General features: G+C 39.7%; 2 protein-coding genes and 2 long non-coding RNA genes across 8 annotated transcripts; 3 read left to right on the top strand and 1 right to left on the bottom strand.

The window, feature by feature from the left end:
* Nucleotides 1-15,210: 15,210 nt before the first annotated feature.
* BGAL9 (beta galactosidase 9) lies at nucleotides 15,211-46,330 on the top strand. Of its 2 annotated transcripts, none has more exons than XM_078585458.1 (19): nucleotides 15,211-15,562; nucleotides 15,832-15,927; nucleotides 16,010-16,122; nucleotides 23,622-23,688; nucleotides 24,214-24,306; nucleotides 26,958-27,101; nucleotides 27,243-27,331; nucleotides 31,018-31,123; nucleotides 31,913-32,000; nucleotides 32,131-32,255; nucleotides 38,992-39,186; nucleotides 40,195-40,421; nucleotides 41,897-42,009; nucleotides 42,191-42,288; nucleotides 43,130-43,240; nucleotides 43,427-43,537; nucleotides 44,466-44,674; nucleotides 45,332-45,680; nucleotides 45,849-46,330. In XM_078585458.1, exons 1-19 carry the CDS (start codon nucleotides 15,365-15,367, stop codon nucleotides 45,981-45,983), a joined length of 2,667 nt encoding a protein of 888 aa, XP_078441584.1. In that variant the 5' UTR covers nucleotides 15,211-15,364; the 3' UTR covers nucleotides 45,984-46,330. The 2 variants fall into 2 exon arrangements, with proteins under 2 accessions (XP_078441584.1, XP_078441583.1); XM_078585457.1 differs by having other exon boundaries at nucleotides 15,787-15,927.
* Nucleotides 46,331-48,112: 1,782 nt separating this feature from the next.
* LOC144711449 (uncharacterized) lies at nucleotides 48,113-52,404 on the bottom strand. Of its 3 annotated transcripts, none has more exons than XM_078585459.1 (5): nucleotides 52,204-52,404; nucleotides 52,074-52,105; nucleotides 50,194-50,514; nucleotides 49,202-49,360; nucleotides 48,113-48,298 (listed from the first exon to the last, which is right to left on the bottom strand). In XM_078585459.1, exons 1-5 carry the CDS (start codon nucleotides 52,310-52,312, stop codon nucleotides 48,218-48,220), a joined length of 702 nt encoding a protein of 233 aa, XP_078441585.1. In that variant the 5' UTR covers nucleotides 52,313-52,404; the 3' UTR covers nucleotides 48,113-48,217. The 3 variants fall into 3 exon arrangements, with proteins under 3 accessions (XP_078441585.1, XP_078441586.1, XP_078441587.1); XM_078585460.1 differs by having other exon boundaries at nucleotides 48,113-48,293; nucleotides 52,204-52,402; XM_078585461.1 differs by lacking the exon at nucleotides 52,074-52,105 and having other exon boundaries at nucleotides 52,204-52,402.
* Nucleotides 48,287-50,493, top strand: LOC144711450 (uncharacterized). The gene is made up of 2 exons (XR_013583547.1): nucleotides 48,287-48,354; nucleotides 50,150-50,493. It is a non-coding gene; the product is annotated as an uncharacterized LOC144711450 (long non-coding RNA).
* Nucleotides 52,405-69,067: 16,663 nt separating the features above from the next.
* LOC144711197 (uncharacterized) lies at nucleotides 69,068-69,803 on the top strand. 2 transcript variants are annotated; one of them, XR_013583494.1, is made up of 3 exons: nucleotides 69,068-69,119; nucleotides 69,469-69,545; nucleotides 69,687-69,803. It is a non-coding gene; the product is annotated as an uncharacterized LOC144711197 (long non-coding RNA). The 2 variants fall into 2 exon arrangements; XR_013583493.1 differs by having other exon boundaries at nucleotides 69,069-69,119; nucleotides 69,489-69,545.
* The last annotated feature ends 2,286 nt before the right edge of the window (nucleotides 69,804-72,089 follow it).

The raw sequence follows: 72,089 nt of genomic DNA, 5'->3' as shown, positions 1-72,089 counted from the left end.
GTATGTAATTCAGCAAATCGAGTTATCGCCAGGATCTCTTCTTCACCATGCTAAAGGGCCCCATCTCCTCCATATCACTGTTTGCCCCTCTACCCTCACTTTTATTCTTCATGATTTTAGTAGCTTTGCATTGAGGACAATGCAGGTTTTAATGGGGGGGAGATAGTTCATTTTTAGGTGACAAACTATGGTTCATGCGTTTAATTTTACAGAATTCTACATGAATTGAACCTGTTTTTTTTAACAATCTTCAGCATGCACAGTCATGAATTAATTTTCTTTCCTCCAATGGTTTGGGAAAAAGTGTGGAGAAGCTAGGCTCCTAGAGCGGATCAAGAACATGTTGAGGTGCAACACAAGTGATTTTGGGCGATGTGGATTCACTTTCAAATTGGGAGGGTGTCTAGTAGGTGATTAGAAGATGGAAAGTCAAGGGTAGAAGCTCTATGCTTCAAAGGGAGTGTGAGTGAACTGAGAGCCCCCATTCCATCAACTCTAAAGCCGATCCCACTTATGCATTTCGTCTCCCCATTAGCCTACTTTCATTCCAAAATAGTGAGCACCCCTTCTCCGAGTCCTATGCACGGAATCCACCACTGCATTCACCTTATTTTTCCACACGCACGCCATATCCATCACAACTTGACTCCACCACCTTGCTTCCGCTACCGAGGATATGCTTATCTCCCAAGTCGTCTATCTCACTTTCCACGGTATCACTCTGATACTGCCTCTTTGTATCTTTTCTGTCAATAATTTGCTCTGCATCATCTAAATCTCGTTCTTCTATCTCTTCTCCATAGACCAATGTGATTGTTATGACACTCATGCTGGTTGTGATAAAATATTTAAAAAACCATTCAAGTCATGGAAAGTGTTTCATTTGTTGTTATCCTCTTTGTTTGATATACAAAAAAAAAAAAAAAGGAAAAAAAAAAGAGTTTAAAAAAAAAAAAAAAAAAAAAAAAAAAAAAAAAGGGAAAGAAAAAAAGAAAAAGAGAAAGGGGGGGGTTGAATTGCAACATTTCTGGGTTTGGATTTCAATTTAGGGCAAGATGGTCTTCATTCTCTATATCATCACATTGGTCTCATCTCTTCTATCTCCCTCACTTCCTCTAAAAATCTTGGGAGTAGGTTATCCAAGGTAGCACAACACCCGTTGGACCATAAATCTCTCATTGTTCATGCTCACCCTAATTCTTTCACAAAGTCTCATTCTCCCCCATCACAACTCTATCATATACTCTTCTCGTTGTGTTCAATATTCTGTGCTCAACAGGAGGAGGAAATGGCTTCTTCTATTCTTAGGAAAGAGAAAAGGCTAATGGAGAGGCAAGTACTAGGTGGCCGTCACCCCGGGAGAGAGTGATCTTGCTCGCTAGAGATGTGAGACCAGCTGCACATGAGTGGAGAGAGTTTACCTGAGGAGTATAGCGTTATACCTAGAAACAAGTACACTCCCTTCTCATCCACTTAGGCATCCAAGCCAAGGAGAAAGAAACCCCACATTCCTGAAAAGGTCGGAGCTCAAAATGTCATTTAGTGTTTTAGTTCGGCTTGTGATTGATACACTTAACACTTCCCACACTTGTTGTCTGACTTACAGGATGAAAGAGATGATAATTCAGCAAAGTACTTAGATGTTGCTTAGGGACTAGCAATGTCTAAGTAGAGGGGTATATGATAAAACCCTAATTTCGGTCTTTATTTCATGTTATTAGCATGATTTATGCATTTAAAAGGCTTAAATTTGGGTTGTTATCATATATTTACACAAAAATAATGCTTCCAAGTAATTTCTGATTTTTCCCTAATTTTCTGTTAATTATATGAATTTTTAAGGATTTATTGAAGCTCGAAATAATTATTTTTGGATGAAAATGGCACATTAAAAAGTTTATTTCGACATTTACCAACATGGGAATTAATCAGGGAATTTTCTAGAATTTTATAGAATTTTTTACGAATTTTTAGGAATTTTTTGGGATTTATTTCAATAAGAAATGCATTTATTCTATGAAAAAGGGCATATTTATAGGAGAAAAAATGTATTTATGCAATTTCTAGACTTTTCGGGGCCTTTTTGCAACGTTTCGTTGCAAAAAGACCCTGAAAACAGCTCTCGGTCGCCACGGCAGGCGTAAAGATCCTATTTAAAATCATTCAGGGTTTTATTGCAATTTTTAATATATATTTTTAATATTTTAGGAGAAATCGGAGGAGAGAGAGTGCGCCAGGGGCATATACGCAATTACTTTTGGGCGGCGTCCAAAAGCAATTCCAGGCTTTTTAAGGACTTTTCTGCAAAAAGGAGGATTCAAAATGCGCCAGCCAATGAGAGAGCGACACGTCATTGCGTGTTTAAAAACGAAACTAATAAATAAATCAATTTTAAATCTAATGGATTAAATTGGTTTAAAATTGATTTATTAATAACTTTTGATCCTGAAGTCCGATTGAGATGATTTTTATGGATTTGTTCGTCTTGATCCTCTTTCTATCTGTACGGTTAGATCATTCAGATCTAGCCTACATTGATAGATAAATATTAAAGTACTAAGCGGGGTAAAATGGTGATTTTACCCTATAACCTAAGTATAAAAGCTGAATTTCGAGAGGAGCTCATTCTGGAGGGTGCTTCATCACAGCTGCAAGACAGAGAGGAGTCCCAGCCTGGATCAACAGTTTTGGTATTTTTTCTTTCATTGTATTCAAACTTTTGTGCATTTTGAATGAAATAGGTTAAGTTGTTTGTTTCTTCATCTCCATTCTAGTCTGAACTTCTAAATCGCTTGGCTTGAGCGGCATGTACAAGCCCTGATTAGGATTGAGAGGAGAAATTGAGGAATTTTACCTGGGCATTCAATTGCATTACAAAGAAAATTATAAAAATTTAGTTTTAATTTTTAGAAGTCTCAATTTACCCCATTTTAGTTCTGAATTATCAATCTAAAAAATCAACCCAACTCATTTTAAGAACCCTCTTTCAACCTCTCTAAATGATTTCTTGGATCCTTTAATTAGGATCAAAGAAGGAAATTTAGAGCTCTTAATTCTTCTAATCTTCCCATCTCTCCTACCCCCCTCTCTAAATTCTCACCTAATTAGGGTGACTTGATCCTCATTGAAGATCAAATTCACTCTAATTAGGATCTAAAACACCAAAAATTAAATCAAATTGAAATTCCTACTTGCCTCCCTTGGACGACACTCATACTTATCACTATACATATTAAGTAGAGTTTTATAAATTTTATTGCATAAGCCAAAAATTCACAACGACAAGGGCTAAAAATTTGCGTAATTTTCACCCCTATTTTCGGCTTATCACCTACCCTTAGTCCTGTCGTCCCGCCCTTCCTCGCCTACCCCGTAGTCGTCCTACGTCACAATCACAGATCAGTCCATTCGCCCTTGAGTACATATAGAGTTAGTGTAAGGATTAATGATCCATTGGATGCTCCCCTTTCATACATATTTTCACAAAGTTTGGAACAGGCTAGTATGCCCTAAATAGGGGCTCAACTGGCATGATCTGGCAAAACACGCCTAGATTGGGTCAGCCCACCCAAGAGCCCATGATTAGGATTCACCACCAACTACCATCACCAGCCACCATGGCCATTGCTGATTGCTTGGGAGGTAAAATAGGGTGTTTGATTTATTGATAAATTTAACCAAATATAAATATCCTAAAAAATATGATTATAAATATCTAGATGTTCAAGGCTTCCAAAAAAATATATAATGTTATCATGGAGATTATTTTTTATCACTTTTATGTGTGATAAGATGGAAGAAAATATTAAATTTATAATATGTATTTATAATATCCCTTTTTGAGTACCAAATAAAATTAGAAAGATTATCTATATTATTTTAGTGTTTTTCTTCAAATTATGCTAAAAAATATAACCTATAAATTTATAGAATTCATAAATTTATAAAAATACAAAAAAAATATTGAGTTTACTTTTGAAATCCTTCCTTAGTTTTGGGCTAAAGAAAAATCTGAAGCCTAGGTTCTGCATCCCTCTGAATCAACACCTTACCCTATGCATATTTGAAATGTTGTTTTTAAGTGGAAATATATTTAATATTATCAATTTCTAAATTTTAATAAAGACATTAAACAAAATGTGAGTTTTTTTACTAGCGTTGTGGCCAATAGGCAAGTAAAGTTTTGATTTTTGAGGTTGTTGTAGACTTACAAATTTCATATTGCCTTCTCTACTCTATCTTGGACTCAAGTTTTATTCATGGCATGTATATACTTAAAGTTAAACTATAAGATAGGTAATATACATAATTTTACCTGCAGTTATTCTCTGATCTATTTTTTTGTTTTAGTGTTTTATGCATAGTAGATCTTAGAGCCCACACTTGGTGACCTTGCAGCATGTTATAAAATCTCAGAATTTGTAGTATTTTATGTGGAATTTGAAAACTTGAGTTAAAATATACTTCACTTGAATGAAGCATATAAGCCTGGCGGTAATGGGCCTTGCAACGACCACTAGGTTCTGTGTTCAAAACCCCCTGGTCGCATTCATAAAAATAAAAAAAATTTAGTATTTTATGGGGAATTTGAAAACTAGAGTTAAAATATACTTCATTAAAATGAAGCATATAAGCCTGGTGGTAGTGGGCCTTGCCTACAACCACCAAGTTATGTGTTCAAAACCCCGTGGTTGCATTCATAAAAATAAAAATTTTTGTTTCCCATCAAACGCGGGCCTCGCTGACACCCAGCTTAGCTGGGGCCCTCCATGTGGGTTGTGGGCTGCCCGCCTAGGTGGCGCGGGCCCCGTGGGAGGCCAACCTAGGTGGTGCTCGCCACACGGGCCGCCCTCCTAATTTGGGCCCCCACGCAGGCCGCCCTCCTCGTTGGTGCCCCCCACACGGGCGCCCGCCCAGGTGGCACCCGTCGTGCGGGCCACCTTCCTAGCTGGCGCTCGTCACGCAGGCGCACACGTTTGAATGTGGGGCCCGCCTTTAGTGGACCAGGTCAGACCCGATCCACTAAACACACACCCCGTGAAAGCTGGGCTGGCCTATGGTTTGGGTTAAATCGTTTGTGAGCCCCAGGGCCCACTATGGCCGAACGGCCCCTGTTTAGTTTGAATGGGGCCCCGTTCTGCCCTAAAGAGGCCCTGTGCAGATTGAACAGGGCCTTGTTCCGCCAATGGGTGGCTACGTTCAAGAGGAAGGGGTCACGTTCCGCCATAAGGAGGCTACGGGTCCCGCTCAAGCTGAACGGGGACTTGTTCTGCCCTGGACAGACCACGTTCAACCATTGAATGAGGTATGTTCAAGCTCTAGAGAGCCCAGAATGGAACAAGAGGGGCGTTCGAACGGGAATGAAGAAAACAGGGCGAAAATCAGCTTTTTGCACTCCGCTTTGATAGATTTTGATGTCGTTCTTCATCCAAATCAAGGCAGAACCTAGCTCAGATACCATTGTTGGGTTCTAGAGGCCATGATATGGATGAATAAATTAAAATATTCCGCAATGGAAGACTTGAACAGAATCGAACGACATCATTAAAACTATGTAATGAAGTACCTTTGCAGGGATCGCATCCATGATTTCTTGGATCCCGGAGCGACACGAGTCAAGCTGCTCAAGTGTGCAGCCTCAAACGTATCCACGCAATACTAGGTACATCGAATCTCCTCCTTGTTGACGAGCCCCATTCTTTCTTCGTCGTCGTCGTCACGTCGTCCCGATCGCATTGGGGTTCGAGAGGGGTGTGGGGAGAAGGGAGAAGAAGGGGAAAGGCCCCTGAACAATTCTGGACTGGGTGAATTTCGTTCGGGGCCTTGCCCCGTTTATACTAAGTGGGTATTTTTCATAAAAATAATCAAAAGTTAAGTATATCTTTCGACGTCCAAAAGACCATTTGCTCATGACCCTCTAGGTCTCTGTATTAGTCTAGCTAACCACTCCAGCAGCCCAATAACCTTTATTGGCCTTCCAAATTAATTAATTATATCATCATATAGATTAATTAATGTTACATCAATTTAACCCAATCGATAGGTGGAGTCTCCAACATGTGGGATGCCAAGCTACACCTCATGTTTTAGAAGATACAAAGGAACGTGGATACGACTCATTTCATGGAATCTTTTTGACGTCGATTTCCGTGTATGTATAGTCCCTCATCCACTTGCCAGTCCTTGGAAGACTTACGGTATGGTCCACTATCAAACCCTAATCGGTCATCTGAGTTAGTACTGATGCATTCAGAAATCATTGGAGAACTCTTCTCCGATATTTCACTACCTTGGCCAAGGACTTCATCACATCATCTTCCTTGAGCTGTCACCTCTTATACCGAGGGTGGACAATCCTATCTTGACCACTCAACCATCTTCGAGAACTTCTTGATGTACCCGAACTAAGATCATTTTGAATCTCATGAGTAGAGACTTGTTGGCCATAGTCAAAGTACTACCGTTTGTCCACAAGACGTCTTTGGTGTCTTAATGTGAATCAACCTGAATGACAGTTCAGTATAATACTATTCAGGGATTTGTACGGATCAATTCAGTGAACTCTTTCCACTAAAGAGAACCCACTATCTATTCTTAGTGTTTCCACACTAATGGCTACGGGAACGGCCATACTCATCATATGAGTGAGGCTAGATAGTGCTATTCTACCCGGATACTTCAATGCCCTTCTCGTGTATCCTTCGAATAGGAATGTTTAGAACACATGCTTAAAGACTGATCTCCGTATTATGATCTCATCATAATTCACTAAGTCCGATCATGTATTCATGGACTTCATTATAAGCATCACAAGTGCACAATGATGAATATGTTGTATTAATGAACATGGAACGAGATGTAGAATGTGTGATTGGCTTGCCGGCCACATATATTTCCATCAAAGATGACTTCTTGATTGATGCTCCACGCAGCGGATACAAGGTGGGCGCGATAACGATAGGCCGTCCCTCGCGGAGTGATCTCAACATGGGAACGGCTTCACGTCGTGGGCGATTCCTACGTCCTACTCTAGAAAGCAATAACTACCTCCAAGAGGAGGGCAAAAACCCGAAGAAAACAAGAACTCAACTTTGATTCAAATTTCTCTCTATAAGGCCTTCTTGGGCATGTCATCCCTTCATATAGGAGGGAGGATGCCTAAGGGGGTCGGAATAGAGGAAAATCATTGCGTGAAGAGGTTTCCCCTTAAACGTACATCAAACAACATAAAGAAATAACAATGGATGATGCCTAAACATGGTGACCCAATCCAAATCTTTCAAGGAAATCAAAAGACAAGAAAATTAATTCATAGCTCACAATTGTTTGCTATGCCGAGTACTTGAAGCCGGGGTCACGGATGTTGGCTCGGGCTGCTCGACGACGTTGTTCGTGTATCGAGGTCTAGGTGGCGCGATGGTCCTCCATCATCCTCCTAGGGTGGGAAGAACTCGACTCCGACAAGTTTGTGCCCAGGACGTCTTCAAGTGGTTGCACCAGCTCCGTTCGAAGTCGTAGCAGATCCGCCTTAGTGATCCAAGTGTCATCGGTAGATGGTCATTCCTGCCAATGAACTAAAAACATGCAGTCCAACCATTCCCCTACATCGTGAATTACTTCATGCAGTATTGTTTCTACTTGCTCATGTTGTGGAAAGGTGGGAACATGAAGGGTTAATGTGTGACTCTCACTCTCATTACTATCAAGGTTCAAATGGTTGTGAGGTTCATTGATGGGTGGCATAGGTTGGTAGTGAGCTAAGTCACTAACATTGAAGGTGGGACAGATCCCCCATTCAAGTGCGTTGTTGTTAATCTTTCTGACTCTCGGGAAAGGCCCGGCGCTATGAGCATGAAGCTTGGTAACGATCCCTAGAGAGTGTCTCTCAGGCCTCAACCGGATCATGACAAGTTCACCCTCCGAAAATTTAATGGACCGAAGTCCTAGATCAGCAGATGTCTTGTATTTTTGATTTTGTGATGTGATGCGAGAATGGATATTATGATGAATGTCCCTAGTGTGTTCAGCAAATGCATATCAATCCTCAGAAATTCTGGTGTTTAAATCTAATGGCATGAGATCTAAGGGCTTACGTGGTAGTTGACCATACACTATTTCGAACGATGATCATCCAGTGGTATGGTTCGCGGAAAAATTGAAGGCGAACTCCGCGCATAGTAGTTGATCCCATGTAATGATATTATCTCCTACAATCGAGCGTAATAAGTAGCCAAGGCTTCGGTTGACAACTTCAGTTCAACCATCCATTTGTGGATGGTAAGCGGTAGAGAACTTCAATTTTATTCCCATTAGAATTCAGAGGGTCTTCCAAAAATAACTGGTAAATCGCACGTTGTGATCCAAGACTATAGCCTTTGGTAGTCCATGCAGCTTCATGATATTGTCAAAGAAAAATCAGTCTTTGAACAGGGCACGAAAGGTGCCATGTTGGAAAATTTATCGACTACGACCATTATAGAGTTGTATCGTCGTGAGGTCCTTGGAAGGCCAAGGACGAAGTCAATACTAATGTCATCCCATGGCCTAGTCGGCACTGGGTGAGGCGTGTAAAGTCCCGTGTTATGCTTGGTCAATTTAGCCTTTGAACACATAAGACATCGCGAGACAATTTTTCCAACGTCTCTCTTAACTGAATGCCAAAGAATTGATACTCCAATGCTTGAATAGATTAATAACCCTAAAGTGTCCACTAAGGCCTCCCGCATGTGTCTCCCAAATGAGGGAGTCTCGTAGTGATGTACGTGGAATGCACAATCTCTTCCCGTTGAAATGATATCCTTCGGATAGATAGTAATCATGAATTTTTGGACTTGACCCACTAGTAAGGGTTTGGACAATGTCCCTAAAGTTGGGACACTTTGCATAGTCATCTTTCATCTTATCGAATCCCAGGACTTGGGTCCTCATCATATTCAAAACTAATTGTCTTCTACTTAGAGCGTCGGCCACATCGTTATCTTTACCCTTTTGTGGCGAATGAAGAAAGTGATATCCTGTAAATATGCAATCAATCGAGCATGTCGATCGCTGACCTTCTTTTGGTCATGCAAGTGACAAAAGGCACTATGGTTTGGGTAGAGAACAAACTCCTTAGGCAGGAGATAGTGGTGCCAATGGCGCAATGATTGTACCAAGGCGTAGAACTCCCGATCGTATCATATCTTCTCTGGGTATCATTCAGTTTTTCACTGAAGAATTCGATGGGATGTCCTTCTTGACTAAGGACTCCTCCAATTCGGACATCGGAGGCATCACAAACAACTTCAAATACTTTTGAGAAGTGGGTTAACCTGAGGACTGTAGCTTCGGTCATAAGTCTCTTAATAAGTTCGAAAGGCTTATCAGCCGATGGGGTCCATTCGAACTTATCCTTCCCAATTAGATCAGTAATAGGGGCAGTGACTCCACTAAACCCTGGTATGAACCTTCGGTAGAAGGTTGCTAATTCCATAAAGCTACGGATGTCATGAATGCCCTTTAACTTGGGCCAAGACGTAATGGCTTCTACCTTGGTTGGATTGGTGGTGACTCCTTTGGCCAACAAGATGAACTCGAGGAAGGAGACCTCAGTCGTAAAGAAATTGGATTTCTTAGGGGGAGCATAGAGCTTCTCCCATCGCGATGCAGTACATACATCCCGTAAGTGTTGGAGATGAACCTCACGGATAAGGCTATATATCAAGATGTCGTCGAAGTAGATGACAATGAATATTCCTATGAACGGGCGTAATACCTTGTTCATCAATCTGTGGTCGGTGCTTGGGGCATTGGACAGCCCAAATGGCATAACGTTCCATTCAAAGAGGGCATCTTTTATCTTAAAGGTCAGTTTCCATTCATCACTAGGTCGAATTCTGACTTGATGGTAGCCACTTTGTAAATCTATTTTGGAAAAGATAGTGGCTCCGGCCATCTCATCGAAGAGGTCCTGGACCCTGGGTATCGAAAAATGATATTTTACTTTGATCTTGTTGATGGCTGTAGAATCAGAGCACATGTGCCAAGTTCCATCTTTCTTAGGACTTTGGCTCAATTAAGTAGGACTCTGAAATAGTCCAACCTATCCTATCAAATGTGAAATGCACTAATAATTTTTTTCATGGAATTATTATTGTAGAAACATCTAAAATAATCTACAACTAATCCCAGAATATCATCTAAAAACTTATGGAACTATCAAACCCATGAGAAGCAAATGAAGATTAGACATGTTTAGGTCCAAGATATGTCTATAACTTTTAAGATAAAACAACATAGTCCAATTATTTGTATTTTGGGAAAGTGATCTCAATGACACCATTCTTAAAGGATCCAATAAACAGACTACAATCAATCTAAGATCACCTTGTTACCCAAAAATAATTCATTGCGATCATTTATAATCATCCATTTGTTACATTAAATAAAACATATGAAAATTTTATAATGCAGTAATTCAGATCATTGATTTTCCTGGAAAAAGAACCTTTGATACTGTTGTAAATTCTTCAGAAAACAAATAGCTATAAGTTCATTCTCTTGAGATGCCTTTTACAGAATTCAATGAGAAAATGTTACACTTGAACTTACATGACATCAATAGTATCATGGTATTAATAGGATATTCCATTCGAATTTACTAAAGTCTATATAAAATTCCAAAAAATAAAAAAATATGACTTAGCACTTAACTAAACACACTATTTTCCTATACCAAAAAATAAAAATATATGGAATAAGAAATATGATGCTGATTCAATTTCCAGAAATAAATATAAAATTTATTGACCCCTTTTTTATTCCAGACTATGGGGTTGAAGCGTCCAACCTAGCAACCCGAAAAAAGGGAAACCCTTGTGTGTAATCTCACTAAAAAACAAAATTCCACATAACATTGTCTAAAATGATGGAACAAATAAGGTTTTGATATATCATCAAAAATAATATTACAGTTGTAAGCCGAGTTCGGAAGCCAGAGATTGGAGCACAAATGTGATAAATTATGTAGGACTCGAAAGGAATAGGAGACCAAAACGGATCAAAATTAAAATATTCAATCGTTGGAGTAGATAAAAGCATAATATTATTTCACATCTTAATCAATAAAAGATTAAGGAGAAACTTACTTCAAAATCTTCCCCTGAAGAAAAACAAAATGCGAACAGAATCAAATAATGAGACCTTACAATTCCATCATCAAGTACCAACATTTTAGCATAAGAGCGAGTATAGATAACATTTGGAGATCATTCATGGAGTGGTAGACAATTTTGAGATAGTTTGTAAACTGCAAACATGAGAACCTTAAATAAGTACCTTGGGCTCATTATCAAGTAAGATTTATGACATGGGTTCCACCAAAGCTTTTCCCTTTTCACTAAAGCAACATTCCAATCTCTCTTATTAAAAAAATACCCCAAAGGAACTTTCAGACCTAGAAATATCATCGCCTAGCTTTGGTTTCTTTAGGCAATGTATGGCTTTTAAATAATAATCAGTTTATCATCAAGGCTCAAAACGTATCATTAAATAATTTATATTATACCACAATATCTGATTGTGATAAAGTCACATATTCTACATAACGGAAAGGATCTTCCTAACAATCTGTAGAAGGTTTTGACTATGTTCTCTGTTGAAGGTATTCTAATTAACTATTTAGAATTGCAAAAATCTGGAAGTCCTTTTAATTTCTTACTGTGAAGTGAATTAAAAAACAAATAGAGAAAATAATGCAAACCACCAAGTACAAATCTTGGACTATTTTTTATCCCTCGCTGACTATTCTCTTACAAGAAACATAGGAATATTTTATTTCTTGAAATTCACTTTTGATTAAATAAAATAATATCACATGAAAAAACCAATACAGTCTTCCTCTCCTGGGAAGCAGTTCCTAAGGCGGCGGTCCAAGTCAGAACAGATAAGGTGGGCCCCACCTTTTGAGAAAAAATCCAAGTAATGACATGAAGATAGACAAGGTCGTTCTGTTCCGTTGGTGCGAATTGGTGCGAATTGCGTGTTCTGTTCGGATTTCCGAACAGAACAATGTAGAAAACGAACAGAACTTCGCACAGACGGCTGTGCGGTTCGCTTTGTGCGAATTGCGCGAATTTTTTTAAAGGTTTTTTAGAAAAAAAAAACTGTTTTTCTCTTTCTCAGATTCCCAGACTCCCAGTCTCCCTCCCCCGTTCTCGTTCTCACTAAGTCCCAGTCTGGCAGTCTCCTTCTCGTCTCAGCCTCTCGTTCTCGTTCTATCGCTCTCGCCATCTCTCTCGAGTCTGGACGACGGCCAGTACACAGCTCTTTCTTTCTCTCTCTCCCGTCTCTTCTCTCCTCTGTATTCTCTGATCTCACTCCATCATGGGGAGAATCCCCGATCTTGAAATCATCGGACTTCCTCCAGGCCGATTTTTCACCGGATTCGGACGGGGTGAAAGTGGAGGCGGAAATCGGAGTCAGCATTTGGTATGTTTTTTTTTGAAATTTTTTTAGGTCTGTGTCTTTCTTTGGTTCTCGTTTCTTTCATTCCAAATCTCTGATGCTTTCTTGTTCCCTTCTAACCATCTGATTCTCTCTTAATTTCTCTTTAGTTTTTTCCCAAAAACTCTCTTATTCTCTCTTTCGCTCTCTGATATTCTGTATGTGTCTCTCTTATTCCCTTTTTGACATTTATCTGTCTGTCTCTGAATCTCTTTCCATTTTTCTCTTTGCCTCCCTTGCGCTCTAATTTTATCCTTCCCTCTCTTTCTCTCATTTTCCGAATTCCTCTTTTTCTATGTCGCTCTCTAATTGTCTGATTTTCTCTTGCTCTAAGTCTAATTATCTCTTTTTCTCCCCCTCTCACTAATTCACTATCTCTAATTGTCTCTTTCTACTTATTTCTTTTTCTCTCCATCATTCTGTGGCTTTCTAATTCTCTCTTTCTCTCTCCCTACTAATCATCCTATATCTTACTAGCGTTCTGAGATTGTCTCCTTTTCTAACTCTAATTCAGTTTCTCCCTCTAATTCCCTGAGTCTCTATATCTCTCTCTCTTATTCTCCCTTATTATCTGTCTATCAGTTTCTCTGTTGCTCTGACTTTAATTCACTCTTTCTGTTCGTCTCCCTAAATCTGTCTATCTCAAGATCTCTATTTCCATCTCTCGGTCCTTCTCCCTTCCTCTCTCTCTTTATTCATCTCTCCCTCTCTCGTAATCTATCTCTCATTCTCTCATTGTCTCTCTCTACTTATTTCTTTTTCTCTCCATCGTTCTGTGACTTTCTAATTCTCTCTTTCTCTCTCCCCACTAATCATCCTATATCTTACTAGCGTTCTCTGATTGTCTCCTTTTCTATCTCTAATTCAGTCTCTCCCTCTAATTCCCTGAGTCTCTATCGCTCGCTCTCTCTCTCTCTCATATTCTCCCTTACTATCTGTCTATCAATTTCTCTGTTGCTCTGACTTTAATTCACTCTTTCTATTCGTCTCCCTAAATCTGTCTGTCTCTAGATCTCTATTTTTTTCTCTCTCTACTTCCCCAGTTCTCTTATTTCAATCTTATTTCAGCAGGAAGTCATCGCTGGTAATCTGATCAGTTTATATAGAGGCGTCGAAGAAGGTGAAGTTTGGGGATGCAAGGATAATAGCTTGGAGAGGAGAAGAGGTGTGCGCAAAGATGAAAGAGCTTGTGGAGGAATGGGATGCAACAAGAGAGGTGGGCGCAAAGATGGAAGAGCTTGACCAAGCTGCTACGGTACCTGAGGATGAATTCGGTGTAGAGCTAGAACAATTCATCTATATCGCTTTCCATGTCTCTTTTTGCATTGAACCCCAAATGTCTCTTGTTGAAATTGGATCCTAATCCTTATCCGGATTAGACATTTTTTGGCAAGAATTGTATTCTCTATCCTTGCAATTACCTCCTATTTTCCCATTGGTTGAATTCCAATTTCTGGCACTTCATTTAAAAAATGCTGCCCCTTTATATATGATACATTATTATGCTCGTTTCTTTATCATTTTAGACATTTAAACTCTCAATTTATATTTTTAATTGATTTATCTCTTATTTAAAATTTATAATACCTTTCCTACTAAAATCTCTGTTCATCTTATATTAATTAAAATTTCTCCTCGCTCTTATCATCTTTTGGAATTTGCCAACATCTTAGCAAACTATTTCATCATGATAACAAACACACCCTAATAAACTCTCCATATAAATATATAATAACTTAGACTATTTTTAGTTTATTATACTTTGCTAAATGCAGAATTTTTTTTCCAACTCTGTGCTATTTTATGCAAGTTTATGCAAGTTTTCAATTTATGTGCGAATTTTTGTTCATTTTGTGCGAATTTGTTCGTTTGTTCGAATTTGTTCTGTTGTGCGAATTTGTTATGTTGTGCGAATTTGTTCGGTTTGTGCGGATTTGTTCGGTTTGTGCGAATTTGTTTGGTTTTGAAAATTTGTGCGAATTTTTCGGATTTGTGCGAATTGTTCGGATTTGTGCGAATTGTGCGAAATGTTCGAACATCTGTTCGAATTTTCGCACATAAAACGAACATCACAACGAACAGGCTCCTGTGCGGTTCGTTTGTGCGAATTTTTTGTTCGTTTTAAACGAACAGAACAGAACGACCATGTCTACATGAAGATATGGTACCACTAGGTACAGATGACGATAGACGGGGTTGGACGGAACGGATGACGGGACAGTCCGAAGACTCTTTGAAAACCAAGAGACAAGTGGTCTATTTTTTGAGCAATCGTCCCGTACACAGCCCAGGCCTTTGTGCAATGCAGTTATGGTTTAGTGAGAATTTTCATAAAATAAAATGAAAACTCTAGGGGTACGTCTTTTACCCAGGTTGAAGCTTGATATTACATCGTAACACTAATGACAAATAATAAGCTACCAGTGACGTCGACGGGCACAACGATCGTGAATGGATGACGCAGATAGCAATGTCATGGCAGAGGATTTCCACCCGGAAACTGCAACACACCACAATGGGATTCAGATATGCTCACCCTGCAGTGAAAAGAGAGGACGGATGACGGATACCTAAACGGACGGATGACGGTCGTAATCCGTCCCAGACTTTATGCAGAATGTCTCGGCGGTAATCTGACCGTCGGTGACCGTATGCCCTTAAAGTGGCTGACGTGGCGGGAGTTTGTTATCGCGCTCAAATCTACTATTTAAACTCTTCGCGGGGAAGACGATGAGAAGTATCAGAGTACGCTCATCTCGGGTAGAAATTTGCTCGATAGGGATCGAAGGTGAGGACTGGAGATGAAATTTCTGCGTGAAATTCTTATCATTGCGTGAAGATTCGTGCAAATTTCTCGTCGTCGGCTGTGAAATCGAAGAAAATGATGCGTCGGATGGGGTTTGACGGAGGAACGATGGATTTTTTGTTCTTGATGCTCCTGCTGGTGCTCGTCCGCTCTGCCACTGCAATGTTCTTCCGGCCGTTCAACGTGAGCTACGATCATCGCGCCCTGATCATTGATGGCCAGCGCCGCATGCTGATCTCCGCCGGCATCCACTATCCCCGAGCAACGCCCGAGGTTTATCTCTTCAGAAACCTGATCTTTGTTGGTTTGGATTGGTTTGGAACTGAGGATTTTGATTAATCAGATTCAAGAGTAACGAATTTTGTACGCATATTGACGCTCCTTTCTCTGAACCATGAAATAGCCTAAGCCATATCTTCCGTCATGACTATTTATTCTATCTTATGCCTTAAAATTTATTGAATGATTATCTTAAATTTTACCATCTAATCCACCAGTCGAATTCTGGATGTCTCTCTGCTTTTATCTTCGCCATCTGGCAGATGTGGCCGGGATTGATTGCCAAAAGCAAGGAGGCAGGGGTAGATGTAATACAAACTTACGTCTTCTGGAATGGGCATGAACCTCGCAGGGGCCAGGTATTCAGAAATGTTAGGACTGTGAGATGTCAAGTGATAACTTCCTTATTCATGTGACTTTGAGATGTTTTATTTTTTTCAGTATAATTTCGAAGGAAGATATGATCTTGTAAGGTTTGCACGGTCGGTTGCTTCAACTGGCCTATATCTTCACCTCCGTATTGGCCCGTACGTGTGTGCTGAATGGAATTTCGGGTACTTGTCTTACTTTGGTCATCCTTGCTAGAGCTTGACCGTCTTTGCACATAGGTTTAGACACTATTTTAATATCATCATCTATCATGAAAGCTCTGGGTTTTCACTTTCTATATTTTTTTTCTTATAGTCCTACAAACGTCATACCTGGTCTTTGAGCCCTGTGCTCTGGTTTAAACTCTTCAGATGTTTTTAGGCCTTTCTTGTGTTAAGAATTGAATGGTGTATGAATGAAGAAGATTCATTTGGTATTACACATCTAACGAAAGAACTCTAACCAGTTCCTTTTCCAAAGTATGAAAGTGATCTCATAGTCATGAGAGCTGGTGGGGGATAGACTCAGCTACCATGATTTGAAGTGATATTCTTTATGGGGGGGACATAATTATTTATTTTGTGGTTTTCAGATTTTAAAACAACTAATATTCAATAATGGAGATCTTGATCACATTAGGAATGTATTGCCAAGTACCAAGGCAAAAATTCGGAACATCTTTACCCAATTTTAAGATTATCCATAATATTACCGCCCAAAAGCAGAACAAGAATAATGAATTTTATTGCTAATAAGATATTGTGAGAAGGAAAATGGGTCACTTTATATCAGACACTGGTGGTTGATGTGCTCTCATAAACCTTTTAAATGTAGACCTTATAGGTCTGAAGAATTTTTTATTTGTAATGTCTTTTGACTGCAAGTCGTGATTTTATGTAATATTGTCACTATCGCCCAATCGATTTTTGTGCCATGGGAGTGGCCAGGTAACATTTCTGTGTAGAAGCTATTAGTAATTTTGCATTACTAATGCAGAAAGATATTCTTGTGATTTCCCTCTCTACTCAATCATATGACAGATCAAATGGTGTCAGCGGACACACCATGTGCCCTGTTATTTGTTTCCTTTTCTTTTCTTTCTATGTTTGGCCCAATACAAGGCCTATTATGTATCACCTGTATACCCATATATATAAGGGTATACAGGGACCTTTGGTTGAGTTGTTGGTTGTTTTTTCAAGAAAGCTTTTCTTTCCCTTACGGGAGATCGTTCTCCTCCACCTCCTTCCACCCGTCATCTAGGGTTTGGCTGGAGGTGGAGTCTCACATGGTATCAGAGCGGGATCCGTGAGGACCACGCTCCAGTGTTTGACGTGACTGCTTGTCGTCGGGGGGTCGTCGTCGGGGAATTGTCTTCTCCGCGAAGTCATCATCACTACCATCGCAGAACCGTCATCGTCACGGACTCGTCTTCGCCGCAAAGTTGTCGTCGTTGCAGACTCATCGTCGCTTTATCAGGACGAATCATCGTCTAAAGTTCCTGTGTGAAGGTCGACATCGTCCGAAGTTCTTGTGTGAAGTTCCTGTGTGAAGGTCCGAAGTTCCTATTGTGGTGTGAAGGCCAACCTGTGGAGGTCAACATTGCTGCTGTGGTGTGAAGCTGCTGCAGAAGTTCCCTTGATTCCTCCTGAGTCACAATGTCGTAAGGTGAGGCCATGTCTCATGCTGAGAATCTCCCACATGGAGCCTCTGCAGAAACCCAACACCTGGTGCCATCAGTGATTCCTCCTGTGCCTGAACCACTTCGGTATAACGGTCGGAACTTCGCTCTGTGGGGTCAGATAGTGGAGTTGACTCTTATTGGGCGTGAGTTAGGCAACCACTTAATTGAAGAGATGGATCCATCTGAAAAATTCTACAAACTCTGGAAACGTGACGATGCTAACGTTCATGTGTTCCTGTTGGGCAGTATGACGAAGGATCAGTTGCCAAAGATGTCTTTTCTGAAGACGTCCAAGCAGTTTTGGGATTATGTACGGAAGAATGCGCTCAAGAGGCGTAACCTTTGGCGCACATATGAACTTGTCATCAAAGCATAGAATTTGCGACAAGGTGACAGGACAGTAACGGATTATGGAATGAGCTTCAGGCTATTTGGTTGGAGTTGGACCACTATCGCCAATTCAAAATCCAGATGAATGGGAATATACTCTCAGGGATAGAATGTTTAAATTCCTGATGGGTTTAAATTCAGAGTATGAATGAGTGAGGAGCCAGATCCTTAATCGGGAAAAAATTCTCGACCTTGAGCAGGTAATTAATCTTATACTGGAGGAGGAAGGTCGATTACAGGTAGCTGCCACTGCGTCAAAGGAAGAAAATGGAGCAGGATTGATGGTTAAAGTAAAGAATCCAAAAACGGCTACGTCAGAAAACTCGAAGAAAGCTAGCACTCAAGAAGCCATCGATGTAAACCATAAGAGCTAAGGAGGTAAAGTCTACCGGAATAATGTTGTATGTCACTATTGCAAGCGAAGGGGACATTCCAAGGACCACTGCTGGGATCTACATGGCCAACCTCCAAAGGTGCAAGCTAATTGTGTGCATACAGGAAGTGATCCAGAAGATGGCGAAACCCGCACATATTCTGTTCAGGGAGAATCCAACCTGGGAACGATGAAGCTATGTCAACACCCAACATGGATGAACTAAACAACCTCAAAGGAGAATTTGAGAAGTTAAAGGCCTTGGTCAGCTCTACTTCCATGGCCAGGGCAGTTAGACCAGGTAATTCATCATCTATTGCAAGCCGCATTTATTTAGATTGGATTCTTGACTCTGGGGCCACCGATCATATGACTCCATATGGTGCGAAGTTTTGTACATATACTTCATACGATGGAGGTAGAAGATTTTTTACTGCTGGGGGAGAAGTGCTACCAGTGATGGGTATTGATAATGTTAAGATTGAAGAGTTGGGTATCATCAAAAATGTACTTCATGTACCTAGCTTGAAAGCTCAGTTGATTTCTCCACTGGTTGTTTTGCTTATGACAAGGCAAGGAACCTGAGGATTTCACCCTTTAAGGAATGAAATGGGCTGATCTACGTCAAGGGTGACATGACGGCAGGGATGATGGTGGATGCTCATGTGCTGAAGAAGAGGAACGACAATTCTCAGAGACTTGAAGATCTTAAAATTTTACACTCTTGTCTGGGACATCCAGCCTTTGTTTTGATGGAATGAATGTTTCCTTCTTTTACTAAAGATCTTGAACCTTCTAAGATTGTGTGTGAATCGTGTCAGTGTGCCAAACATAAGAGAGCATCATATGTTGGAAGTGGTGAACGGAGTACAATTCCATTCTCTCTCCTTCATAGTGATGTATGGGGCCTGGCACCCATTAAGTCGCTAACAGGAGTAAGGTGGTTCCTGATCCTAGTTGATGATTGTACACGGTGGAGTTGGGTGCATTTGTTGAAGCATAAGTCAGAAGTGACAAAGGTTGTGCAAGACTCCATCATCCGAGTGCAGAATCAGTTTGGAGTGACTGTGAAGAAATTTCGATCTGATAATGTCAAGGATTTCTTTAATGAAAATTTGTCCTCTTATTTTTTGCGCATGGAATTGTACATGAGTCTTCCTGTGTACATACTCCCCAACAAAATGGAGTTGCGGAGAGGAAAATAGGCCATGTAGTGAATATGGCCAGAACTCTTCTGCTGCATCGAGGTGTTCCAAAGTATTTTTGGGAGAGGCTGTATTGACAGCAGTCCATCTTATTAATAGGCTACAGTCGAAGATATTGAATTACGACAGCCCAATTGATATTGTTTCTGCTTTCTTTCCTGATGTAGAATTAAGAACCAAGCTGAAGCCCAGAATATTTGGCTATGCAGCATTCGTCCATGTCCACTCTCCAATGGACAAATTCAGTCCGAGGGCAATCAAATGTATTTTTGTTGGCTACTCACAAGGGAAGAAAGGATATAAATGTTATGATCCAAAGTCCAGGAAGTTCTATATATCTGCAGATGTTACATTTGCTGAGGATGAATCATATTTCCCACATGACACAGAGACCATAATTCCAGCTGCTTCATCTACAGATAACCATCTGGATGTGTTTTTTGAAGTGGGAGATATGAACCATGCAGATCATGGAACACCATCGGAGCATAGTCAGCAATTCGTTGATGCAGGTCCAAGTGAGATGCCCACAGAAGCAGCCCCGTTGAACCGGGCACTTGATGAAGAACCTGGCGAGCCTGAGGAAGTGACTACTTCACCAAGTGAAGGACTCATTAATCAGGCATCTGATACATCAGATTGTAATGATGACTTACAGTGGCCGATTGCACTGAGGAAGGGAAAAAGGACCTGAGCCCAGGGGTAAAGTGAACAGAAAAGGACCTGAGCCCAGGGAAATTATATCCCCTCTCACATTATGTGTTTATGACAGTCGTCTGTCCTGAGGTTCAGAAAGATTCTTCATGTAGACTGACTATTGTCATGCCTAAAACAGTTAAGGAAGCTTTAGCAGAGAATAAGTGGGTGGAGGCAATGAATGCCGAAATGGAAGCTCGTATGAAAAATGAAACTTTTGAAATAGTTGATCTACCAGAAGGAAAAAAACCAGTTGGGTGCCGATGGGTATACACGGTGAAGTATAAAGCAGATGGATCCGTGGAAAGGTATAAAAGTGGAATGAACTATCCATGAGTTATTGCTCCAAGTGCAGTAAGCTGAATACAGTAAGATCGCTAATTGCACAAGCAGCCATTAGTAAGTAGGATCTTTCATGCATCAGATGGTAATTTGGCATTTCCTACATGGAGAACTGCAAGAAAGAGAGTATAAGAAGCACTAGAAGAGGTTATCTGTGCATGAAAACTCATCATGTGTAATAAGCAAAGTGTGTATTGTATGGCAAGAAATCTCTGTGGATTTAATGCAATCCCCCATTTTCATCTACTCTCATCAGTTCTCTACTCACAAAGTGAGGGTGATCATCAAGGGGAGGGTCAAACCTATTATTCAAACATGCACAAGACTTTTCATGCTCTATTTTTGATGTCGTCTATGTTGATGATGATATCAGGCGAAATTGGGAAAGAAATTGGAAATCTAAACGTCATCTTACCAGCAAACTTTGATATTAAATCTTTAGGTCAACTCACTTATTTTTCTTGGTTGAAGTAGCTTATTCCAGGATCGGCATGTTAAATATCTAATTTCATCCTTTTCTATTTTGACACACATGTAAAAAGGTGGGCCATGAGTTATAAATGGCCCACCTATCTCTCTCCTACTTTCTCTTCCTTTTTCCTTTCTCTTTTCCTTTTTTTTTCTTTCTTTTTTCTATCGCTCCTCAAAGAATGACCTTTTTGCCCCTTAAAATAGTCGTTGGGGCAACGGCTATATGACCGTTGCCCCCAACGGCTATCTTGAGAAAGGACTTAGCCTATAAAGGAAAGTCTTTCCCAACCTGTTTACATGTGAGCTTTTCCCCTTTTCTCTGTATCAAAAAATCTCAATAAACTTCTTCTGCATCTTTCTCATTTGTCTCAAAAAAGCCTCATTTGTCCTATCTGTTCCCAAAGGCAGAATTCTCTGCATTCTTCACAGGTACAAAGCACGACTAGTGGCTAAAGGCTATACACAATGTTATGGAATAGATTACAATGAAACTTTTGCCCCAGTAGCCAAGTTGAACACAGTTCGTATATTGATTGCGGTATCGGCAAGTCTGGGATGGCAATTGCATCAATATGATGTTAAAAATGCCTTCCTGCATGGAGATTTGGATGAAGAGATTTATATGCACTTGCCTCCTGGGTATTATTCAAACATATCTGGTTCTAAGGTGTGCAGGTTGAAGAAGACACTGTATAGTCTCAAACAGTCTTCAAGAGTGTGGTTTGGCAAATTCTCCCAGAATTTAAAAATTTTGGGATATACCCAAAGTCACGGTGATCACACCTTATTCACCAAGCAATCGTCTACAGGGAGAACAGCAGTCCTCCTAGTATATGTGGATGACATCTTTATCACTAGCAATGATGAGGAAGAAATAGCACTGTTAGGTGCTCGTTTGTCTGAGGTTTTTTAAATGAAATCCTTGGGATTACTGAGGTATTTTTTGGGCATTGAGATTGCTTATTCAAGGGAGGGGATCTTTATTTCACATCGTAAGTATATACTGGAGCTATTACATGAAACTGGGATGAGTGGCTGCAAACCAGTAGGAACACCACTTGAGCCTAATGTGAAATTGAATCTGAGTGAAGAATCAACTCCGGTTGATAAGGCGAGATATCAACGCTTGATTGGAAGACTCATCTATCTCAATCACACTAGACCGGATATTGCCTTTGCTGTTGGCCTTCTCAGCCAGTTTATGCACAGCCCCAGAGAGCCTCACATGCAAGCAGCCTATAGAGTGTTGTCGTATCTCAAAGGCACTGCAGGTCATGGACTGTTATATAAAAGGGGACGTGGGGTCAATCTGGAAATTTATACAGACTGATTACGGCAGATCTCTCATTGATCGTTGATCAACAACAGCATATTGTACCTTTCTCGGAGGTAACTTAATTACATGGAAGAGTAAGAAACAGCCGGTAGTTGCTCTATCTAGTGCAGAAGCAGAATTCCGAGCTCTCGCTAAAGGTATTTGTGAAGGCATATGGTTACAAACCATCCTGGAAGACCTCCGAGTGCTGCAGAGTCCGCCCGACTCTGCCATTGTCATATACTGCGATAGTAAATCCGCCATCGATATTGCTCATAATCCTGTACAACATGACAGGACAAAACATGTCGAGATTAATCGGCACTTTGTCAGGGAAAAAATTGATCAGAAGGTGATTCGGCTCCAGTATGTGCCCACTACCAATCAAGTAGCGGATCTCCTCACTGAGAGTGTCTCCAGAAGTATATTTCAGAGGCTACTGTCCAAGCTGGGAGTCAGAAGCATCTACCTACCAGCTTGAGGGAGGGTGTCGGCGGACACACCATGTGCCCCGTTATTTGTTTCCTTTTCTTTTCTTTCTATATTTGGCCCAATACAAGGCCTATCGTGTATCACCTGTATACCCATATATATAAGGGTATACAGGGACCTTTGGTTGAGTTGTTGGTTGTTTTTTCAAGAAAGCTTTTCTTTCCCTCACGGGAGATCGTTCTCCTCCACCTCCTTCCACCCGTCATCTAGGGTTTGGCTGGAGATGGAGTCTCACAAATGGCAATGAAATAAATAGATCTGATGCATGGGGGATGGATACAGGAACATAACAAGGCACTCGTAGAACATACGGGAGAGTCTATTTCGTGGGGGGGGGGGGGGGAGGAAGATGTTCATGACATCGCACTTAAACAGCTGCCATTCCATTGATAAGGCGGTGCTCATTTATGTAGCACCCTATTGTAATTCTTATTTTTGGACATTTTTTAACCTTCTTGAGTCTACCAGAAGCATGCTGGTATTAACATATCATTTTTTTTCTTAAAATTATTTCATCTTTTATAGTTTCTATTTGATGCACCCGCTGCAGCAGACATCCACAACCAATGGCTACATTTATTAAACTGTGGGAAATTTTATTTTTGCTATGTTACGAAATGCAGGCGTAAATGTTCCTCAGTTTTTCCTTCTGATCTGATTCCTTCCATCTAATCCCATCGGATATATGTTTTAGTATTCTTCTTTTTTGGCCATAGGGGATTTCCAGTCTGGTTACGCGACATCCCTGGAATACAATTTCGGACAAACAATGAGCACTTCAAGGTATTATGTGTGGAATTCAATACTCCAATCATAGATAAATATTTTTCTGTAGTTTCTCTGTATGTTAATATGTGCAGTTAATCTTTATCTTTTCTAATGCTGGCTTCAAGTGAAATCAGTTCTGTTGGTGTTCCAAAGTTATTTTTTATGTTTATAGAGCATAAGTGTGGTACTTACCAGTGAGCTGGACTTTATTTATCCTTATCCTTATCTTTTATGTTTATCCATCATCGCATGGTTTTCCTCAGTCTGAACTTTCCCTGATCTCTGGATAATCACTGCAGATAATTTTTAGGTTGTATGAAGGACAGTTCATCTCTTTCATGAATTTTTATTGGGAAATAGGTTTTATGTAAATGTATCTTAATAACTTATGGATACTCGAGAAACTTCCCCAGTTATTTTTAATGGCAGAAATTTTCTAGAAAAATTTCAGGTTAATATCTGAGTACTGTATAAATTATGAGAGAGTTAAAATATCTCTAGTATTACGCCGTCTTTTGCTTGATTATTTTCTTTTTACAGAATGAAATGAAGAGGTTTGTCATGAAGATTGTGGATATGATGAAGCAGGAAATGCTCTTTTCTTGGCAAGGTGGTCCCATTATATTAATGCAGGTTTGGCTACAACCATTTGTGCCTTTCTCATCTCTCTATATACATACCCCTTTCCTTTCAATGAATATATTGAGATTTCAGTTTCCACCTTGGAGACACTGTTGAATTTTGGGAGAAGAGTGGACACTCATGACCGGATTTTAGGGTGGTGCGGAAAACCACCCCCAGTCCTAGATTAAATTTGGGGAAGAAAAGAGATATGTTTCATTAAATTAGCATATTCCATAGAAAACCAATATAGACGATAATGGCATATTCCCCCTCATAAGTAACACATATGACTGAAAAATTCTCTTGAGGCATTATTGGCGTCACATATCACATCAATTTAAGACTTGAGGTCTCAAAAAATTTTCTAACACATTATCATCTCACTTATCACTAGGATGATGATCCTTAGATGTATCACTTATCACTATCTCAAAACCCAGTTGGTTATTCGCATCACTTATCACTAGGATGCTGATTCTGACACTTACCACTGTCCACTTATCCCAAAACTAGTTTTTTATTTGGAAGATTGGCTGGCTTGTGCCATATTGTTTTAGTTATCATGCTAATGGAATATGGCTGTTCACAAAGCACTTTTACTGAATTTTTACTGAATTTTTCAAGGCAAAGTTTTCTATATGGAAACTGTCGTCTTTTATCTTTGTTGGTTTCATGGAGACAGTGTTTGAACATTGTTAATTGCCTCATCTCGTGACCCATAAGGTATGGAACTCTCATTTGGATTTTTCAAATAAAATGGTCATGAGATTCCCGGAATTTTTGAATTGATGAGGACGTGGTGGGAGCATTCAGGAACAAAAACCAGCGTGAACACAGGATTATGCTGAGATATTGATGAGTAAGAACAGGCATAAATGCAGGATTATGGTGAAAAAAATACCTAGTATGCTGGGAGCATTCAGGAGGTTCCATTTACTGGCGCTGAGAGGAAATATTTGGGGAAGAGATACTGATGTAGCCAGAGGCCACCAAGACTGCCAGGAGTTTGATTTCAGTGAAACAAAATATTTAAGGAGAGATAACCTTGAGTTAGAGGAAGATCGGCAAAGATAGAGCTGTTGTCGCCACGAAATCCGTTGGAGTGTGCGACTTACAGAATTGGTAAAAAATGATAAAAAATGCTGTATCGAATTGGTAAAAAATGCTGTAAATGAGGACTTACAGAATAATCTCGCTGTTGCTCCTCGTGTTGCAAGAATATCCCACGTCGTCTTCGAACTTCACTCCTTCAAGCACCCTGGAGAGATCCCACACCGAATGCAGCTCCGATCCTTCCAGACTCCTTGCTCAAGAAAAGCCCAAATACTCCGTGCCCCTTCTGGTTCCCGTCACCTTTATTTATACCTACGATTATTGTCTTCCTAAACTAACAATCAAGAACCAGGTGGTTATTTTGCCAGCTCAGTGCCAGCTGGCCCACTATCTTTCTGGCCTCGTCTCTTTCTTCTTTCATACATTCTTATGGGGATCGTATCAAAAAATACCTAGAATGCTGGGAGCATTCAGGAGGTTCCATTTACTGGCGCTAAGAGGAAATATTTGGGGAAGAGATACTGATGTTGCTAGAGGCCACCAAGACTGCCAGGAGTTTGATTTCAGTGAAACAAAATATTTAAGGAGAGATAACCTTGAGTGGAGGAAGATCGGCAAAGATAGAGCTGTTGTTGCCACGAAATCCGTTGGAGTGTGCGACTTAACAATCTTCATAACAAAAACGGTTTCACACCTTCCTATTGGGGTAGGAAAATTACATGAAGACCCTGCTTCCATCACTTGTGAATCAGGTTCAAGGAGTCAATAATTTTCTTAACTCAAGAAAAGGGTTGGAGGGTCTCCTTAAAGTGTGATCAAGTAGTGAGCTAAATCTAGTTCTCTTGTGCTGTGGCTTCTGATCTTCGCTTGCAGAGTTCATTTGTTGAAAGTTGTTTGTTTTTCTCTTTGGTAATGCGATCATAACTACATTTGAGTTGAGTCATTGTACCCCAATCATTTCGCTAAAATCTTTACCAACTTGAAATTTATATTAAGATGAAATATGGTTCTTAACTTATGCACTCTATTTTTATGTTAAAGTGTTGTCCTATACATAAGAGAAAAATAAATGGACTTGGATTTGTACCAAATTGATAGCAGACTCTAACTTATTAAACCATTTTTTTTATGTTGAGTCGACTGTCCCTGATTCTATTTTGAGACAATCAAGTCATATCATATGGACTCATTTATGTGAAGTCATTCTTAGAATAATTTTCCAAAACATTTGATGATTCAGTAGGTATGCTTAGATGATTCAATATGACCCATCTATGGCAACTACCTATTTGATGTTCATAAATAAGAATATTCCCATTTAATCCAAGTAAACAACCACCAATAATGATAATTCGTACAACATCAAAAGAAGCAAAATTTATCATTCAAAAAAAAAATCAAAAGAAGCAAAATCCTTGGGTCAAAAACGTTCCTTCGGTCACTTTTGCGAGTCTCTTATTGCTTCATCAGATTTTCTCACATATTTTAATCATAATTATTTTCTTTCCACCTAATCTCTATTATTTATGATCGTTGATGCCAAGATATGAGTGTGTTTGTAAATAAAAACACGATTTGACAATGACAGTTGTAAAATATTTGAACAGATTGAGAATGAATATGGGAATATTGAAGGCTCTTATGGTTATGCTGGGAAGCAGTATGTTAAATGGGCTGCCAGCATGGCTCTTGAACTAGGCGTTGGAGTTCCATGGGTCATGTGCAAGCAAACGGATGCTCCAAAACACATTGTAATTCAAAGTTTCTATCATTTATATATATATATATATCTAATGAATGTCTTGTTTTAGAATAGCTCTAGTGGTTGTTCTCCATTTATCTTTTTTTTGTGTGTTTTAAGAGACCTATTAACTAACTGATTTCATTTGCAGATAGATTCCTGTAATGCATTTTATTGTGATGGATTTCGGCCAAACTCTTTTTCAAAGCCAGCACTTTGGACTGAGGATTGGAATGGATGGTAATTTACTGGTGATTATTTATAGTCTCGTTTATTGTTTTATAGGCAAATGCTAAGTAAAATTGACATTATTTCCTGATTGTTTTGTGTGAATTCGAATAAGCAAGAATTACAATAATTTCTTGATGAGTCCTTTTCATGTTCGGTGATTGATGAAAAAGAACAGAATCATGAATCATGATTCTTGAGAAAACAGAATCCACAGTCATAAAGAGAAGAGAAGACGGAATGAAGAGGACAGAAGAGAATATGTTGAGATATGGGTTCATGGATGCTCCTGATTGAGAAAAGAGAGGAAGATGTGTGATTATAGAACTCTAAATTTTTATAAAGGAATCATTTCCAAATATTCAAGAAGATAAAGGAGTAATGCGATGTGGATAGAAGAGTGATGGCACAGTAGACGTCGCCGTGAACTAGAGATGTAGTGGACATTACCTTCTAGTCAAGGGTGAGAGGAGTTGGCGGAACGTAAGTTGGCATGAGGAGGGAAACTGCAGTGGACGTCTCTGAGGACAAGAGATGGAGTGGACCTTGACTTTTAGTCCAGAGAGAGTAATAGGGTTGTACTTGATCTGATTGAGACATCAAGTTGGATCTAGGTGGCTTCTACAAAAATAGTTCTGTTATCTGTCATACATTAGTGCACAAAACTATAGGAAAAATATGGCCATTATCTCTAATTGTTGTATTTTTGCTTTTACATATTCTGCACTTTCCGAGAGAGAACACTATCATTCAGATTGGCAAAGAAGAGAGCCACCAAAGCAGTCAAAGTCAAAGAAAATGGAGAATGCTGCTTGTTTGGTCAAACCTCTGCCAGGGGAGTGATAATATCCAAGTATCCTTGTCCAACTGTTCAGTAGCATCACATTAGTTCCACATCTGAGAATGGAGGCCAGAAGAAATCTTACCTGCCTATGGGCCCTCACAATGGTGACATGGACCAACTATGGTGCAGTCATTGTAAATCTCAGGAACACACCATGGAAATGTATTGGAAGCTCCATGGCCGACCTGCTTGGGCGTCCAACCCTGTAGGCAAAAGTAACAATATTTCCCACATATTTCAAGACCAAACTGATGTGTCCAATTCTGATACTCCAAGGCCTCCCAGGTATATAGAAAAAACCAAAGAAGAACTATAATAGCTACATCACCTGGTCAAGAATTGGATATTATTGGGCCTACGTCCCTCATTTAGTCAGGTGTCCCCCCCCCTGTTTCATTTAAAATCTCTCATTGCTCTGCCCTTTGGAATTTTAGATTCTGGTGCTACAGACCATATGACTCACTTAAAATCCTGTTTAAATTTTATGGACCTTGTTGTAGTACTAAAAAACTCAACACCATTTACGGTACTTTACTACTTGGGGTGGGTATTGGTAGCATTCAGATGAACATATTGCTATACTTATGTCCTACATGTTCCAAACTTATGTGGTAGCTTGATCTCTGTTCAAAGATTAACTCAAATTTCCTTAGCAGCGATCCACATTGAGATCTCTATCAGTTTTAGGTAAAATATACCTTTTTGCTCTGGGACTTAAACGTGGAAGTTTGTTGGAAGGCCATCCTGGAAGTCAAGTTTTTCTTTGACATCTCCGCAAGTCAGGTTTTCTGTCGAAGGAAGGCGCTTTATGGTTTGAAACAGTCCCCTCAGGCCTAGTTTGAGTAGTGTGTTCAAGCCATGAGACAACTCGACTAGCGCCAATGCCATGGTGATCATACTCATTTTAATCAACATACCTGGCCTGGGAATGTGACCATTCAAATTTTCTACGTTACTGACATCATCATCCCTGGAAATGATCGCTCTAGAAGCAGCAAACTGGGTTAGCAGCTTTGTTCCCTGTTTGACATTAAGAGGGTTGGTCCCCTTAAGTATGTTTTGGACGTTGAGGTGTCCCATCCATCCAGCAGTATCATTCTCTCTTGGACAAACCATTCTTACAATTTACTGGATGAAACTGGACACCTCTAATCCCAGTTTCTATAAACTCCTGTAGATGTAAACTGTAATCTTAAATGTCATGACACTGACTTGGATACTGATCCGCCTCCTATCAACGCTCGACTTGTTAATGTATTGATCTTATGCATATCAGGGAGGATATCTCTGATACACCTATGTAGTATCAAAGTACTATTTCCAATAAAATCCAAGAATTCACGAATATTCACCAATGTGAGTTTGAACTCAGTGTGGGAAAATGGATAGACGAACGATAAGGGAGTCAGACAATCAGGACGGCTCCTTCCTCCTCGTAGGTGGAGCTCCTTCATCCTCGTCGTCACTCCTCTCCAGATCGACGGCTTGGTTCCGTGTCTCTGGCCTTCTTTCGGCGCAACCATCGCCGCCCTGTATTCAAGAAAATGAATCGATGTCGCCCCCTCCTCATAACTCCCTCCTTATTTATAGGGGCTTGGTCCTTGGTCAGGTCGTGCGGTCAACGGGTCGTTGACTGGCTCTCTTTTGCCTTATTTGGTACTTACTTGAAAAGTACTTATCAATCTCCTACTCTGTCAGTATTCTTATCCAGTTTCTGCATCACCCTAAACTGTTTCACTTAATGGGCTCCACATTGGGTGCTTTAGAACTAGATGTTCCAGCAAGGTGAACCATTCACCCTCAAAATTTATACTGATTCTGATTTTGCTCAGTCGCAAGTCAACCACAAGACTATTACTGACTATTCCTCCCTTTTGGAAGAGAATCTTTTTACCCGGTGCAACAAGCAGTCAAAAGTGGTTTCATGATCCAATATAGAGGCTGAATTTAGAGATCTTGCAAAAAGGATCCCAAAGTACTTCGAATTTGGTGTATTCTCCAGAGATTGCATGTCCCCTTCACTGGCTCCAGCGAAATCCACTGATAATAAATTATCCATTAGACTTGCCAATGATCTGATTCAGAATGACCAGACCAAAACTGTTGAGATTGACATCCATTTCATCAAAGAAAAGCTGGAGGACCAGGTACTCTAGATTGTCTACATCAATATGAAGCAATAGTTGGCGGATCTCTTTACCAAAGGTCTCTCTGAACGATAGTTAATACGTCTGGTGCCCAGTCTGTGAATCAAATGTTTTCATTCCTAAGCTTGATTTGAGGTCTTATCAGTTTTCCATTGTACAGAACTACACGTATCAATACTTGCTGGGGATTTGTATCCATCGAGGGATTCGTATCGTTAACCAGACGCAAGGTGGTATTGTGCACTTGAGCATGCATTTCTTCAGCTGTGGCAGCTTTCCACCTTGGGTGGTCTAGCGCCAAGGAAACAGATGAAGGGACATGTCAGCAGGTCCAAGGAAATATTGTGGACACTGCCAGAGCTCTCCTTCTCGGAAGCCCTTATTGACATCTCTTATGAACACTATATATTACCTTTTTTTAATTATGGAGAAAATACATTGGAGAGTACAGTATTCGCCGCATGTAACTGGTTCCTCATAACTGAAGGTGAAAGATCAGTATTTACTTGCAGAGGCTTTGCTTAGATTGATGGACAAGATCCAGCGCATACCCTTCAGTATGTACTAGACACTTAAATGGATCTTGCTCGAGTAGTTATAATGTATTACAACCTCTAGGATAAAAAAACTTTATAGATTTTGTTGTTTAACAGACTCCTTAAGAGAACCCAAGTAAATTAATTTTTTTTTGTTCCTTTATTTTGAAGGTATGCCTCATGGGGTGGTAGACTGCCGCACCGGCCTGTTGAAGACAATGCCTTTGCAGTGGCAAGGTTTTTCCAACGTGGTGGAAGCTTTCACAATTACTATATGGTCAGGAAACTAATACTTACATAACGTTATGGTTGGATGAGTGATGGCTTAACTGAATTCCGTCTAACTAGAGCAGGTCTTGGAAAGATGAAGGATCTGTAACACTGATAATAGAGAAAGAGGCTTGGAAATGAATTTTTTTCTTAATCATGATATTGTTCCAAGATGCTGAGCTATCTGTATTCTCCTTGATAATTAGGTTTTTCTTCTCTTATGTTGGTACGTCCTTGGTTACATGTCAAGGTTAGTACATGGCCTTACTGGCATGTACATATGGAAAAAGAATACCATAGACCTAGTTTTTATAGGTAACAGTGTTTGCAAAGAATTCAACTCTTCGAGTGGAAGTGACGGACAATGTACTAACCTTACTCTGAACAGTTTTTATTGTTAACAGTGGTTGCAAAACAATAATCCACAGTAACAGCAAAACAACTCATATTGTCCTTGGAAAAAGAAACTACCTCACTTTTGGTTCAAAGATCATTGATTGAAGTTGGTCAATGATACAATCCCATCCTATCTAGGATCAGCCCACTAAGGGCATATTGGACATTTGGCCCTTAAGTATTTCTTTCAAATTGGGCACCCCTCCCTTTTGGAGCAGAATTCTAGCGCAATTGATGCATGGGATCTGGTCTGACTACCACACCTGATACCTGGGAAATAGATGCTTAATAGTTATCACTCCAAGTTTTATTGTATTGATAGATTATATTTCCTCATTTGAAACACAGGCTTCTTTAAGTTTTCAGCATAATGACATACTTCTGCCTGCTTAAATTTCAGTTTTTTGGAGGAACAAACTTTGGCCGTACAGCTGGTGGCCCCCTCCAGATAACCAGTTATGACTATGATGCACCAATTGATGAATATGGTATGTGCTTAATATGATGCAATAACACCTCTTTTATGATTGAAAGAAGCGCAGTTAATAAAGTTTGATGTAACTAAGATTTTATTTTGAGCCACTTATGAAATAAGTACTTTGTTTTCTGTATTTTTAGGTCTTCTTAACTTTCCTAAATGGGGACACTTGAAGGATCTGCATGCAGCTATTAAACTTTGTGAGTCAGCTATGGTTTCTGTTGATGTTGGTCCCCAGTATGCAAAATTGGGACCAATGCAAGAGGTAAGTTTACTCAGATTTAAAGACAGATGTGTTTTCTTACCCATTTACCTGGTTATAGTTACATGTAAGGGGTGTGTATGCACCCAAATAAAAGTTGGAACCAAAATTGGAAATGTTATGCAGTCCTATGTAGACTAGACTGGAAAAGACATGGAAGTCAAACAATATGCGTTTACTGGGCAATAAGCATCATAGGGCCATGAAAAAACTGGCCTTGACGAAGAGTGGACACGAAATAAGGAACCTATAAATAAGAAGGGAGACCTCAAATAAAGGCACCTGAGCAAGTTATACTTTTTGGAGAGTGGGAGACCTCTGGAGAGCAAGGGCTGCATTTGGCTGAAGATTCTACCAGATGTGCTTGGGCTATCAAGGATGTTCTTGTGTGCAAGGAGGAAGCGTGGAACGTGAAAAGCTGCAAGTCCGGTTCTTGTTTTCCTGAAAAATTCACTACAGATCGTATCAAAGCTATGGCCTTGGCAAGAATGGATTTGAAGGAAGTAGAAGCTCATTCGGAGGCAAAAGATGCAGAGACCGGAAATGAAGGATGAGCAGAGAGATTTGACTTTGCAGTGAAGAGCAGCAAAACAAGTTTGACAATTTGATGAATGCAATGTCGACATGTTTTGATGCCCTAGAACCAGGAGAGATTTCAGAGGGCTGGAAAGTTACAGCTAAGCTAGGAAGGCAGGAGAGCCAGAATTAAGAAAAGTCCACGTCTACCAACAAACTCGACAGAGGCAAGTTTAAGGTAAAGAAAAAGGAGTGCTAATAAATTTAATGGCCAGGATGTATAAGGGTGGTTGCAAAACATGGAACGTTATGTTCATTTTCACCGCTTACCAGAAGAAGAGAGATTTGACAAGGTGATGATTTACTTAGAAGGAGAGGTGATGTCGGACGTTGTCCGACGGGTAATTCACTAAGTGAATGTATCTAGGTGATGCGAATGACCTAGGTGAAGTGTACGTGCAGGGCCGACGACTGAGGATTCGCCGAGTTCCGAGCTCCGGGGCGGGCGACCTTTCACAATTACAATGACCTTCTGACCTTCGTCGGAGCGACTCGGCGCCGAACGGAATAATTCCGCTGAGGCTCGCACGTAACGGGCAGGCTCGGCCCGTACCTAGGAAGACGCTCAAATTGTAGTGTTCTCGATAATTTTCTCTCACCTAATCTAACCCGCGCGCAGTGGAGTGTAGTCGAAAGATATACTGAAAGAAGTAATTTAACTGATGAGCAAAGGGGAACGACGTACCTCGTCAGTGGCGGCGTTCGTCCTCGTCGTCCTCGTCGATGCGCTATGCCAGTGCGGGCAGATGCAGAGAGTGAGTGCTGAAGTCGATAAGGCATTGCTCGATAGTCGGCGGGACCCGGCATAAAGCTTGACGCTAGAGGTTGACAAGGATGATGAGAGTCGGAGGTGCGAAGGCGAGAGCACGAGCGTTCAACCGAATCCGATGGATGCGGCGACACCGGCGCTTGGGTGTGGGGTAGAGACTGGCAAGCGCTGGAGAGAGAGAGAGAGACACAGGCGGCGTGTAGCAGCGGTGCGCTCTAACTTCCGGCAGTGACAGGAGTGGTGCAAGCAATACAAGAGGTAGTTGGCCATAACGCAGCGACTAACTGGGCACCGTGCTCGATAGACGGCCAACTGGACAGCAACTATGGCCAGAGTTTCTTTTTTTTGAAATTTTGAATTCTGATCACATGCCCATGCTGTGGTCACCAACGAGGATTTCCCAGGCAGTCACCCATCCTGGTACTGCTCTCACACAAGCACGCTTAACTTCGGAGTTCTAATAGGATCCGGTACACTAGTGTGCTGATACTAGTACGCTTAACTACGGCCAGAGTTATGCATTCCCCGGGTAGTTTCTCTGTAGCCCGTCAGCCGGGATGCCGAGGGGTTATGCGTGTGTCCAGTCAACAGGGGCAGCCGGACCAGTCGATGAGCATGCTCAGAGGGATGGGTCGCTCGCGCCGGTTAACAGAGGGCGGGGGGGGGGGGGGGCAAACGAGATGACGTACCAGATGGTCGCGCCAGTCACAGGGTGCAACCGCACCAGATGTTAAGCATGCCCAAAGGGGAGGGGTCGCTCGAGTCCAGTCAGCCTAGGGTTGCAACCAGGCAGTGACAATGGCGCCTCAGGGTCCAACATGCTTCGCTGATGGAACAGTGTCAGAAGGCGCCACACGATGGTCGACTGTTCAGCCTAGTGCGTGACCGGGGGGTTGTTCGTTCCCAAGGGGTTGTGACACACGAGATCACGAACGGTTGACATTGAGGTTGCGAGCACGAAAGGGGCTGTGGATGACGGCGAGCTCTCCCGGTGAATGGTGGCGTGCTCGCAGGGATGGGCTAGAGGATGCCGATGTTGGACGAAGTCACAAGCGCGGGCAACATCAGCACTGCGCCCTCTTTTCTCCTTTCCCTTCTCTCCTCTACTTCTTCCTCTCTTCCTCTCCTTATCTCTTCCTTCTTCCTCCTTGGTGAGACCTGGACGAATGATAACTGCCAAAATACAAATCCAGATATGAACAAGGATGTGGTCCATCATGGCCTTGTATAGGGCCATGATGGACCCAATACACAGTACTCATAGGGGCCCAATAAGGGACCCTTTTACAACAGTGAAAATGAAAAAGAAACATAGAGAAATATTAAAACGACTCAAAATAAAACGACGGGTGAAATGGGACGATACGGACGCGTCATGACGAGTACGGTGAGCTCGTCACGACGAACACGAACATGAAATCGGACGAACAAAACAGGTAAACTAAAATGTGAACGTGTGCACTGTCGTGCTCTACCCGGGGTATTTAAACCGGGGTGTCTTCACGGTTGCTTTGGCGTGCCGGTCAGGCTGGACACGGACTGGGGGTGATGCTGATGACAGCGAAGATGGCTCCGATGAGGATTCGTCGATGTCGTTTGGGCAAGTACCATCAAGAGGCATTGCAATTGTATATCTGGATGAAAGACTGTTACACCTTCCTTGATGGATGGGTTTCAAAATATATATTCCCAAGTGTTTTTGTGATAGTATATCGGAGAACGAATTACACCAGTTCATTGCCATCGAACAGCAGGGAAATTTACAGGAACGCCGTGTGAATTTGAAATATCATCACTATACTTGCCTTCACTGCCCAATCAAATTTGGGAAAAGACCTTAAAAGGTTTAAAGCAGACATTAGAGTCGCAGTAGTCAAAAAAAAAACCTCGTGGTTTGGTGAGCATTATGGAGGCTGCAAAGGTGACAAGTCATCTATAAAATAAGGCCGGCCACCTTATCAAAAAAACTGAAAACCAATCCTGCGGTTGAATGATTTAATGGCTTAATATAGCATGGCCCACCAAATTTTACATACACTAAGAGGCAAAGGGGTGGATGGTACGGAGAGGAAGAATTCCGCAATACATCTAGGGGAATCGTCACATAAATGGTGACTACTCTTAACAGGTGAAGAGTTTCAGCAAAGAAGAGAAAGGGTTATGCTACTACTGCAATGATGAATGGGCCCTGGTCATAGATAACAGAAGATCAATGAATGAAGAAGATCAATAAATTACAGAACCAGAAGTGATGGAATCTGAAGAGAAAGTGAAGGAATATCATTCTGTGTGAGGCACATTTATTATCTGCACAAGTTTCCCTGAATTAGATGCTCGATTGGACAAATCCAAATTCCATTAAGTTGAAGGGGGAATTACAAGGAAAGGAAATCACAATGCAAATTTCCAGTGCGGCTTCCCATAATTTGTATGTACAAGGCTAGTGGAGGAATTTCAGTTCCAACACGACCTGTCAGCATTATTTGAAGTTAAATTGGGCAATGGTAAGGCAGATAAAGGTCAAGGGCCATGTATGGGACTCAATTATTCTCCAGAAGGGAATGAGATGACTAGTATGGGCCAAGAATGAACTGCAACATCAAGAACTAGATTGACCAATGCCTCATATGCCAAGCCAATGAGATCTCATCCTTGTCCCCAGCAAGACTCTTGCAACCTTTACAAATTCCAAAAAAAATTCAGAAGTTACGCTGTATTTTATCAAAGGCTTGCCTACATCAGAAAGATATAACTGCATCATGATCATAGTGTGCCAAATGAGAAATTTAGCCAGTTTATTCCATTAAAACACACATTCACAGCAACAGCCGTAGCAGACCATTTCGTCAAGGGACACCCTCATTTATTGTTTCTGACAGGGACATGGTCTTCACAAGTGCATTCTGAAATGAGTTATTTTGTCTGTAGGGTAGGAAGTGAAGGATCAGCTCTTCTTACCATTCCCTGACGGATGATTAATCAGAAGTGGTAAAACATTGCTTGGATGCATCTTTGCGCTGTTTTACGTCAGAGAGACCAAAGTCCTGGTGAAAATGGTTACATTTTGATGAATATTCTTATAACACTGGTTTGCATTCTTCTATTCAGATGACCCGTTCCATGGTGGTAGATGGCAGGGTCCTTCATTATGGATCTCCGCCATTGGGGCGACCCCTCGCCCACCCCCCCCCCTGGCAGACTCCCTGCCGCGGGGTGCGGCCAGTGACCCCCCGACAACCAATCCCAACCTAGCATTAGTGTGCAGACCAGTTCGCTTGGGGGGACTAGGAGTTCTTAAATTGCAAGATCTCAACCTAGCATTACTGGCCAAGTGGGTGTACAGACTTATGAGACAGGATACATCGATGGCTACACTATTTTTGAAAGACATGTACGGCTCGAGTTTGAACTGGGAAGTTCGTGGATATCCAGTCCGAGCAGCCTCTGCATTCTGGCAAGGGTTGAGGTATGTGTTTCCTCAAGTCCGGGATTTCTTCGAAGCCAAGCTAGGAGATGGCATGTCATTCCGGTTTTGGCTAGACGCATGGCTTCCACTGGGCACATTGAAGACAAAATTCCCACGCTTGTATGCTCTTGCAAGGACCCCCGATGCCACAGTGAGCGAGTGTTGGGATGGCACATGAACCCCATGCCTAGGCGACACCTTATCTGACCAAAGACTGGAAGACTATACAAGGTTGCTGCAAACACTAAGCCACCTACGCCTGCGAGGAGGGACACAAGACGGGTGGAAGTGGATAGGCGAATCCTTTTCTGTTCGAGCTGCTTATGCGAAACTTAGCCGCAGACAGGCAGGGGAGGAACCGAGGATCCTTTACGCGTGTCGCACCATATGGAGACAAAAGTTTCCCCTTAAGGTGAAAATATTCTGCTGGCTGCTCCTCCGACAAAGAATAGTGACGAAGGTTTTTCGGAGGAAATGGCTCCCAGAAGCTTCGGCATTGTGTGCTATGTACAAACGGTGATGAGGATTGTGCTCACCTCTTTTTTTATTGTTCCTTTGCCCGAACGGTATAAACCTGTGAGCCACTCAAGGGGGTGGATATCTCATCAGAGGTGGCGTTTTGGGAGTCAATACAAAATGGAGCACCTAAGGGGCGAGCGGGACAGGTTCGGCCCTTCGCAGTGCTATGGGCACTATGGCTGAACAGGAACGAAGTCATCTTCAACGAACGGGAAGCATCGACAGGTGAGGTGATACAAGCAGCTGCAGGTTTTACCGTTGCATGGTGTAAAATCCCAAGGTCAAGGCCTGGGCCGGCCTTTTAGGCCCTTCATGTACTTATCGCTCATATTTTTATCTCACTGGGAAGGTCACCGACTTTGTGTGATCTCCCCTATCCTTATTTCAAAAAAAAAATTATGGATCTCCGCCATTTCCCATTGACTCGCAAATCCTGAATAATTTACTGGCTGCTCAATCAAAGATAAAACGAAAAATATGTGAACATAGAAAACATATGAATTCAGAAGAGGGGTAGAGTGTGTACTTAGTTTACGCCCTTTAGAATGAAATAAATAGCAAAAATAATCAATGAGAAACTATCACCCAGATATTTTGGGCCTTTTCAGATTTTACAAAAAAGTGGTATCAGTAGCCTACAGGCTGGATTGGAGTGAGTGATGCTCTCTCCATCCAGTTTTCCATATTTCTCTGCAAAGCTATTAGTTAGGATGTGCGATCTCAAGTACTTCCCCTGCCTTTCGCGGGCAGTATGGAATGACTATTATACAAATCTGAGGTTGTAGCTGCCCTTAAGAGAAATGGAATGTTGATATTTTTATCGAACGGATGGTCTTCTCAAAGAAGATGCTTTCTGGGGCCGCAAACAACCATACACACTCAACTCCCTGATCTTTATCTTGGGGGCTTGGTGATAATGGATGAGAGGGAAAAGATATGGTCCCGAATAGAGTATAATAAAAAAATAAAAAATGTGGTTGGGAAATAAGAGGCGTTTACTAGGTAGTAAGCATCATGGGGCCACCTGATCCAGGGGTTGCTGACATGGCCACCATCTCCTGGTGCTGACAAAGAGTGGACAATAAATAAGGAACCTGCAAATAAGAAAGGATACCTTAGATAAAGGCACCCGGGCAATTGGAGTTCTTTGAGAGAGGGAGATCGCGCATTTTTTATGTTTTTTCTATGTTTTAGACAATGAACTAATCGGCAATTGTTTTTAAAACTAGTGAAATTTCTGGTTTGAGGAATTTGTGGTTTTTTAGATAATTTGATTTATAAGTGCTAAAAAGAGAAGCTTTTTCTTTCATATTTATTTTCATTCAAATGCCTTTGGGGCTAATAAAATCAAAATTTTCCTTTCTGGACATTTTACTGTTACAACATTTACTATCAATGGATGTGTGCAGGTACATATATATTCTACCAAGCATATTGATCTTAATTCAAGTAATTTGGATGCAACCAAATGCTCTGCATTCCTCGCTAATATTGATGAGCATAAGACAGCGAATGTAAAATTTTTGGGACGGAATTATCTTTTAGCACCATGGTCAGTTAGTATACTGCCAGATTGTAAGCATGTCGTGTACAACACAGCTAAGGTAAAGCCAGAGAAAAATTCTCCTCTTTGTAGGACGCACATAGGTCAACTTAGAAATCTATGTGATTTTATGTTGTTTAATGTGACATTTAATGCGTTAGTATTTACCTAATCGTTGAATATCAGTAAATTTTACCTTTTTCCAAGAAGTATGATGAATCTGGAAGACATGCTCACTTCTCTCCATTCTAATAATATTTTATTTCTCTTAAATAACTGAAAATGGACGGAAGTCTTTGCAAAATTACTTGGTAGATGTAGCACCTGCTGTCATCTCCAAACATCAGAATATTTTTGTTTCCTAAAGGCATCAACGAATTTCAGTATTATACAACTAAGAAAATTGCATGTTTGAGTAGTTTTTTGGAAAGGTTATCCTTTCAATGCGTTAATAAAAAATTTCAAAGTAATATGTAGGAATTGACGAATCTTTTCAATGTTCTTTTAAAGTACTATGTTGGAATTTGATACGAAAGTCGCCCCTTATACAGGTATTTCAGTCCAATTAATAAGATCATGCATTAATATTGAGTGGAATAGAGGGGAACGAGAGAGGGAAATGACAGTAGATGATATGCACAAGAATGGTCTTCGTGGAGTAGGATGTAACAAGAAGGGTTAACTTTGCTTCAGAACAATTATTGAGGAAAGTCTTCATGTCATTCGCATCTCATGACAGAATAGTTACAAGGTTCTTTGAAATTTTCAGAATCTGTGTTATTGTCCCAATGGATCATCATGGAAAAGTTGTAGGCATTCGTTTGCCAAGGGAGAAAAACATCACCTATTATGGGTTACTTCTTAAACCAAGTATCAGTTTTAGTCCCTCCACATTTTCCAAGAGCCATCCAAGATTGTTTCTAAATGATCTGATACCAGGGCATAGTTGAAAACCATGTGTGTCGGTCCATATTGTGTTTCAGAAAATATTTTTTAATTAATTTTGTGGAATTTTATTATTTGCTGAAACCACTTTGAGACTAATACATCCTCTATAATCTGATTGCAGATTTCATCTCAAGTTTCAATAAGAGAAAATAAAGATCCTCTACGTTACCTTCGCACAGTGCTGTCTAGGGACACTATCCAAAATGAAAATTCCTATATGTCAGAGAATTGGACGTATTTCAAAGAACCAATTTGTCGATGGCAGGACAGCAGTTTTACTGCTGAAGGTATATTGGAGCACCTAAATGTGACAAAAGATATCTCGGATTATCTCTGGTATGTTACAAGGTATACTCCTAGCTCACATGTGAGGTCCCTGATTTATTTTGATATTTTATATGTGAAGATTCCTGGATTGGTTCCAGGGCTTCATCTGTTCCAGGAATGCCATCCTGGTACTGAATATGTGCCACCACGAGTATTTTATTTCATTGGTTCCAAGATTTTAATATATTCCATTAGAAAACTAGCATTTTTGTGGGGTGAGAGTAAGGTATTGTTCTTTTAGTATTTAATGGATTATTATTTGGTAAATAAATATATCTACAATGTGATGATCACTGTATGGATAAGGGTTTGGCAAAAGTCGTCTGTCACGTCGTCTATCATGTCACGGGAAGCATGATGGGAGATGAAGATGTGATGAATCGGCGTGATGACATTGATGGAATGGATTATGAGTGGTTTGGGGGGGTGACGTGCCGGGATGTCACATCCCAATGACGTTGGTGACAATTCTTTTAAGAAAATATATAGATCTCTCTCTCTCATTCTCTTTCACTCACTCTTCCCGCCCCTCCCTCCTCAGACTTCTCTTCACATAATCACAAGCAGCGGCAGCAGTTCTGCTTGCAGTGGCGGCAACGCAAGTTTGGCAGCAGAGAGAGAGAGTGAGTGAGAGACTGAGAGAAAGACAAAACAGAGAGAGAGAGAGAGACTGGGGGGAGCGATAAACTGAGAGTGGAGAGAGAACAATAGACAGAGAAAGAGCGAGACATTTAGAGAGAGAAAGTGAGAGACTGAGAGAAAGAGCGAGACTCTGAGAGAGAGTGAGCGACTCAGAGAAAGAGCGAGACTCTGAGAAAGAGTAAGAGACTCAGAGAAAGAGACTCCAAGAGAGAGTGAGAGACAGAAAGAGAGAGATAGGAAAAGAGAAAGACTGAGAGAGAGAGAGAGAGATAAGACTGAGAGGGAGCAAAAGATGGTGGCAGTAGGAAGGGCAGGTCTAGCAGGAAGGACAAGGGGGCAGGTTGCACATGAGAGAGAGAGTGCAAGTATTAGGAAATGTTTTCTGTCGCTCTATTTCAAAAGGCCCAAGTTAAAGATTAGAAAATGATTCTTTATTTGTTAAAATGCCATTTTGTGACGGTCAATAATGCCATCTGGATAATGTGTTGATGACATGACGTAACTTATTAAGACTAATTATTTTTTAAATCAAGGACATTTGATGGTACAGAATACATGATGATCTACCCATCTCACTCCGTCCCACCACCAATCATCATCGATCACATCCATCCTGTCGAAGATGTGAAGAATCCTTCTAAGGAGTTATTCCAAGATGACATGGGATAAAGAATGTTTTCATCTTTATCTTTGAAAAGCTTGGTTTGTCTGATTTTGTTGAACCATTATTCTAGACAAAGAGAGGGTTTCTTTGTCTGGAATACAGAATTATAAGAAATTAATTTTACGGAGTTCATTTTCATGAGGTAGTGCCATATTTAATATCTTAACTTTTCAAATATGAATACATTCAGAGTCAATCTGTCAGAGGACACTTCTTTGTTGGACGTGAAGCAAGATCTTACTACGCTTGTGGTTGGTAAAGTTCGGGATGTGGTTAGAGTATTCGTAAATGGGAATCTTTCAGGTATTCGCCTAAAATGTGGTTTTAGAGATTCAAACAAAATATTCTCTTGTTTTTTATCACAACCTTCATCTCTGGGGATTTCTTAAATATGGGTTACTGAATATGCATGCATGAATTACCTATCATTCTAACTCTTTCTGTAATATTTTTACATAGTATTTGTTTTCTTTTTCAAACATAGGCAGTACAGTTGGCCATTGGGTTCACATGGAACAACCAATTCATTTATCTCAGGGGTCGAATGAAATTGCTTTAGTATCTGCAACTGTAGGTTTGCAGGTATGTGCACCACGAACAACCAATTTCTCCAAAAATATCCGTGTTCCCTGATGTAACCTATAATTTCATCCTATCATTTGCCATCTGAGTAAATCTGAAGTAGATTCAAGTGTTAGATTTGATAGTCTCATTGTTCAGGCAGGCAACAAGACAACACCCCTAAACAAGAAGATGTTTGTCATTCGATCATCTACTGTCATCTGACATTGAGATATTCACCACCATCGCCCTTTTTTGCATTGTTTTTCTTCAAAAGCTTAAAACTATTGGCATGATGTAATATTTATCCTCTCATTAGTTGCAAATCTTTTCTTAATCCTTCAACTTTTGCCACCGTCGTCCTCCACTGTTAGGGCTTTTCTTGACTGCTCGGCAAGGATGTCCGTGGGGTCACCTCAGCTTTTTCTTAGACAGTGCCTTATCACTTATTAATGAGTGTAGGACCTTCTAGGAGAAAGGAGGGGAGAAAGATGAAAGAAAAAATGAAAGAGAGACAGAGATGAAGAGAGGTCAGAACAGAAAAGAGCCACGCTCAATTCGGAAGTCAAACAATCAACGACATGGAAACCAAACTCAAATTGGAAGAAGGTTTGTTGCCCCTTCTACAGGGATAACTACCCTTGAGTAAATGTACAATGATACCCTTCAAGGACAGCAAAATGAGTTATAAATGTGAAAGAGTGCAACCTAGAGAGCTATGTATGATGATTGAAAAGGCATCAAATGAATTGTTGCAAAATCATCTTGAGTAGCCTTATATCCAACAAACCCCACACGATGCATTTTACTTTGAGAATTCCAAGTTATTTCTGATTCAATATGTCTCTCATCCACCATTCAGAACTACGGTGCATTTCTTGAGAAAGATGGAGCTGGACTAAAGGGTGGAGTAAAGCTATCTGGCCTGAAAAATGGGGAAACAGATTTATCCAATTCAATTTGGGGATATAAGGTCTGTTTTAACATTCAGTTTTGTAAGTTGTGAGAATCATGTTTTCCCCGGTTGGGCTTGCTAGAGGATTTTTTTTAAAAAAAAAGAGTAGTCTCATCTCTCTTCCACTTTTGTTTCATTCTGGAGCTTCCTCGGTCGTTAGCTTTGAATAATATCTCAAACACTTCTTTTTTTCAATGGTTTCAGATTGGACTGACAGGGGAGTTAAAGAAAATTTATTCCCCAAATAATGACAATATTGTGGATTGGACAGATCTGAACGCTGACTACAACCAATCCACATTCATGTGGTACAGAGTAAGTTTCATAAGTGAGAAATACATTCTCATTTCATATATCAAACACATTAACATGCTCGTGCCCTAAAAATGTTATGATCATGAAGAATACTTTCCATCGAAGCTATCCTCTCCTTAAAAACAACCTCATTACAGTGAAGTTTCGTTTAAATAATTGCATCTCTCATCTTTAGAGGGCATAAAAAGAATGAATTATGGGTTGCTACTTCACTCAGCTGTTCCCTGCCTTCTGCCTCATTGTCCTCCCCTTCAGCCCTTTGCTACCCCCTCCACCTTGATCATCTCTCAGTCACCAGTTCGCAAGTCATTTCATCCGCAATAGATCCATTCCTCGTCACCAATCAATCTCTTGATATGATCCCAGAAATACATTCTCTTGATAAAATCTCTTGGAATTTTAGGCGCCGGTTTTAGGTTAGGTTGCTCCCTCTCTCTTTAAGTACCTGTACCCTTCCCCTTAGGAGGGCTGTTAAGAATAAAGATAAGATCACCGCTTGGCTCACTGTCTCTTCCCATTCAGTCTCAGGCCTTGTGGTTCTTTATCCTCTGCCTCTTACTATTGCCTGACCATATCTTCAGCCAGCTCCCCTTCCAATCTGATCCCAACCCCCCCGATCGGTTCTCCGAGCCATCAACGATCCCCGTTCCCGAGATCGTCAACCCTTCACCATGGCTTCTGATGGCTTTCCCCAGTTGATCCCTACCTCCTCCATTCCACCAATCCTTTTACCCCTTTCCCCGTACTAACCTAAATCAAGATTCATCTCTTCTCTCCTCTCTACTATGGTTCTCTATCCTCCACTCAGAAAAACCCCTCCTCAACTGGAACCTACGTCAAGGTTTCTGTCAAGAAGTAGCCTCTATTTACGATTTAGCTTTAAATTAATAAAATTTTAGTATGAAGTTGGATATTTCCATGTTGGCAGACCTTTTTTGAAGCCCCAGCAGGTAATGATCTAGTTGCACTTTACCTCGGAAGCATGGGAAAAGGGCAGGCTTGGGTTAATGGACTTGGTATCGGAAGATACTGGTCTCTGGTTGCCCCAAAAGAGGGATGCCCTAAAACCTGCAACTACCGTGGTGCATACAATGAGAACAAGTGTTTGACAAACTGTGGCAATCCCACCCAGGATTGGTGAGTTAATCTCTTAGAAGCCCAGAAAAAATGTTTCGATGCCTTCTTTTATGGATTTAATTTTGAAGTGACGCATCTTTTCCTTCAGGCTCAACCTACAATACCCGCAGAACTTACTACTCATTTAAGTTGATTTTCCTTATGTGTTAATATGATGAGATTCCTGCTACTTTCTGTAAAATGAAACTTGAAACTTCATAAACTTTAAAAATTTCACTGGTAAACTTATAAAGTTTAAACTCTTATACAAAGAGTTTATACTCTTATATTACCCTTGGAAGTTTGAACTCTTTGATGACTACTGGTTTTTGCAAAGTTTTAATCCGATGGGATTCCTCCAGTATTTACGCATTGAATCTGTACATCAAACTATTTTTCTTCATGTATATGGTCGCTGCTAATCATAAGATCTTTTTTGTAGAACATGTTCAGGATCGACAGTTAATATTTATAAGAAAATGGGGGAATTTTAACTCTTGTAGAAATCTATTTTTGTAAAGTTTCAATGCAATAGGATTTCTGTTAATTTTTATCAGATTGAATCCAAAGTAAGTTTTTTTTTTGTTCTTACAAATGTTCTTTAGAAAATGTTAAATTTTTTCATATTTTGTTTTCATGAAAAATAGAATAACACATTCACAAAAAATTATTTTTCAGGTACCATATTCCTAGGTCATGGCTGAAACCTTCTAATAATTTACTGGTTCTCTTTGAGGAAACTGGAGGAAACCCATTCAAGATAGAGCTCAAAATTCATGCCACTCACATAATCTGTGGAAGAGTGTCAGAAGATTGCTACCCCCCTCTTGGCATCTGGTCCGGCTTGGGTCTTATAACTGAAGATAACTCAATCGCAGATGTGGCACCAGAAGTACACTTGCAATGTGATCCCGGGCACCAAATCTCAGAGATTACGTTTGCGAGTTTTGGGAAGCCTAAAGGAAGCTGCCAGCACTTTTCTACCGGAAAATGCCATGCACAAACCTCTCTCTCAGTTGTTTCCGAGGTAACTAAAATTGTTATAAAAAATAAAATTTAGGATCATTTCTGGTAGATGACCATTCTAGGGTGATCTTCCCTCTTTTCTTCAAAAATAAAAATTAAGGATTATTTTTTTGCACATTCTCCATAATTACTTAGATCACTGCATTGACGACTAACGTTCTTACTTTAGGCTTGTCAAGGGAAAAATAGCTGCAAGATTCGTGTTTCGATAGATGCATTCGGGGATCCGTGCCACGGCGTTCTGAAAACTCTGGCTGTGGAGGCAAAATGCAGACCATCTTTTGCTGTGGACAGTTTGCGATAAGGGGCAGTCAGTTTGATTATTCAGTTCCAGGTATGAATTAAACTATATTCTGCCATGCAAACTTTACCATATATCTCGCTCTGTTAACTCCAGCGACCTCCACAACCGTGTCAGCTTGTATCTCTCTCTAGGGATGGGAAATTCCCTGTACGGCGTCAAACGAACACTATTCGTTGACGAACAAACAGGAAAAAAATTATGTTCATGTTCGTGTTCGTTCGCGAACTAACACGAACGAGAGGTATTTTCGACTCCTATATTTTCTGTGGAAAAATGATAACTGATGGATGTTGAATACTCAAAAGTGATGAATATTAAATCTGTATCACTAGGTATTTAAACTTGTACTTAAATGTTGAATACTAAAAGTGGTTTGAAGTAAAAGTGTCACTTTAAATTTGGTAGTCGAACTGAATATTATAATTAATTACAGGAATATGAATAATGTAGTAGAACTTTGGTTTCAGCAATCTATTTCATGGAAATAATCACTAGGTTTGAAGTATTTTTTAGATAGTGGAACATTTTTATCAGTAGGTATATTTCCTTGGCATTAGTCACTAGATGATTATTTCTTGGAAATAATTAATACGTGTGAAATCCCTAGATGATTTGTAGTTATCTTTCTTGGAAATAATCGCTAGATGGAAAAAATTAAAAATAGTATTTACGAAGTGTGTAGACATATAATAAATTATAAAGTCTAGAAGCATTATTCTATACTTAATGATTCAATCAGTACAAAGATTCATATAGTACAAACTATGAAACATGTATTAAGTGGATAAATTTTAAAGGACAGTGCAATCCCAAAAGTAAATAGATTGTTCTGTCAATAGGGTTTCACAAACACCAAAAAGCTATGTAGAGGTTACAAAGTGGATTACTCGATGAGCCATTTGTTGCCGCCCCTACGGGTAGTTGGGCAAGTTCTAGAGAGGCAACACGGCTGACATTATGTTGGACTCAGGCAACTATTGCAGGGTTGTGATGATCCTAAAACATACTATCACTCCATTGAGTGGTGTCTATTTCTCGTCCACGCCTTGCGGGGATGTGGGGCTCAAATGTGAAGTCAGGTTGAGTGATGGAAAGGATCTCTACAAGGATGGACTTGGTAATTACCCCAATTAGTGCGATTTTTGCTCTGGAGAATGGCTGTCTATCGCCTTTAGTGGCATCATTCATGGCTCTACATGTGATTTGGATGGCGGCTCGGGTATTCTATTGTGAGGACAACACTGTTCGGGAAACGGCGTCTTTGGTCTACGACATCAATATCTTCACGAAGGTGTTCATCATGGACGTGGAGCAATGATAAAATTGTTGTCACCGTCACACGTTTAGAGTTGCGAACAATATCTAACACTTCAAATAAAGCCTTTAAAATTTAAGCAAAATGCGCCACCATTGCCACTCATGTTCATCAATCACAAATCTTTTTCCATCGTGCTCTCCAGCTAAAGAAGAGTTATCTTGTACAACACTTTTCTCTTCTAATATGCTCCTGTAACATTTCATGTGTGGAGTTTCATGTAGTCTTCACAATAATACCAATTTTATGCTATTAGACATCTTTAATTGTGCACACTATTGGACATAGCTCCTCTAATGGAGAATGCCGGAGGGGGAACGCCGAAGAGGGAGAATGCCAGAGAGGGAGAACACCTGAGAAGGAGAACGTCGAGAGGGAGAATTCTAAGAGAGGGAGAGCGCCGAGAGGGAAAATGCCAGTGCGGGAGGATGCCAGGGAGGGAGAATGCCGGATAGGGAGAACGCCGGAGAGGGAGAACACCAGAGAGGGAGAACGCCGGATTCGTTCGTTCACATGTTTGCGAACGAACGAAACTTTTTTCCCATCTCTTTATCAAGGATTGAGACTAAAGACAACCCGAAAAAAACTCAACAACACAAAATTGGCGTTTTGCAAAAGATGCCCCCATAATAACAAAAATTCTTCTCAAAACATGCCGTGTGAGACATGGTCTTAGTTTCATGTCCCATCTTGTCACTATGATGCTGTCACAGAGGTTCTTTAATATGATGAATGAGTCTAATAAGCATACTCTTGTTTCGTGCGCTTTGTCTTGTGCAGGTGATTACATTCCTATGGGTTAGTTACAAAAGAATTAGGTATTAATGGCATAACAATAATAAGTCATTTCACGTATGAGTAATAGTTCTACGTCCAGAAAGTTTTGTGAATCAAAAGGATTAATAGATTTATGTTCAAGTCACACGCTACTTAAGTCTCCTTTTTCCCGATCGTCGGAGGAGTCATTTCCATAACCAGGGGATACATGCGCAACTCTGCACTTCCAAAAGGAAGAACAAATGAAACAGTAAAATAAGAGAAACCTCAGATAGGCAGGTATTTTTATGATAAATTTCTAGAACATAATAGTGCTCTCCATCACCGATGACGGTGATAAGTTGTCATCATTGGTGTCATTCGTCCTTGTCAGGATGATGATGATGATGAGAGATGATGGGTGATGATGACTGATGATGATGAGTGATGATGATTGATGATGATGATGATGAGTGCTGATGATTGATGATGAGTGATGATGATGATGATGAGTGATGATGAGTGATGATGATGATGATGATGATGATGATGAGTGATGATGATGATGAGTGATGATGAGTGATGATGAGTGATGATGTGTGATGAGTGATGATGATGATGATGATGATGAGTGATGATGAGACGTAATTGACAGTGCCTCTCATCATTGTCCGGGCGTTAACAGATACCCCAGATGACAAGAGACAATGACAGAATTGCCATTGTCATTTGTCTGTGGGAAGATAGCAATGACGATAATGAAATCAAAACAATCATGAACTTTCGTCCTCGCCAGGATGGCGATGACGAGAGATAATGAAAACAGAATCATCGTCAGTGTCATTGATTTTCGTCTAAGGGAAGACGACAATGTGACGATAACGAAACCATCAACATCACTCAAGCTGCAGACGATGACAATAACAATGATGGTATTTTGGATTACAATGATGATTTTCTAACCAAAATATTTCATTAGTATAACGAGGATCTGTATATATATACATATATATATATATATATATATTATACACACGTCAAGTAAACTGAGTCTGATCAGACAGTCTTATTTTTTTCTGAAGAACAACATTTATGAAAAAAAAAATTCTTCAACAAAGGTTGAGCGATTAACAAAAACAAAACTCACCGGTGTTTTGGTTTTGGGTGGGTTATCATTCTTCTCATAAGTAGCAAGAGGAAATGCCGACTTCTTTTCTTTACTCAAATCACTGAAGATGATCGAGTAGTTTTCGTTTACAGGCACTCCTTTTTGGTTCCATTCGCCAAAGACGGGTATTGTTGGAGCCTGTCAAATTAGGAACCAAAACAAAAGCCGAAAACATCCTTAGATTGATTAAACTGATTTTGGAGTAAATTTCTGGGTCCAAATAAACAGATAAAGATCATCGTCTTCTTTGAAACAGATGACTGGATCAATCTTATGGACAACCTCATGCGAAAGGACTAGGATTGGAGGTCGATGAAGAATGTTATCGTCATATCATCAACAGATGACAATAACGAAGATTTGGACAAATCTTCATCATCAACAGATGGATGACAGATCTTGGAAACCTGATGATAATGACAGGGACAAATCCAAAGCCCAAACATGGATGATGATGACGAACACAAATTCCAATCCCAAATATTGATGATGATCATGACTTCTTCGTCATCTTACCTCAGTTTGTAGCATCCGCAATGAAGGTGACATTGATAAATCATCATTGTCCATTGTTGACACTACGGAGTAGAGTTGGCTCTCGATGAAGAATTCGCCATACATATATCGGCGTGGAACCAATGATGATGATCATCATCTTCATCCTCATCGTCTATCCATCCTCATCATCATCATCATCATAAGAAATAAACCACATATTTCAAAAAAAAAAAACGAAATAAACCATGGCCTCACGTTCTTGATGAAGAATTCTCCATAAATATATCGGCATGGAACCAATGATGACGATCAGCATCTTCATCGTCATCATCCATCCATCCTCATCATCATCATCATCATCATCATCATCATCATAAGAAATAAACCATGGCCTCGCGTTCGTCTTTATAATCTTTTTTCACCTACCAGGTTTATGGATCCGTAAACGAGTCAATTTAAAGAATAGTCCTCACATGAGCTTTCTGACGAAGAGGAGACTTCCCAGGCGTCTGATGTGGGGATCCAACTGCGAAACCGTCTCCAGATGCCACGTGGCGTACTGGGATAGGGCTGACATCATTCCCAATGATTCTCTGCTTGGGGCTAAGCCTTGTGGGTTCTTCGGTGCATGTCACTGTTTTAGGGGACGAAGAATTCGAGAATGCCTCTTCAGTTTCCTCTCCTTGATTCTGATTGGCTTTTTCTCTCTTCTTCCCCTTAAGCTCAAAGTATAACGTGTAAGGGATGTTATTTTCCCAATGGCCAAATTTGGGTTCAAGATCACCGGTCTTTGCCTGGAGGAGAAAAAGATAAATAGATCTTTAATTGCATCCTCTGTGATTATACGTAGAAAAATTAACAGTCAAAGAACTTTATTCGACAGATCTTTATAATACTGAAATTATGGATATATGAATGAAAATATAAAGGATCAACTTTAAAGCATATTGTAATTTAAAAATCACATCAATATTTTATTCCATCGCTCATATTCTTTTAACTTTATTAGCTGCATTTTAGATGCCTTAAAGAAAAGGGGAACCCACATTTCTACAGCTATTCTGGGATTACTTTCATGATGATAGTAATTGCTAAAAAAAAACTATTCTGTGTCTTCCTTAGTCTTATCAGGTAGCACGCATGCTTCAATGTTCTGTATATATATATAGAGAGAGAGAGAGTAATATCAAAAGAAATTCAAAACATAATTCCTCAAATCTTTATAAGACTAAAAACTGAATTCGTGAAAAGTAATATAAAAAGTAACTTTACACGTTAATATGAATATTTTAATCCATCTTTCACATCCATTCGACTCTATTGCTCAAAATAAAATTGGAATCCACATTGTCTTAGCTCCTATGACATTATTTGCATGATGAAAATAGATGTAGATACATTAATTTCCAAAACATGCCTTCTATGCATGCTTCTGTAAGCCAAAAGTTGATTCCTCAAACTTTGAAAATAAGAATGAAACTCTAAATTAATTAACAAATCAACATCACAATTTTAATTCATCTTTCATATCCTTCAACTTTATTTGATGCTTAAGATATGGTGAACTTTTTATGGGTAACTAGAACAATTGAAGAATTTTTTCTGGAAATGAGTATAGCAGCTCTAATGCAAGTAGAATTGCTTCTTGGTCTTACCATTGTCACCATGAACAGCAATTTCTTTAAATTATGGATGAAAAAAATAAACACTTCAGGCTTTATCTTTTCAGACTCTTCATACAATAAGGATATTGTTTTGACTTCCTATTTCACATCACGACGAATGATTTGAATCAGAAAAACCAATTATATGAAAGAGTAGTTGCTCTGCTTCATTTCATATTCTCCACTTTTATTGATCAAAACTTGTGCATCGAGTCGGAGCTGGTGAGGACTATTTATGAAATTAAAGTCCCTGTATTTCTCTTCTCTTTCAAAAAAATAAAAGATAAAAAGACAGCGCAGATGAACTCACGCATAAACGATTTAATAGGCAGAATATAAAGTTTTACTATTACTTCTCTGTTCATATGCTAGTCGGACCAAGCATAAAAGTCGATATTAATGTCTTGAAGATGTTTGTAATTTTCATGATCAAACGCGTCAGGGAAAATAACCTTTTGATTAAGGATCAAATGCATTTACCGGCATCCTACCATCAGCATGCACAACTCCAAATAACGATAATAGTTAAAATTCCTCCCGGAAAGTTCGACAAAGTTTAACCACGCGTTGCGCAAATCAGAAAAGCAATTGATCCGCTGTATTTCGTCAAAAATCATCCACTTCATAGTAGGATCTCGTAAATCCGGCTTAAATATCCATCAATCGAAGCATAAAAACAAGAAACTCACCATCGGAAGCTGCCACAATGGCCAAGCTACCGCTGTACTTCGTCAAAAATCATCCATTCCAAGTAGGAGCTCATAAATCTGGCTTAAATAGTTAAATATCCACCAATCGAAGCACAATTAAGAAACTCACCGACATCGGAAGCTGCGACTAAGGCCAACGCAACCGATTTCTTCTTACGCCGAAGGATCGTTAAAAATTGTAGCTCAACTAGAGGATTGCGAGGCAAGTCAACTCTCATAATTGAAGAGGATGAGGAAGAAATTCAACTCGGAAGAAAATTCAAATTCTACCGGCCTGAATCGCTACCAATCGCCATTAACTCCAATACTACTACTAGTAGAAATCAGGTATAAATAGCCGCGAAATATTTCCGCTAAACCCCTAAAATAATTCAGTGTTGTTTTTCAACCCTTCCACTACCAGTAGAGGTGTTTGCCCAACCGACATTCGTACGTCGTCCCGTATTGGACAACCGAAATCTGATATCCGGGATATTGAAACCGGTATAGACCGATAAAAATAAACTATATTTCACATTCTACCTGTTAGTTTTAAGCGCATTGTATGGCTTTCGATTTATGATCAATGCCCATTAATATATAGTGTGCAATTTTTTTTTTCTTCCATATGGGATAACAGGATTCAAAGTTAATGTAAACTCTGAATCCCGTTATTCCACATGGAAGATATTAGAAAATTTTCTCTGTGTAAATTAAATGAGGCCGATAAATTATTTAATATTGAAATAATGTTTATAACTATTATCGCTATATTTTAAGAGCGTTATATATATAAATTATTTAATTAATGAGTACACCGTCCAATAAATAGAAACAAAAATTTCTATATCTTTCCATATGGGATAAAGGGATTCCGAGTTTAACAGAAAACCCGAATCCTTCTATCCCATATGGAAAAAATTAAAAATCCGCAACTGTATATAATAGTTGAGATGTATGACCAAATAGAAATTGCTTCTGGTTCACCCGTGCCCACGTTATCTATGCGAAATGCGGGATATCTAATAAAAAAATTATTTTTACTATAATTCGATGCGGATATCGGTTTTCGATATCCGCGTCCGATATCTGATATCGTCATCTGCCCCGTTGAGACGGAAACGGATGCCGACATCGAGACGGATATCGGTATCGGATGCCGGTATCGGGACGGATACTGTATCGGATACCGGAAAGCCATTTTCCGGTATCCATTTCTTTTTATATCCGGATACCGGATATCGGTTGCTACAGTGCCGGATACCGGATATCGGTTGCTAAGAAATCATGTATAAGTAGCTGCGAAATATTTCCATTAACCCCCTAAAATAATTCAGCGTTGTTTTTCAACCCTTGTATTTCAACCCTTGTATTTCAACCCTTCTACTACCAGTAGAAATCAGGTATGAATAGCCGCGAAAATTTTCCACTAACCTCCTAAAATAATTCCGGTTTCTTTTTCAACCATTGTATTTCAAACAACTGCTCAGGACATGAAGAAGTTACAGGACATGAAGGAGTTCCGGTTTCGCGATCGTCCAGGATGGGAGGGGACGAAGTCCTACGTCTCATATTCAGATATTTGTCCGAATCGTCCCATCCCAACAACTTTCGTCCACGTCCCGCCCCGTCCAAGATGTTATCGTCCCGTCTGACGTCCAAGACGAAAAATATCCCACTGTTAGGATTAGGCCGCTCAGAATTTGACACGTGGTACGGCACGTGCGTTGGCCAGCTGCTGCTCTCAGGCTCCTACTTGACTTACACATGATGCAGAAACCGTTCCGTCTGCCAGCCACGGACCTGGACGGCACGGTTATTTCGTCCATTGAAAAAAAATCATCCCGTCCGGAGAGCGGCAGAGTATTCTACGTCCCGTCATTTGTCAGAATTCCTGTACAAGAAAATAGTTTCCTCCACAGACGAAATAACCACCCCGTCCGCATCCATGCATTATAGTAACTGGGCCCAATTTGATGAATGGCCCATTGTTATATTTTTTGTTCCATAAACTTTGGCACATAACTTTGCTAAATATACACTGATTTGGCAAACATGTGGAATGACCTTTTATATAGAAATGCCAAATTGTTCAGTCTAAACTTGTCGAGTGATATATTTTTGCTTAGTTGTCTTTTCAATAGCTCACACCATTATGGTTGAATAATCTTCCTGCAATTTATTTTGAAGCTCATGTTAATTTCTTTGATTTTTCTGCTGCATTAGGTTTGATGCATAGCATGGCTATATATATTTATTTGGCAAACATAAAGAATGGCCTTTTGACGTAGCTAAGCCCACTTGTTCAGCCTAAACTTGTTGAATAATATTTTTTTTGTTGAGTCGTACGGTTGATGTCATTACGGTTGAATGATCTCTTTGAGGTTTATGTTGACCCCTGCTTCATGCTAATTTCTTTGATCTGTCAGTTTCATTAAGTTTGATGCATACATGACTATTTATACTGGCTTGCCCAACATGCAGCATGGCCTTTTGATGTAGAAAGGCTCACCTCTTTGGCCATCATGGTTGATTGATCTTCTTGAATATCATTTTGGCCCCTATATGATGCTTTTTGTTTTGTATTACATTATTGTTCAGGAAATATTGTGGCCTAATTTTTTTTTTCATTACGCCTGATGATAGGATGCAACTATGCGCCTCTTTGATCCAATGGTTTTCAATTGCTCAAATGAAATTTAGTTGGGTATACTTTAAAGCTGAAATATTGATATGCATGAGGTTTTATAATGGCACATAGTAATGTTAGCCTATCCACAGCCCAATATCAGATGACGGATGCTGAATTGGATAACAGACATGGAATATCTGGTATCTGTATTTACCATTATCTAGATCGCAGGTGACAATATCAGATATAGGTTGCTATAGTACCAATATTTGATAGTGTTATGCATCCCGATATCGGCATCTGTCTTCAAATCAGGTGTAGGATATCGGTTTTTTGATATCCTACATATACATGCAAATAAAACTTAAATAATATATCATTATACTAGGAGGAATATATATGTGTGCAATCAAGCGATAGGATTTATATTTATTCTCTGTGTGAGTGGAATTAATATTTTCAATCAAGATATACTGGTTGAAATTGTAGAAGTTAATAATTAAATTGGTCGGCTCCAAAGTAGAACCAACTCAGCGAACACCCAAAGACCCATTATAAATTGGTAAAATTAACTTCTACAATTTATTTTTATTACGGTGCATTATGCTTGATGCATATAACGGTTTATTTGAAAGCATTATACTATTATTTTATGTTATTTTTATTTTAAACCGATATCAGGATATTGGATATTGATATCTGCATACCAATCATCAGTGAGGATTTCAATCTCTGATATACGGATATCCAATCTTATATCCAGTACTGACATCCGCCACATGATGAGCCCTACGATCCCTGTCCCAATATCAGGTGTTGGGTGGATATTTGATATCCATTCGACATCTGATCTATGGTATCTAAAATCTGGGAATCACCAGTACATACTTTAAAAGTTTGCATTTATTTGATTCCTTTTAAGTTTAAGATGATAGATTTGCTCTTCATTTATTTATAGTTTTAGTCAAACTCATTCTCATATAAATCTAGTGGACATGGTCAGTTTTAGCCTAGACTAATCCCATGATTAGGCCCTTTTGACATAGCTTGAAAGGGTTGCCACTCACTTGAGAGGACCACAACTAAACATTAGACGTGAGAATGTGTACGATCCATTATATATTTTCTCTTGTTTGAATCCATTACATCTGTTTGACCAAAGAAGAAAACTAAATTTACAATTATAAGTCTTCGACATTGGTGAAAAACATGGGGTAATTTTCTTCACTTTCTTAATTCTCAAAAGACAAATAGAAGATTTGGAATTTTAAATACTTTTCTGCTAAATCTCATAAACAATTGTGCTAGGGTCTGCATACATGGAAATTAAAAAACTCCCAAGGCTTTTTACTTGTGTTGGGCCATATCATTTGGATAATTACTGGGGGCCCAAAAAGGAGGGAGATTATACTTAGAAGTTCCTACAATTTTTGGAAATCTGCCCTAAAATCTACACTTAAACATACAGGGTAATCCCCTAATTTGGGCAAAACTGAAAAATATAATGGGTATTGTTTTAAATCAAATATAATTTAAATGTCGGAGTTATTTTAAACTGTAATTCAAAGATATTCATATTATTGCCTGATAAAACAAAGATTTAGTTAAGACATTTGTCTGGGCATTAGACTGCTGAGAACAATTTTCTACAAGATGCTACATTCAAACATCGAGTTGCTCCAACATATTAACTGGAAATTATGAGAAATCTAGTTCTTTAACTCGAAACTTCAAATAAATATCCATGTCATAGCATTAAAATTTCATTAACTACTAGGCAATTTTAGTACAATGTGTTATATTAATGTAAACATTAGATTACTCCAAATTTCCTGATGAGAAAGGGGAATACATGTAACAAAAATTAACAGAATGCAAATTTTCCATAAATTCTTAGTTTTTTATGCTTTTATGCATATGCGAAGAAAATAGAAAACAAGGCATAACATAATATTGGCAATGAAATGAATAATTATACACGATATTGCACCACTTTCAACTTAATTTTTCTGTCATAACCATGAAATATGAAAGGGGGTGGGGTACGTGGAAGCATGTGACACCAGGATGAAACTTTGACCATGAACTTTGACCACCTTTACTTCTTGAACCAGCCGAAGCAAGAGCAACCCTGTTCAAGAAGCTCCTTCATTATAATTACATTTTCTAAATTTAATATGAATTATACATAGAACAGCTGTTTTTTTCCAAAAGTAGAAATCTTACTTTAGTTTAGAAAAAATGCTAGAAACCCATGATCTAAAAGGATTTTTTATTTCCTTCTCCTATCCAAAAGGAAAAACGGTTGATTATGATTTTTTCAAAAACAAAATGTTTGATTGTGATGCCCCAATCTGATGAAGCTCGGTTGAATCATTTTTCCTAAAAGAGTATGTTTTTCTAAATGGAGAATCAGGGAGACCAGTCTGTCAATAGTTTTTTTTTCCTGAATAGAAATCGAAACAAACAGCAGGGAAAAATTTCTAAAAGTAACTTTTTTTTCAAGATAACAAGGAAAAAGAGCAATCAGGGATTTTTTCCTCGAAGAGAAATTTCTAAGTAGAGAAATAAACATGAATGCAGGAACAATTATTTTCAAAAGAATATTTTTTACTGAATTGAGAAAGAAACAAGCAAGCAGGGAGAAAAGAGCAAGATACAAGCAAACAGGGACAAGTTTGCTAAAATGAGTTGTTTTTCTAAATAAGAGAAAAAAGGAAAGCAGGGAAAATTTTCTAAATAGAGAGAAATAAGCAACTTCAGGGAACAATTTTCTAAACAAGCAGGAAAATTTTTATAAACGAGATTTTTTTTCTAAATAGAGAGAAACAAGCAACTTCAAGGAACACTTCTTTCTCCAAAGCTTCATTAATTTATTTCATGCAGAGAAAGAAAAGAACAACTCAGGGAACACTTTTTCCTAACAAGCAAGGACAAATTTCTTCAACCAGATTTTTTGTTCTAAATAGATAAAGAAACCAACTTCAAGGAAAAAATTTTCTAAACATGAAGGGACCCAATTTTCCTTGGGACATTTTTTTTCTAAACCGAGGAAGAAACAAGCAACTTCAAGGAACACTTTTTTATTCAAAGAGTAATTTCTTTTTCTAAATAGAGGAAGAAGCAAACTTCAACGAACACTTTTTCTTCAGAGTAATTTTTAAAATCGAGAGAAACAAGCAACTTCACGGAACACTCTCTTCTTCACAGATTAAGTTTTTTTCTAAGTAGAGAAAGATACAAGCAACTTCACGGGACATTTTTTTCTGAAAGAGTGTTTTTTTAAAATAGAAAAATAAACAAGAAACTTTATGCGTCACATGTTTCTTAAAACAATATTTTTTTAACTAGAGAAAGAAACTAGCAACTTCAAGGGACACATGTTTCTTAAAAGAGTAAAATTTTTCCAAGTAGAGGAATAAAGAAGCAACTTCAAGGGACACTTTTTTTTCGAGAAAGAGTATTTTGTCCAAACATAGAAAGAAAAAATAAAGTCCAATCCAAACTTACCTCACTTTCCTTCTTGGAAGGAGCAACAGGATCCGGTCTGACAGGGCGTTCAGGGGTAGCATTTGGGCCGGTGGATTTCTTCTCAGTCCTCACTTTCTCAAACACCATCGTATATCCATCAGCCGATTCAGCACCGTTCTGGTTCCAATCACCAAACTTGGGCACTGACGACGCCTGAAATTTACATTATTTAGTCAAAATATAATATTGATGAATATTTTAAGTGTTCTCCTCATCTCATCCTAGAACAGAAAATGCTTTTTCATATTTAAATGTTTTTACCCAAAATGGCAATTATGATATTGGTTCATTGATTCTAAATGCAGCTGATATAATGGGCTTGTAGATAAAATTAAGTTAAAAAACACTGTTCAACCGCAGTACATTTTGAGTAGTCAAGCATTTCATACATAATATAATAATGGCAAAGATTTTAAATACTTGCCTCATGTCACCCTAGAACCTGCTATACTATTGCAAAATTTTAAAAAAATATTCCCATAACGACATTTTGATATTTATTCAGTGTGAAGAGATTTCAAATGATACTGATTGAATAAGTTTCTACATGACATTAAGTTTGACGACGATGTTCATTATCAATGCATTTAGGGTAGTCAGGCATTTGTTATCCCAGTTGAACAGTATCATCAAACTTAATTTCATCTGGAAACTAACCAGATCCGTAGCTATTTATACTAAACAACCGAGATATAGAATCACTGAGAGCGAAAAGCATTGTTCCTGCAGACGATTTGAATTTTGAACATGATCTCCATGTGACCTTGTTCTTTTTCCAAAAAAAAGAAAGAACAATATGATCCCTTAGACTCGCCATGATTATATATGAATATATATAAAGGGACAGATTTAAAGGATAAACCATAACAGAGAAAAGGTATAAAGAAAGGGAGAAAAGCATTGGTAGAGGAGCGAGATGGAAGAGAAAACAAAGTGTAGTGGGGGCAGAAAAGTAAAATAAGAGGGGAGTATAGACAGTTCAAATGAGTCCATGATATAAACAGAAGAAATATTTGACAGAGAAACATGAGGTAGAGAGAGCAATGGAGAGAAAAAGAGAGATAGTAATTATGGGAGAAAGAAATGCGAGAGAGAGTGAGAAGAGGGTGGAGAGAGCAGAAAGAAATGAGAGAGTGAGAAGAGGGTAGAGAGGGGATAAAGAAATGAGAGAGAGTGAGAAGAGGGTAGAGAGGGGATAAAGAAATGAGAGGAAGAGAGAAGATGGTAGAGGAGGGGACAAAGAAATGAGAGAGTAGATAAGGGATAAAGAAATGAGAGAGAGAGAGAGAGAAAAAAGAGAGTAGAAAAGGGATATAGAAATGAGAGAGAGATACTGAGAAGAGAGTAGAGAGGATAGAAAAAATGAAAGAGAGAGAAAGAGAGAATAGAGAGGGGAGAAAGAAATTAGAGAGAGTAGAAAAAGAAGAAAGAAATGATAGAGTAAATATAGACGGTGAAAACCAGATGATGAGATAAATAGAATAAATATAGGACAGATGGAGAACAGAGAGAAAAAAACATGATTTTGAGAGAAAGAGGGCGATGAGAGAGAGAGAGAGAACAGAGTGTAGAGAAGGGTGAGAGAAATAAGAGAGAGATGAGGACTGAGAGAGGTAAATGGGAGGAGGAAGGCAAGATGGTGAAACAGAGACAATTAAATAAACAGAAGAAACATAGGACAGAGAGAGAGAGGAGAGAGAACAAATGAGGTGTGGAAAGAGAGAGATGAGGAATGAGAGAAGTTAAAAGATAGATGCAAAGATGGAGAAACAAGAGAGAGAGAGAGAGAGAGAGAGAGAGAGAGAGAGAGAGAGAGAAAAAGAGAATGTCTGATTGATCATCGACAACTCTGTTATCTCAACCCTGCTTAAAGCCAGAAAGTGGAAAAAAATAAATTTGAATGCCACCAAATCTGTTCAAATTATCGAGTATATAAGGAATAAAACCTGAATAATTTCTAAACACTCCAATCAAATCATCAAATCAAGCACGAATTCATCTCATGTGCTACCCCAAATTATTCGTCGATTAAGATTCTTTCGCAAGGGAGTCGCAGGCGCACATCCAAAAAAAAACACATGTTCGAACCCAAATCTTTCTTCCAAATTTAACATGAAGAAATTCACAGAATTCAAGATTCTCAGAGCCCAAAGAAAAATTCAGAATCGAGAAGCAAGGGAACAACTTCAGAAATACTAGACGAAATTTTAACATGATAACATCAAAAAACCCATCAAGCAAAAAATCAAAAATCAAGCAAACACTCCATCTCAATCTCATCTACAGAGAGATGAGAGAGAAAGGCATGCCCTGTTCATAAGCAGATCCAGCAAAACGAACTTACCATTCAAGAAGATACTCGAGTTGATACTCAAAACCCTCTTGTTCTTTCTTGCCCCCAATGACTTCTCTCTCTAAAACTCTCTCTTTCTCTCTCTGAAACTCTCTCTCTCTCTCTCTCTCTCTCTCTCTCTCTCTCTCTACCCACCACCTGTTTAGTCGTCGGGGAGATGAGAGGGAAGAAGAGGGGAAGGAGAGACGGGCTACTAGAATGATATAAGCTGGAAGAAGGTCCAAAAGATGCGTTGAGTGGGCATTTGGAGTGGGTTCCACCGAGAAAAATCTGACCTTTCTTGCCTTTCGGCGGCTTAAGTTTTCTTCATCCCCTGCCAGTTGCTTCCCAGCTAGAGATAGAGATAGAGAAAGAGGCATATATATCAAGAATTCAAGACTCAAGAGTTGGAAAGAGAGAGATAAGACGAAGAGAGATCAATAAAGAGAGGGATAGAGAGTGAGAATTGAAGAGAGAGATAAGACGAAGAGAGAGCAAGAGAGAGAGGGGAAGAGAGATAGAAAGAGATAGGAAGAGAGAGATAATACGAAGAGAGCTAGAAAGAGAGGGGAAAGAGAGATGGAAAGAGGAAGAGAGCGAAAGAGAGAGAGAGGAAGAGAGGGAAACAGAAAGAGAGAGATATAGGAAGAAAGGGAAAGAGAGAGAGATAGGAAGAGATGGAGAGAGAGAGAGAGAGATAGGAGAGAGGGAAAGAGAGAGAGATAGGAAGAGAGGGAAACAGAAAGAGAGAGATAGGAGAGAGGGAAAGAGAGAGAGATAGGAAGAGAGAGAAAGAGAGGGTGATTTAGGAAGAGAGCGAAAGAGAGAGAGATAGGAAGAGAGGGAAAGAGAGAGAGATAGGAAGAGAGAGAAAGAGAGGGTGATTTAGGAAGAGAGCGAAAGAGAGAGAGATAGGAAGAGAGGGAAAGAGAGAGAGATAGGAAGAGAGAGAAAGAGAGGGTGATTTAGGAAGAGAGCGAAAGAGAGAGAGATTTAGGAAGAGAGGGAGAGAGGGAGAGAGGAAGAGAGAGAAAGAGGGTGATTTAGGAAGAGAGCGAAAGAGAGAGAGATAGGAAGAGAGGGAAAGAGAGAGAGATAGGAAGAGAGAGAAAGAGAGGGTGATTTAGGAAGAGAGCGAAAGAGAGAGAGATTTAGGAAGAGAGGGAAAGAGAGAGATAGGAAGAGAGAGAAAAAGAGGGTGATTTAGGAAGAGAGCGAAAGAGAGAGAGATAGGAAGAGAGGGAAAGAGAGAGAGATAGGAAGAGAGAGAAAGAGAGGGTGATTTAGGAAGAGAGCGAAAGAGAGAGAGATTTAGGAAGAGAGGGAAAGAGAGAGATAGGAAGAGAGAGAAAGAGAGGGTGATTTAGGAAGAGAGCGAAAGAGAGAGAGATTTAGGAAGAGAGGGAAAGAGAGAGAGATAGGAAGAGTGGGAAAGAGAGAGATAGATAGAAGGAGATAGGAAGGGAGAGATAGAGAAAGGAGATAGGAAGAGAGAGAAAGAGATATGGAGGGAGAGAAGGAGAGAGATAGTAAGAGATAGGAAAAGAGAGAAGGAGATGGATAGAAAGAGAACGAAAGAGAGATAGAAAGAGTTAGGAAGAGAGGCATGGGAAGAGAGAGTAAGGGGGAGAGATAGAGAGCAAGAGAGAGAGAGATAGGGATAGAACAAAGGCGCGTGCTTTCTTTGACGGTTCTGACAAGGTCAGCACCTGAGCTGGCAGGGCTGAATTCAACGGACATCTGGCATCAATTTTGACCGTCCGATGCTATGACGTGGCTCAATCCGACGGACCCACGTCTCTGCACACGCGCGAGAACTGATCCAATCCTCTGATCAGCAGCCTTTCACGAGGCCGGGTGACGACAACGGATGACGCGGCGGGAACTGGAGAGATAGAGAGAGAAAGAGATTTAGAGAGAAAAAAGAGGTTGAAATAGAGAGAGATCGAGAGAGGTAGAGATAGAGAGAAAAAGAGAGAGATCGAGAGCGACAGAGAGAGCTAGAGATAGAGAGAGAAAGAGAGAGGTTGAAATAGAGAGCGATCGAGACTCGAAAGAGAGACCTAGAGATAGAGAGAGAAAGAGAGAGGTTGAAATAGAGAGCGATCGAGACTCGAAATAGAGAGCTAGAGATAGAGAGAGAAAGAGAGAGGTTGAAATAGAGAGAGATCGAGAGCGATAGAGAGAGCTAGAGATAGAGAGAGAAAGAGAGAGGTTGAAATAGAGAGCGATCGAGACTCGAAAGAGAGAGCTAGAGATAGAGAGAGAAAGAGAGAGGTTGAAATAGAGAGAGATCGAGAGCGATAGAGAGAGCTAGAGATAGAGAGAGAAAGAGAGAGGTTGAAATAGAGAGCGATCGAGACTCGAAAGAGAGAGCTGGAGATAGAGAGAGAAAGAGAGAGGTTGAAATAGAGAGAGATCGAGAGAGAGCTAGAGATAGAGAGAGGCTGAAATAGAAAGACATCGAGAGAGAGCTAAAGATAGAGAGAGAAAGAGATTTAGAGAGAGAAAGGTTGAAATACAGAGAGATTGAGAGAGAGCTAGAGAAAGAGAGAAAGAGATTTAGAGAGAGAGATTGATAGAGAGCTAGAGATAGTGAGAAAGAGACTTAGAGAGAGATTGAGAGAGAGCTAGAGATAGAGAGAAAGAGATTCAGAGAGAGAGATTGAGAGAGAGCTAGAGATAGAGAGAAAGAGACTTAGAGAGAGATTGAGAGAGAGCTAGAGATAGAGAGAAAGAGATTCAGAGAGAGAGATTGAGAGAGAGCTAGAGATAGAGAGAAAGAGACTTAGAGAGAGATTGAGAGAGAGCTAGAGATAGAGAGAAAGAGATTCAGAGAGAGAGATTGAGAGAGAGCTAGAGATAGAGAGAAAGAGATTTAGAGAGAGAGAAATTGAAATAGAGAGATCTAGAGCGGGCTAGAGAAAGAGAATTAGAGAAAGTTGAAATAGAGAGAGATCTAGAGAGAGCTAGAGATAGAGAGAGAAAGAGATTTAAACGGAGAGGTTGAAATAGAGAGAGAAAGAGATTTAGAGAGAGGGATGCTGAAATAGAGAGATCTAGAGAGGGCCAGAGATAGAGAGAGAAAGGTTGAATTACAGAGAGACCTAGAGATTTAGAAAGAGAGGTTGAAATAGAGAGAGCTACAGATTTAGAGTGAGGTTGAAATAGAGAGAGGTCTTTGGTGCTCTATAGATAGAGAGAGAAAGATATCTAGAGAGAGGCTAAAATAGAGAGAGAGCTAGAGATGGAGAGGGAAAGATATCTAGAAAGAGCTGGATATAGAAAGAGAAAGATATCTGGAGAGAGATCCAGCGAGAGCTAGAGATAGAGAGAGAAATATATCTAGAGAGAGATAGGGTAAAGACAGAGGGAGATAAGACAGGCGCTGGTTATATTTGACAGGTTCTTCCAACGTCAGCGCCTGAGCTGGCAACGTTGAATTCAACGGACATCTGGCATTTGATCTTGACCGCCCGTTCCTATGAAGGGTCTCAATCCAACGGTCCCACAGGCGGCTCCGCCACCCTCGTCAAGAGCCGACGCCGATGACGAATCTGGATGACGTGGTGGATGACGTGAAGATGAAGAGATAGAGAGAGGTGGTGAAAGAGTGAGTCTATGAGAGAGGAAGAGATTGAGAGAGAGGATAGATATATATATAAAGATGTAAAGAGAGATAGATAGAGATTTGGACAAAGAGAGCAAATATTATATATATGTAGAGAGAGAGAGAGATAATATTTATGTATGCAAACCAATATCGAATATCAGACAATCTGATAACCTATATCAATAAAAACTAAGGTGATTTCTGAAGACAGTATCAGAAATTGGATAGTTAAGCGAGATTTGATTTCTGATGAAGGGTTGGGAAGGCGGTGGCTAACAGTACCAGGTATCGCTCAGATGTCCTGACATCAGAAACCGATATATCTATCAATATCAGATAACTGGATGTCAGATCTTAACTAAATTTAACCATATCCCTAATTAGTTCATTTCACATTGTACTAAATAATATATGCGAAGTTCGTTTAAAATATTATGTCTGATATCATAAACCCGATATTGCCAGCCAACCCCTCAAACAAAGGTGGATGCCCATATTGGATATCAGTACTCGTGCACATGATATCTGTTATCATCATCCAATATCCGGATATTGACCAAGGCAAATATAAGATTTTCCTACTTCCAATGTTTGGTTCAGAATCTTCCCTGACAACAACATCTGGACACGTAAACAATATTGAGGACATACACTCACATATATAAATAGATTTAAGACCTGTAGAAAGAGTGATAGCTAGAGAAAGAGAGAGAGTGAGGAAGAATATATAATATATAATGAGATAAGTGAGAGAGATATAGACAAAGAGAGAAGGATAACAGAGTGAGAGATTGAGAAAGAGGATGGATAAAGACAGAAATATATAGAGAGAAGGTATGGAGAAGTGTATATGTATATGTATATATAGAAAAGAAAGTATATATTAATTTCGAGATATTGATGGTGATATTTAGATATGGAGAAAGTTTTAGAGATAGGATAAATATAAATCTAGATAGATAACGAGGAAGAGAGATAAATAGAAAAGGAAAGAGTTATACTACTAAAGATAGTGGGAGCAAGGACATGTAGACTTAAAGACACTTGTAATGAGAGGGAGATATGAAGAAAGAGAGTCAGAGAGAAATATAGCAAAGATAGAGTATAGATATATGTAAATATATAGAGAAAGAGAGAGCGAGATGGACAAAACAGGCCAGTGTACTTGTAATAGTGTATTGACTATGACTTCCTCAAGCTAATCGCATAGACATTATCCAATTCCTACCCACTTTCTTACAAGTGCTGCCATTGAGCCAGCTCCTTTCCTGACAAACTTCAGACCCACCAAAGGCTTATCTATATTCAAGAAAATTGATTCCTTTATAATATTCCCAAGGATGACTTATATATTTCTAATACGTGAGTCCAAAGCTGTAAAGGAAAAGACAAGCTCCTATATTCCCCCAAATTTGCTTACCGTAGCATTTATGTTCCCTATCTATTTTTGAATTTTTGCTGATTTTTACATTTCGTCCTTCCTAAACATGCTTTTTTTTCAGCCATATTTTATTCAAGATGCTTCGATCCTCTGCTATAAAATTTTGTGCTCTGTCTTGACTTTTGTTTCTCGTAACATCTCATGGCAAATAATTCATGCTCTTTTTTGGAAGAAGAGCACATGTTTTTTCTAGTATGTTTATAAGTTTATTTATTTAAAACCTTAAATGTTAATGGATGATATCCATGTTAAATCATTTTAAGTACTTTTCACTCTAAATTCCAAAGAAGCCCAAAAGAGAAAAATCTTAAATTAAATTAGCAGAATATAATGAAGTAAAATAGATATTTATTGATTATTTTAAAAAATACACAATTAATATAACTCGTACATTATCTATATATAAAAAAATAAAAATAATTCTAAAAATTTCAAAATATTTTTGAACAAAAAAAATTACCTTTTCATTAGTCGCCCCATGTGGATTAGACCTTTACACTATAATAAGGAAAAAAATCTTAGATATTGTTGTGTAAATCAAAGGTTTAAATGGACATATTTGAACTGAATTTATGGGTTATGAATTGACATTGTTGCTGGAGTAGAGGTAAAGTTTTTTAAAGGGTTTTAAGAGTCAGAAGATCAATCAATAAGGAAATGGACACAGGTGGGTACCTCTGATAGTAATGTTCCTCGTGAGAGTCGATGTACTCTTTTTTATGTTCTAGAACACAAGGTACAACTTGCCACCCCTAAGGCTAGAAACTCAACCTATCAACTAGGTTTATAAATAAATGATTAATTGATATATATAGATATATTGATATAGATAATTAATAAGATTGCCCAATAAAGTTGTTGGGACATTGGAGCCATTAACTAGATAGATACATGGGCTTAGAGGGCCAGAAAAAAATAGGTTTCTTTGACATTCGAGGATATACTTAATGTACAAGGAGTTTGATGAAAAATACAACACAGTATAAATATGAGAAATCCTTGAACGAAAATCACCCATGCCAAAATTCTTCAGGTGCCCATGCTTCTTTTCCCTTTCCTTCTTGGCTACACTCCCCTTCTAATGTGTTCATAATGGCAAAATGATGATAATGTATCAATAATTGGGCTCAACGAGATGATGGAGAAGGGAAAGAAGGCTGGACACATACACAACTCAACACTTTTTACTTGAGACACTAAGAATTTGCCAATCTAATCTGCATACTTGTGAGTTACTTATAAATTTAAAGGTTTGTTACTATCCCATTTTCCTTTTATAATCTGTAAATCATCACTTATAGAAGAATAAAGTTAGAGATTTTAAATAATCATCACTTATAGAAGAACCAAAGGGATAAGAAGTTCAAGTCCCATGGTTTTGAATACTAGATTCCCAAGGAATTTCAGAGCCTAGACTTTTTTTGTTTTTCTGCTAACTCAAGGGACTTTATTTTAAGGGGTTATATCACGGTGTGGCCCGAACTTTTTCGAAAATTCGAGTTACAGCCCTTACTTTTTTTTTGCCGCGACACAGCCCGAAGTCCCATTTGGTCCGCAGCCTGTGACGTGGAGTCTACGTGGCTGCCAGGTGGAGTTCCGGCGGAGTCCACCTAGGCGGAATCCACGTGGCAGCCGCATGGATTCCACGTCACTGCGCGATTTGAAGAAAGAAATATTTTAGCCCGCCCAATGTGAGTCACCCGGGAGAGAGCTGAGAAAGGCGACGAAGGAGAAGGAGACGGTGGAGAAGGAGGAAGAAAGGGCGCGAGGGAGAAGGGGCTTCCGCGCTGATCAACGTCGTTGGCGCCGAAATCGTTGCGAGCACGCCCTCGCCCTCCTCGATCGGCTGAAGCGGCCGCCCTACTCTGTCGCGTCGACGGTCCTCACCTACAACACCGTCATCAACGCCTGCCCTCGGGCCACGGAGGTGCCCTGGGATAAAGAGGAGATGGGCGAGCTAAATTCATGCTCTTCCATACCCATTCGTTCATTTGCGCTTGCTGTTCTAGGGTTCATTGAAATTTGATCTTCAATTCTTCTTCCTCGCCGATTCTTTTTTGCTTTGGGAAGAACACTGACTTCCGATAATGATGTCAAAGTGGCATCATCTGTTGATAATTTTGTTAGTAGCAGCGAAGAACCTAGAGAAATTTCAGAAATGACAAGGACATCATCTGACGAATCTGATCCCAAAAAGGGCAATGCTCCCCAACAAGATAAGGAGATCTATGACCAAGATAACTCAAATGTTGGCCAAGATAACTTGGAGGTGGATCAGGGGAAAAAAGAAAGCGTCTGGAAAGGGAAGGATAATGATCATGCGTCTGAGCCGGTGGATACTTCAGGCACCAATAAGATACATGACCATAAAAGTGATAGAATGCCTGAGAAATTGCTTGAACAGCTTGACGAGGTTCGTTTATCTCTTTCCGTTTGTTGGCATTGGAATTTGAATGATTAAATGAATTCATGGATGATTCTAAAATGAACTTTAAATTGTATTTAAAATGCTGTTATTCGATTCTAGATTCAAAGCCAAATACTTTGGAAAATTGGCTTTGATTCACAAGAATCACTAGCATAGTTTTCTAACATTGTTTAGCACAGAATAAGAAAAATTTTATCCAACGTATTGACTTTGATGAATTTGAGCCTTTTGCTGCTAAACAATGATTTTTCTTGTTGTCAGGCACAGTTTCTGGTAAAAAGTGCAGTCTCTACTGGTCAATCAAAAGAAGCAAGACTAGCAAGGGTGAGTTGGCTGTGTACTCTTAACCTTTTATCGACTTGTTTCTTGTTTTCCTTGTACATTTCTAGACTAAATCCAAAAATTTTCATTTGTTGGTTGAGTGTCGTCCTCTACTTTTGATATCTTCTGTGCATAATATAATGCCAATGCCACCCGGCAGAAACATTGCTGAAAAAATATCTTCAGTCTCAGCTCAGTTCTTTCTTTTATCTTCAGCATATTATTTTCCTATCCTCTTCCCCAAATTTTTAGACCTTATTTTAGGAGCCAGCCCTTCGTTTTTACGTTCTGACCATAGTTATTTCCATTTATTTTATTCATTTAACGTCACAATGTCAGTCTTCTCACCTTGATGTCCTAACTAATGCTTGGAAACAGGTTTGTGCCGGGCTATCATCTCGGCTTCAGGAGTACAAGGCTGAGAACACTCAATTGGAAGAACTCCTCATGAGAGAGGTAGATTCTTCAACGACGGATTTGCTTCCATACTTGCGCACATGTAGATTCTTCAAATAACTTCTTTTTACTTTTTATCTGCTGTTTATCAGCGAGGACGCAGTAGTTCATATGAAGCTTCCATCAAACAGCTAGAACAAGATTTATTATTGGCCCAAATGGAAATGAGTAAAGTGGAGTCAAGTATGGGTGATGCGCTGACCGCTAAAAATGCAGAAATCGAAGCTTGTTGGTTCTATAGGCTTTCAAGAAACAAGCATCAACAGCAGAAGGAAAACTTGTGTCCTTACAGGTTTCCTGTCTTTACTCTTTTTCCTTTGTAGCTTATGAATTACATTTTAAGACGGCTCCACCATCCAAGAGACATCTATACTTTTTCTGTCAACTGCCTCCATAGGGTTTTGTGGAGCACTTTTGAATGAACTTTTCCCCATATTAAATATGAACCTCGGATGCAACATATGGACTCACTTGATAGAGTGCTCCTTGATATTAAACTAACTCCACTCTTAGATTACACTAGTGTCTCCCTTTGTAGGACTGTTCTTTGGCTTTGGCTCAACTGATTGAAACAATTATCGTTCATTTTAGTGCGTTCTTCTAATAATTCATGTAATGATTGGAAAAGATCTCATTTGCAGAACTTCCCATTTTGAACCAGGCAAATATGGATGCTTTGATGAGAGGCCGTGAACTTAGTGAGACAAGGGTGATACAGGTAGTTCACTGCCTCTATTATTTTTTAAACTGTACTTGAGACTAACGATATTTTTTGAACTGCAAAATATTCTTTGACTCTTCTGTTCGTCATATTTCTCATCTTCTCTTTCTTCTCTGAAAATCTTATTTTATTCGCCAGGCGCTTCGTGAAGAGCTCGCTGCAGCTGAGCGCAGAGCAGAAGAAGAGAGGATAGCGCATAATGCCACCAAGATGGTCTAAGCAGCATCTATGAGAATGTCTTCTATTCACTTCTTTGTTTCTGTTTCTTGGTTTAATTTTACACATTTTATTTTTGAAGGCAGCCATAGAAAGAGAAGTTGAATTGGAACACAGAGCTGTGGAGGCCTCAAATGCACTTGTAAGAATGCAGGTACGTCGTTCTGATATTCCATTTGAAGGTATCTAGGTGTATGTGCTGATGAAGTGGCCACCGCTCTTGTATAATGTGAATTCTCTTTGGGTCATTCTGACCATTTTGCTCTGCGCATTCAAAATTCTTCCACGTCTCAATGTTTCTCTAGTGTGCCCATTGTAACTAGTAAGCAGTTAAGTTGACATAATAATTGATATTACAAGTTTCGAGAATGCCTAATATAAATATGCATTATAATATCTGTGATTATTGTGGTGCTTTACAGCCAGGTTATGCATATATGATCAATTATAATAAATTTACTTAAATTAAAACAATACAGAAAGATTTCTGATATGATCCCGGCCCCTCCATGTTATTTACGTCTTTTGTCCGTAGGCTAATACTCAATAAATACATGTAGCCCCTCAATGAAGAACATGCACGTGATGCATTCATTGGGTCTGATTCAGCTAGAAGAAGGGGGGGGGAGGGGGAAGAATAAGCAGGAGAGATTGTGTAGAGGGCTTGCCAATATGGGAGAGGCTCCATATGCATGGGCCTAGTCAATACCGCAGAAGCTTCCTAGGAAGTATTCAGGCGTTGATATGGCCACTGCATTCTGTGCCAGGTGAGACGAACAACTATATTGCACCATGCATTTATTATTAATAAACAGCATTTCAATAAAGTTAAACATTATTCTTGATTGGCAATTTGAATTTAAAATATGTTCTTGCTGGGTGAGAGCAGGGGACGGTGAAGGAGGCATTGAAATGACGGGGAGCATGCAGCTTATCAGCTTATCAGAGAGCTAATGACGGGGAGCATGCAGCTCGACTATGCCTGGAGGTTGACCCAGCACGGACCGGAGGTGGCCCAGAGGTGGACTGTTTGGCTCGACCCTTCCCGCCCCCTTTGATGTGCCCCGGGCGTTCAATGAGGCCATATCAATTTTGCCAACATCTCGCAAGCATGATGGATCACTTGTAGCGATTTGTGAATGAGGGCGTATCATGTTCGCAGACTCGTGAATTATATTCTGTTCTGTGACTCAATTTTGAGGTCGCGAGGAACATAATGAAATATGTTTTATTGGAAGACAATTTCTTGGTTTATTGGAGAATACGTACTATAAGTAGGCATGACACTGGCCAATTTAGTTCGTAAGAACCTATTGTTTTACTGTGAAAACATGGGCCACGACGAAGAAGAAGGGCGAACAGGAAGGACGAATAAGTACCGAAATGCATGGATTAATCAACGGTGATTCAGAACGGCGAACATGAACGAGAATTCTGTGGAATTGGATAACAAATTTTGTATCATCAACCGAGAACTGAATCCTGTTCTACAAATGTTTGTTTAGGGCGAGCGATTAATAAGCTTGAGCGCGTTGTGTTTCATAGCCGAATTGCAACTTCATCGTCGATGGTCTTCGACAATTGGCAGATATGTAGCTTCCTGAGATCCCTGCATGATTAGTGAAACAAGTTAATTGGTTAACATTCGGAAAAAAACGATGACACATGTAAACAAAGTTAGACATAAAATTGAAACTGTACCTGGCCTCCAGCTTCCATTTTTGGTTGGGTACATGTCTTCCGATTATGCCCAACTTGGTGGCAGAGGGAGCACGTCATATGCAGGCCTCTCCTCGATAATCTATGTACTGTGGATTCTTTCTCAGCGACGTCAATCCTCCTCTTCAGCTTGGGCCTTCCAGGTTGTCTCCTCACAAGAGGAGGGAATACATAGCTCCCATCAACTTCACTCCATAGGTATTTGCCATTCATTGGCGGGATACCATAAGTGTAAGCTAGTTGATGTGATACGACGACGGCCGGGATCGATCAGCGCGTTTCACGTCACAGGGTTATGATGCGAATGTATGGGATGTAAGCCGAATGATGAGAAAATACGAATGAGCAGATAAGGACTTGACGGATAGCGACGTCGGCCGTATCGATCAATGAGAGACGAGTGAACCTAAGATCAAACTCCCAATGACCCGCTGGACCTACTAGACGTCTACTAAGTGAGGGGCATCTAACAGCCCTGGAGCGTTCGGCGTCCAAGTCGGATGACAGTCCGTCTACCACAAGAATCCCTATGCTCGACAAGGTGGCTAGTCCTATCCGATGATGTTCGAGAATATCACGGTAGCAGACGCGATAGGGGAAGACGAG

The sequence above is a fragment of the Wolffia australiana genome, chromosome 13 (assembly GCF_029677425.1).
Source record: "Wolffia australiana isolate 7733 chromosome 13, ASM2967742v1".
Lineage (NCBI taxonomy): Eukaryota > Viridiplantae > Streptophyta > Magnoliopsida > Alismatales > Araceae > Wolffia > Wolffia australiana.
Note: the sequence above shows the minus strand (reverse complement) of the source record. Positions and strands in the feature narration are given on the sequence as shown.

Coding starts and splice junctions, on each gene's coding strand:
- BGAL9 (XM_078585457.1), top strand. CDS start 15,365: ATGATGCGTCGGATGGGGTTTGACGGAGGAACGATGGATTTTTTGTTC. Junction 27,102..27,242: donor CGGATGCTCCAAAACACATT/GTAATTCAAAGT, acceptor TTTCATTTGCAG/ATAGATTCCTGTAATGCATT. Junction 40,422..41,896: donor TATCTCTGGTATGTTACAAG/GTATACTCCTAG, acceptor GAATACATTCAG/AGTCAATCTGTCAGAGGACA.
- LOC144711449 (XM_078585459.1), bottom strand. CDS start 52,312: ATGAGAGTTGACTTGCCTCGCAATCCTCTAGTTGAGCTACAATTTTTA. Junction 50,515..52,073: donor CATTGTGGCAGCTTCCGATG/GTGAGTTTCTTG, acceptor TTTCTCCTCCAG/GCAAAGACCGGTGATCTTGA. Junction 48,299..49,201: donor CACCCAAAACCAAAACACCG/GTGAGTTTTGTT, acceptor TCCTTTTGGAAG/TGCAGAGTTGCGCATGTATC.